The 72,089-nt window shown below is 35.7% G+C and overlaps 3 protein-coding genes and 1 long non-coding RNA gene across 6 annotated transcripts; 3 read left to right on the forward strand and 1 right to left on the reverse strand.

Annotated features, from left to right (window-relative positions):
• Positions 1-2,194: 2,194 nt before the first annotated feature.
• Positions 2,195-8,708, reverse strand: LOC107725583 (uncharacterized). Its single transcript, XR_001638136.1, has 4 exons — positions 8,628-8,708; positions 8,343-8,503; positions 3,697-3,873; positions 2,195-2,269 (listed from the first exon to the last, which is right to left on the reverse strand). It is a non-coding gene; the product is annotated as an uncharacterized LOC107725583 (long non-coding RNA).
• Positions 2,202-42,477, forward strand: LOC107725580 (ATP-binding cassette sub-family C member 9-like). 3 transcript variants are annotated; one of them, XM_016534887.1, is made up of 41 exons: positions 2,202-2,273; positions 3,816-3,999; positions 6,162-6,323; positions 7,401-7,542; positions 7,633-7,754; positions 8,001-8,167; positions 8,634-8,876; positions 9,009-9,197; positions 10,504-10,674; positions 12,227-12,382; positions 12,470-12,604; positions 12,688-12,850; positions 13,044-13,084; positions 13,165-13,307; positions 13,402-13,516; positions 16,071-16,172; positions 18,033-18,105; positions 19,139-19,244; positions 20,882-20,920; positions 21,933-22,034; positions 23,677-23,761; positions 23,929-24,009; positions 25,226-25,363; positions 25,532-25,657; positions 26,135-26,234; positions 26,321-26,598; positions 26,689-26,840; positions 26,925-26,994; positions 27,201-27,358; positions 28,197-28,289; positions 28,711-28,813; positions 30,030-30,131; positions 30,236-30,356; positions 31,223-31,353; positions 32,906-32,984; positions 34,845-34,953; positions 36,887-36,990; positions 37,213-37,346; positions 38,591-38,653; positions 39,107-39,289; positions 40,991-41,062. In XM_016534887.1, exons 3-40 carry the CDS (start codon positions 6,176-6,178, stop codon positions 39,242-39,244), a joined length of 4,722 nt encoding a protein of 1,573 aa, XP_016390373.1. In that variant the 5' UTR covers positions 2,202-2,273; positions 3,816-3,999; positions 6,162-6,175; the 3' UTR covers positions 39,245-39,289; positions 40,991-41,062. The 3 variants fall into 3 exon arrangements, with proteins under 3 accessions (XP_016390373.1, XP_016390372.1, XP_016390374.1); XM_016534886.1 differs by lacking the exon at positions 39,107-39,289 and having other exon boundaries at positions 40,991-42,477; XM_016534888.1 differs by lacking the exon at positions 20,882-20,920.
• Positions 42,478-43,842: 1,365 nt separating this feature from the next.
• Positions 43,843-47,019, forward strand: LOC107725582 (ATP-sensitive inward rectifier potassium channel 8-like). The gene is made up of 2 exons (XM_016534889.1): positions 43,843-44,422; positions 45,589-47,019. Exons 1-2 carry the CDS (start codon positions 44,070-44,072, stop codon positions 46,487-46,489), a joined length of 1,254 nt encoding a protein of 417 aa, XP_016390375.1. The 5' UTR covers positions 43,843-44,069; the 3' UTR covers positions 46,490-47,019.
• Positions 47,020-53,384: 6,365 nt separating this feature from the next.
• On the forward strand, positions 53,385-57,669 carry LOC107725656 (N-acylneuraminate cytidylyltransferase-like). The gene is given in 9 exon segments (XM_016535003.1): positions 53,385-53,611; positions 53,696-53,838; positions 54,736-54,891; positions 55,410-55,543; positions 55,718-55,812; positions 55,911-56,082; positions 56,618-56,777; positions 57,035-57,094; positions 57,097-57,669. Coding segments are annotated over 9 exon segments (1,281 nt in total). The 5' UTR covers positions 53,385-53,402; the 3' UTR covers positions 57,249-57,669.
• Positions 57,670-72,089: the final 14,420 nt, after the last annotated feature.

A 72,089-nucleotide genomic window follows, 5' to 3' on the forward strand; every position in this document is an offset into this window, starting at 1 on the left:
TGGTTTGAGTTAGTTGTTAGTTAGTTTGAGCTGGTTATTTAGCTGGTTAAAGCTTTTCCTCAGTTTGTCCGAACTGGTTATTATCTGGTCTTAGCAGGTCAGTAGCTGGTTCATGTTGGTCATTAGCTGGTTCAAGCCGTTCATTAACTGGTTCAAGCTTGTCATTAGCTGGTTATTATCTGGTCTTTAACTGATTCAAGCAAGCAATTTCCATCAATTTCGTGAATGATCCAAGATGGTCTACTAGCATGCACTAGCTAATGAGCCATTTCGACTAGTATAGACCAGTTTAGCTTCAATGTTCCAAAACACAGTGTCTGGCTCAATCTGAAATTTTTCAGCAGAGTTATAAAATACATGTCAGTGCAGTACAATTGTAATAGAAGATCTACTACTCACTCTTACAACACAAAACATGGATGGCATATAATTGCTAAATGTTTTGCCTAATTCTTTGATTACTGTGAAATAGTCACAGATCCAAAGGGAAAAGAGAAATAGCAAAACAGGATTGGATAACCTTAATTACTCCAGTGTCATTTGATGACGCACACCACATGCATACGTGTGGAAACCGCCGATTCTCAGCTTAGTTATGGGAAACTGAAACTTTTTCAAAGAGGTTGTGTTTGACCCCCTGGCCTCTAGAATCCTTTAGCTTCAAGTGCATCCCTCTGTCCCCAGCCACAGCACCTCGTCCCAGGCTCTGGGTGTCACCACAGGGCCTTTGATGGCTCACACATGGGCTGCTTCCTGTACTACTTCCTGTGGTTAATGGGGGAGAGGCTGGGTCGGGGCTGCCCCCTTCTGGTCCCTAGGGAAACGCAGGGGATGTGACTGTTTGCACACACACACTCACACACAGACAAATACACTCCCATAATCCCCATTCAACCCAAGCGCTTCCTCAACCTCGCACACACCCTTACTTCCCTCAGTCAGTCACACACACACACACACACACACACACACATGCTCCACACAGCAGTTCTCATCACACTTCAGCCTCCAAACCATCTGTGACCTTTGAGCTCCGTCCCTCTGGAGTGAAAGTGCTGCTTCCCATGAAGTCCCAGCATCAGTCAATCAGTGGCTTTGAAGATCTTTGACATTTTGCACATGCCAACCAGGGTTTCCCTATATTGACCAAGATTTTGATTTTGCATTGCTAAACACTTACAAAACAAAGAAGTAACAGATTAAAACAACTATTGTGATCAAACTATTGTGTAATTACCAACAAATGTGTTTATACATCTGTGTGGATGACATTTGTAAAATATGTGCTACTTTGCATGTCTGTTTTTAATTTTTTTTAATTAGCACACCATTTCTGGTTGGGTATTAATAATGGGTCTCTTAGCCTTATTGATGGGATAGTAGAAACATCAGTTAAGGTTGCTATTTGATTTTTGATGGATGGATGTTTAAAAAAAATATTAATGGAGAGATTTACAGACAGACAGACAGAATGATAGACAGAACAATAGATAGATAGATAGATAGATAGAACAATAGATAGATAGATAGATAGATAGATGATGGACAGAGATAGATAGATAAATAGATAGATAGATAGATAGATAGATAGATAGATAGATAGATAGATAGATAGATGGACAGAGAGACAGACATAGATAAACAGATATAACATTTTTAGTAAAACTACAATCGTGAACAAAAAGAAACTACAACTCCCATGAAAGTTCTGACTGAAGGTCAGAGACAGCATGAACGGACAGGGTTAATATTTTGTATAGGGTCATGAAAATAAAAGCACTCACAGTAAACTAAGAGTAAAAGCCTTTTTATTTTTTTATTTTTTTAATTGCCACTGAGTCTTGTGCCTATAGCCCACATGCTATAGCTTTCATCTACACAGCCCCTGCTGAATGAAATCATTATGCGTGACTTCCAGTTCTTTATGCGGCGTAATGTACAACACATCCCACATTCTCTCTTTCTTTTATCTATCCAGCCGCTAGTAAATCCTCTTTATTTTAGTGAGTAATTTTATGCACCTCAGTGAATCTTCAGTATGATCCAGTTATTCTTGATGTGACCTACATCAGGAGCAGCCACGCTCGTGCACGGGCATCCCTCCTTTATATCTGACGCCATAGCAACGCTACGCTGAAGCAGTGATGCGCGCTTTCTTCAATAACGCAAGGACAAGGAGATACAACACCATCGCGTTCACTGTCTAAACCGCTGATGTCGTAGCGTATTTACTGCAAGTATCGATGACAAAACCTACAACCGGAGACATCTAGGTGAGTGTGTCCACAGTCTTGGCACATTACATCTTAAATTAATTCATTAAAATCCCAAAGGTTGATTCTGAATGGCGTTCACTCACTGCCTTATCTTATTTACAATGGCCTGCTTTGAACGTGTTGATATTATTATGGTGCATTTAATTATATTTTACGCGCGGTTGTAATGTCATAAGGTGAATGACATGGTTCAGTGTGCTCATGTAGAGATACGTCACTTATAAATGACCAGAACTAGGTTAAATCGAGGTTTCATTGTTTTTCTTTGTCAGGTAAGATTGTTTTACAGAAGCAACAATCATGTGACTTGGTGTACCTATTACAGTTGACTGTAAATACAGTATTTACGAGTAGCATTGATAACAAATCATAAGCAAAATTAAATGCAACTGTTTATAACATCAAGTAAGCTCCTTAAAATCGAGTCATTTCAACAATAACAATTTTGTAATTGTAACAAATACCTTTAGATTAAGTGACTCTAGAAATATTAAGATGTAGCCTATAATCTTAAAGAGTTACAGTATATGGTAATAGTTCCAATTGTTTATGTTGTGACTGTTCATTATTATGTATCTCTCACTTTTTTTAATAATCTAAATGGAGAGCAAAATACACGCTTAAACACTCACCAATAACAGTCCTATGGCAAAAATATATATATATTTAGAAGTATTAAATGTATATTAAAATAAAATAAAATAATAATATTAAAATAAAATAAATTTATTTATATTTAGAAGTGCCACACAGATCTCAAAACCTCATGTACTAAACCTGATAAGGGTAAAAATTAACTAACAAATTATTTTAATAGAGCAATAAACACATCTTGACATCCACAAGACAATAATCTACAAAACATGATGACAAAATTAAGAACAAAAATGTAAACCAAACTGGCAAACTAGTAAAAATGCTGCCATAATCGTTCATGCCTCAGTGCATGCTGGGAAAACAGAAATGGTAAATGGTACCATTGCCGGAAACTGGATGAGCAAAGGGTGCACTTAGTCAGGATGTGCTTGTAAACTGTTTATGAACATTATGTTGAACTCGCTTAATAATTTCTGAATATTTTTTTCAGAAATTATGCAGAATGGTAATAAATAAATAAATTAATTAATAATTACTTTTTTTACATTTTTAAAATGTCAAAAAAAAATATATATATAATTCTGCTAAATATAATTTATATTACTGATATTTAAAATAAATTGCTTTATGAAATCTACACAGAATCATTTGAATTTTAGGTAAATACTGAACATTAAAAAAAATGAGTATTTGTTAATTTAATTAAATTTGTGTACATCTTTTTGATTATTTATATTATAGCATAACTTTTCTTAACTTATCAGTCAATTACTAATTGAAACATTGCTATCCTATTCAACTCTGTGTTTTCTAATTTCTTTACCTAGACTGCTTGTTTGGGCATCACACACACCCATGATGGCCAAAAATGCTGTGTAGGCAGGCAGCTCACAAGATTATGAGACACAGCCACAGTGTCACAGTCGATCTCTATTTTCTCAGGAGGGTCCGTACATTCATGCCAACATTCCTGTTCAAGTTTGGAAATACGATCCAAGAGCTAGAGAGAGAGAGAGAGACCATGAGCAGCTGATACACTGCAGCTAAAAATAATATTCCCTGTGAATTACTCTCACTAACACCAGCGACGGGCATGAAAAGCTACTAAAGCAGAGCAATTATTTTGGTAAGTTCTTATTTAATAATTATCTATGACTGTCACTGTGGGTTTTACTATTATATTTACTATTCATGCTATACAAAGCTCATAAGTAGAAGAAAGACAACGTCTGGCTGTCAGTGAGCATGTGGAGGGATTTAGCTGTCTATAGCTGTCAGAGTGGGTGGTATCCTATAATAATAATAATAATAATAATAATCATGAACAGCAGTGTTTTACACAATAGTATTGAGTATGAATGAGGAGACTATTGTACTGTAGTCTATTTAATGCACTTGTCATGGGCTTTACTTTGTAATTCACTTCATTTCACATCAACCAATACACAGCCATTTATTCTTTGGTTTCTGTAGCACATTTTTTGTTAATAATATTAATAAGACCATTCATGATTTTTAAGTCCTGCAGTATCTTAAAGTTGCACCAAGTAAATTGAATAAATTATGACATGAAGACTCCAGTCATATCAGTAGCCTAATATAAGCTGTTTTGTTTTACATGGAGGGTTGCCTCATGAGGGCCGACATGTTGTGATCACGTGACCAGCCAAACATTATTTACTTTACTGGTAGTCCTTTTTATCGGACACTTTGGTTGCGGAATAAATTATTCAATATTAATAGGTTTTCACAGCCATATATGCTGTTAATATAAGCATTTCTAACTAAAAACGTTTCTTTACTTTTTATAGGTTTTTGCAAGTTTTGCAAAATGCATAAATGTAAATGCAAAACTTATTGTCTGTCAATATAGTAATTATTTTATGTGATATCATGATGATATGACCAGGGCTATTATAGCTAACTAAAACTAAATCAAAAATTTTTGTTACTTGAAATGCAATAAAATATATATAAAAACTTATTTTATTTCAGCTAGTTGCTAAAGCAACATCTCTCATTTTCATTTAGTTTCATCTTGATGTACTAAAATAACTAAAACTGAAATAAAAATTAATTAAATAACTATGTAGACATTTTGAAAAAAACTGATACAAATTCCAAAAACACAGCAAAATTACTAAAACTTTGACTAAAATTAAAATGAAACCAGAAAATATAAAAATAAAAACTAATTCACCATATTACCATAATAATAGTTATACTAAAATATCCATGGGTACAACCATAATACAGAAATCTCCATGTAATTTAAATATTTGTCAAAAATAATTATATTTACATTATATTTTAATAATTACTGTTATAATGTAATTTATACATTTTATAATGTACAAAACACTGTAAAACACACACTTTGATGGGTCACCTGAGGATACATAGCATGCAAGCTTCAATCTACCAGAGTATATTCTGCCCAAGCAAACATTACTGTCTGTTGTGATGTTGTATAATGCAGCTATCCTGTATGAGAAATTAAACTTTGCTGGTAAATGAATTGGCTGAGAGGTACAGGCAGTGTCCCTAGAGAGGGTTTGTTAATCTTGCTCTTACACTGATTGTCAGCAGAGGATCAATGTAGTCTTATTTGATGATATGATAAATTGTATTATTTTATTTTATGCCTTTTATTATATGATAGATTTTATTTATTTTATTTTATGTCTTTAATGATATAATAGATTTTTATTTTATTATATTTTTTATTTGATTTTATTTACCATGCTAAAAGAGCAGATCATTATAATTCTTCATTATAATTTAAATATAAGGAAGCAGAATAAAAATGGAATGAGAAAAAAAATCAATATTCACTGTAATTGTTCATAATTCATTATATTAAATATCGAGAATTCTTGTTTTATTTTTTTATTTTAATTTATCTTATATTATTAATTAATACATTTATTTATTTGGAGCCACACAACATAAAGCTTACAAAGTGGAACCCTTAAATTGAATGCCTGTTGTGTGATATGTGAAATTCTTTGGATTAAAGCTCAGTAAATTCTAATCTTGCTCTTACACTGATTGTCAGCAGAGGATCAATGTAGTCAAACACTTTGTCGGACCTCATAGTCAATAATGATTACAGGAATACTGCTTTCAGTGCTGTCAGTTTGGGCTCAAAGCTGCAGACTGAAAATCTAAGTCAGTTTAAGTGTAAATGAAGACTTGATTTTTCATTAAATACATAATTTTTTAGATTACAGTTATCTGTACGGAATGCTATATATTCAAATCTAGCATACATGCATTTTTCTTTAGCCCAGTCAGGTGACATGGCCTTGTCTTTCTGTGGGAACGACAGAGGTAGTAATGCCTACAGTGTGGACAAAGGAGTCCTGGACAATGGCTGCTTCGTGGACGCCCTCAACCTCGTCCCACATGTATTTCTTCTCTTCATCACCTTCCCCATCCTGTTTATTGGTATGAATGCCCTTGTCCTTCTTCCCTCTTAAACAACCATTCACATTCTGCAGTTGGTTACAGAGTTGTGTTCAATTTAGAATTTGATACGGATTGTCTTTTAATTAGTGCTGTGAAACGATTAATCGCGATTAATCGCATACAAAATAAAAGTTTTCGTTTACATAATTTATGTATGTGCACTGTGTTTATTTATTATGTATATATAAATACACACACATGCATGTATATATTTCAGAAAAATGTGTTATGTTTATATATTAAATATATTTATATGTAATATAAATTATATGAATTATAAATATAGATATAATAATTAAATTAATTAATTAAATGCTAAAAGAGCAGATCATTATAATTCTTCATTATAATTTAAATATAAGGAAGCAGAATAAAAATGGAATGAGAAAAAAAATCAATATTCACTGTAATTGTTCATAATTCATTATATTAAATATCGAGAATTCTTGTTTTATTTTTTTATTTTAATTTATCTTATATTATTAATTAATACATTTATTTATTTGGAGCCACACAACATAAAGCTTACAAAGTGGAACCCTTAAATTGAATGCCTGTTGTGTGATATGTGAAATTCTTTGGATTAAAGCTCAGTAAATTCTAGCTCTTGTCATTCCAATTCAACTTTCTGTGACATGTAGCCAATTTTCAAGGAAGGCAGTTCTTAAATGGTTTATGGCATACATCATGTTTGGTTTATGGCATACATCATGCCTTCAAAAGCTGAGGGGCCTAGACACTGTATCAGAACTAAATGGGCCAATTCATTATCTGTATTGGCTCCCCAAAGAGCCTTTACTCAAATCCTTCTCAAAAAATCATTTTCTCTGACGCCACAATGGTGTCAGTGCCATCCCTCATTCAGTCTCATTATGAAAATTTTTTTCCCATAACAGAATTACTACACTATTAGCCAAAGAAAGGAAAACAATGAAAAATCGAGACAGGCGGGGACAGATACAGGATGCTGATTAACAAAGTAAATGTTAACTGTATATTATATTAGGCACCACAAGGGAATAATATAATTACACATATGTGTGTGTTCGTGCTCAGGCTGGGGTAGCCAGAGCTCAAAGGTGCAGATCCATCATAACACCTGGCTGCACTTTCCTGGCCACAACCTGCGCTGGATCCTTACCTTCACACTGCTGTTTGTGCATGTGTGCGAGATCGCCGAGGGAATCGTCTCCAATACGTGGGTTTCAACACACATTCGAAATATTTGAGTGTTTATGACCGTTATGCATTTATGTTTATGTCTTTGTGTTTGAATGGATCATTGTAGGCAGATGGAGTCCAATCACTTGCACCTCTTCTTGCCAGCGCTGATGGGCTTTATAGCGGCCACAACATCAGTCGTATATTATCACAATATAGAAACCGCCAATTTCCCCAAACTGCTGCTGGGTAAGTCAATGTCCATTTCATTATGCAAATGTGATGCTGGCTGTTAATAATAAAATGTACTTTGAGTGTTGCTGTTTCATCTCCTACATTATATAACAGTTAGTATCGGTCCTCTAATTTAAATAAAACACTTTCAGTCTGGGTGTTGCTTGGCAACATGTAATGGTTGATTCATATTTTAGTTAGCTTCTGTCCTTGTAATTCTGTATGAGAAAGAGAGCTAACCTCAGAAATATTCTTTCACAGCCTTATTTATTTATTGGATTCTGGCTTTCATCACCAAGATGATAAAGTTATGGAAGTTTGCAGAGGCGAGCTTGGGGGTGCAATATCTCCGTTTCTGTATCACAGCTTTGCTAGTGGTGCTGTACGGCCTGCTCATGGCTGTCGAGATCAACGTTATCAGAGTCAGGGTGAGTTGAACTAGGGTCATGTGGCAAAAGTTTTTTTTTTCCCCATTATTTTTTATTTTACTATTCATTTTTTTCTATATGCCTCTAATTTGAACCACTAATGTAATATTTTATTTTATGGCAAATTTTTATCCATTAATTGTAGACAGTTTTACAATACTAATATGTCACTAACCTGGTGAAAAAAAAACAGCTTGAACTGGCAGGGATTTCCATTCTGGTTCAGGTTGGTTTGTGCTGGTTTTGATGCTGGATTACCTGATAGACATATAGCCATGATTTTTACCATCAAAACTGCTTGACCAATATTCTTTCTGGTTGTCCAAGGTAGTTAGGCTGTTTAAGTAGTTAAAGTAAACACAAAATCCAACATCCAAAACACAACGTGCTAGTTTGTTCAGTAGGGTAATTACATTCTACTAACAAACCATATGACCTGTATCTTTTATTTTTCTCTTACCTGCAGAAGTATGTGTTCTTTGCGAACCCCCAGAGGGTCAAGCCCCCTGAAGACTTGCAGGACTTGGGCGTGCGATTTCTCCAGCCCTTCGTCAACCTCCTCTCCAAGGCAACATATTGGTGGATGAACCCACTCATCATTGGAGCCCACAAGAGACCCATTGAGCTGAAGAAGATTGGCAAACTGCCAATCGCAATGAGGGCTTTGACTAACTATATCCGTCTGAAAGACTCTTATGACGAACAGAGGGTATGTGCAGAAGATCAAAGGTTTAAGAACAAATATTATAATATAAAGGAACAACATTTTCATATTTGATGACATTGTAATAATGAGAAGTGTCAGTTGACCAGTGTCTCTTTGCTTGTATAATTCTGACAGCAGAAAACAGAGGACCCAGAGAAATCCCCATCCATCTGGAAGTCCATGTACCGGGCATTTGGAGGGCCAATACTCCTCAGCAGCACTTTCCGGTACATGGCGGACTTGCTGGGCTTTGCCGGGCCACTCTGCATCTCTGGGATTGTGGAACACCTGCATAATTCAACAGAGATTGACAGGACAAACAAGGTGTGTGTTTCATCTCATTTTAGAGTGTTGAATATGGTTGTCTACACAACTTATGTAATGGAAATATATCACAATCCAGTCACTGTCTCACAGCACTTTGATATTATCTCATTTACTTTGGAACCCATTCATAATGTGCCTTATTAAATCATTTAGGATGTTGATCAAATAGCTGTCAATTAAATGATTTGTTTCAGATATTGGTCTGCTGGTTATACTACTAATTACCTATATTTATTTTTCCTTGGTGCAACGTGACAGTATATTGTAGAGAATGATCTACTGTCTGATATCTGCTGTTTTGCCTTGCTATTTATCACATCCTGTGTGATGTCACAGAGGCGTCAGTGCTATTAATGAGAGGACCGTATGTCATCGCCTTGAGATGACAGCATTTATTAGATTTCACACAGTGTTTTTTCCCTGCTCAGATGACCATGATGTCATGTGTGCTTGAAAAAACACACTCATGAGGTTTAGATAAGGATGGATTCAGTGTGGAAAACTCAGGATGTGATAAAACTCAGCTGATTGAATGAATTATGTTATTGCATTTATCTTGTCATAGTGTCTATGAGCACGTCTGCAACCAAGTGTTAGCAAATACCTTTTGTTTTCATTTTGAACAATATGTATTACTTAAAAAAAAAAAAAAAACTTATTTAGCGAGGATGCATTAAATTTATCAAAAATGACAGTAAAGACTTTTACATTGTTACAAAAAAAAATGTCTATTAAAATAAATTCCATTATTGTGAACTTGCAGGACTGGAGACTGGAGTAACAGCTGCTGAAAATTCAGCTTTGTCATCACCGGAATAAATTACGTAATAAAATATATTAAAATAGAAAACATTTATTTGAAACTGTAATTATATTTCACAATATTACAGTATTTCACTGTATTTTTAATCAAATAAATTCTGCCCTGTTGAGCATAAGAAAACTAAAAGAACGTTAAAAAAAAAAATAATAATAATCTTTCCAATCCCAAACTTTTGAACGGCAGTGTGTGTATTTATTTTATAATGTATTATAATTCAAATAAATCCAAATACATTTTGATGTCACTGTATAAATGTGTGTGACAAAATGAAGCCAGAACAGACGTACATATCTGTGTGACATGGAAAATTCCCCACTCAAATCGCACTCCCTCTCACACACACATTGCTGCCAGCAACACTCTGTTTAAATGACTCCTTCTTTTTATTTTAGAGTGTGTGTATGCTTGTGGATGACCTCAGTGAGGGCTGAAATGCAAAGTGTTTTTATGTGTGTTCATACTCTGTTTATGTCCTGTCAGACAGCGAACATGACTTTCGGGGTGTTCTTCATGTCTTCCACTGAGCTGCTGAAGAATACGTCTGTTCTGGCGGTTCTGCTGTTCCTGGCACTCGTGCTGCAGCGAACATTCCTGCAGGCCTCCTACTACGTCACAATAGAAACCGGCATTAACCTGCGCGGGGCGCTGCTTGTAAGTTTCAGAGAGTTTACTGGAAGTCAAACATGAAGTGAATTATTAGACAAATTTATATTTTAACAGTCTGCACTACACACTTCAAGTTGTATTGTACAACACAAAATATTATATTAGACAAATTCTTACCTTAGTAGGAAAGTGAAGTTGCTCTATTCTATTCTGCTTTGTCCTGTTTGATTCTATACTACTGTACTTTGTTCCATTATTCTTTTCTACTCTACTTTGGCCCATATTCTGTCTGTTTTATTATTTCTACCCTGTTCTATTGAATTATATTCTATGTATTCTATTCTATTCTATTGTTAATTTAAATTATTTTTCTAATTATGTTAATTTATTCTGTTTGGGTCTGTTCTGTTATTATCTGCTTTATCCAATCCTATTCTATTCTGTTCTATTCTATTCCATTCTGATTTGTCCTGCTTGATTCTATACTACTGTACTTTGTCCCTTCATTCTTTTCTACTCTACTTTGTCCCATATTCTGTCTGTTTTATTTTATCTACTCTGTTCTATTGACTTCTATTCCATTTATTCTGTTCTATTCTATTGTTAATTTAAATTATTTTTCTAATTATGTTAATTTATTCTGTTTGGGTCTGTTCTGTTATTATCTGCTTTATCCAATCCTATTCTATTCTGTTCTATTCTATTCCATTCTGATTTGTCCTGCTTGATTCTATACTACTGTACTTTGTCCCATTATTCTTGTCTACTCTACTTTGTCCCATATTCTGAATTTTATTCTTTCTAATCTGTTCTGTTGAATTCTATTCTATTTGTTATATTCTATTCTATTGTTCATTTCAATTGTGTTTTTATGTTAATCTATTCTATTTGGGTCTGATCTGTTATTATCTGTTTTGTCCTATTCTATTCTATTCTATTCTATTCTTTCTCCTGTTCTTTTTTTACTCTTTTGTCTCATTCTATTTGGTCTGTTTTATTCTTTCTACTCAGTTCTGTTCAATTCTGTGCAATTCATTTATGCTTTGTTCTGTTTGGGTCTGTGTTCTGTTATTATCTGTTTTTTTCTATTCTATTCTATTCTATTCTATTCTATTCTGTTCTGTTCTGTTGTTTTGTCAGTGTTGTTATTGTAACCTGATACTAAAAGTATTAAATGTTTTTGTTAATTGAAATGAAGAGGAAAAGAGTATAACTATCAGCAGAAAAACATTCAACTAAAATGACTAAAACTAACATTAAATAAAGCTAAATTTAAATATTTAATTAAAACAAAAAGTAATAAAAATGACAAAATTACTAAAATTAAATTTTAAAAGAAATATAAAAATAATTAGTTAATTATCTAATTATATTAAAATTACTTCAAAATATTGGGAAATATTATAATGTTATATAAATATTACCACAATAACAGTGATGACTATATATTCTATTCAGTCTGTTCTGTTATCCGATATGTCATATTGCACTGTATTCTAGTTTAGTCTCGTCTTCTTTTCTGCTGTATACAAGACCTAAAATCAAAGTTAGCATTAAAGTGTTTTTTGCTATTCATGTGTTGGTTCTCATCCGTTAGGCAATGATCTACAATAAAATTCTGCGTCTCTCCACTTCAAACATGTCCATGGGAGAGATGACCCTCGGCCAGATCAACAATCTCGTTGCCATAGAAACCAATCAGCTCATGTGGTTTCTCTTCTTATGCCCCAACCTGTGGGCCATGCCAGTTCAGGTATATCATAGCAAAACACTCCTGCATTTGTGAAAGCACTAAATCAGTTGTGTCCCTAAGCAAAACATAACTTATTTCTGTTCATAGATCATTATGGGAGTGATCCTGCTGTATTATTTGTTGGGTGACAGCGCGTTGATAGGGGCCGGCGTCATTTTGCTGCTGGCCCCGGTTCAGTACCTCATCGCTACCAAGTTGGCAGACACACAGAAGAGCACGCTGGTGAGCTTTACTTACACCTTTGTGCATGTGCATGCTGTCAACACCACCAAGTTCATGTTTGTGACTTCTAAATATTTTCTCAGGACTACTCAACAGACCGCCTTAAAAAGACTACAGAGATCCTAAAAGGAATAAAGCTGCTGAAGCTCTATGCATGGGAGAACATCTTCTGTGACCGTGTAGAAGAAACCAGAGGAAAAGAGCTCACCAGTCTCAAGACTTTTGCCCTCTACACATCAATGTCCAGTATGAGAGGCTCCTCCCTCCATCATATGCCCCACCCACATACATAAACCCCTCCCCTTACAATTGCTCCGCCCTCAATACATTCTCATTTGTTAAACTTTCAGAATCAGGGCTGTTTGGTTCTAATAGCTAATAGTTTGTTACGTTTTCGCATCTTTTTGAAAATAACTGCTGGCTCTTTTTATCTCCACAGTATTTATGAATGCCGCCATCCCCATTGCTGCAGTGTTGGCGGTAAGAGATGCATCATGAGAGTTTTAATTACTTGTATTTTATCCACCATGTAGACCATAGTACTCTTCTTGTTCTTGTAGACCTTTGTCACACATGCCTATATTGAAGAGGTCAGGCTCAGTCCAGCCAAGGCGTTTGCCTCTTTGGCTCTATTCCACATCCTGGTCACTCCACTCTTCCTGTTATCCACGGTGGTCAGGTTTGCCGTCAAGGCCCTTGTCAGGTATGTCGCTTAACCAAACAAGTAATCAGATCCAACATTACTTCATAAAATTGCCTTTCCTGGAAGGATCTGATCATCTGGTTGATGTCTGCAGTGTACAGAAGCTCAGCGAGTTCCTGCAAAGTGATGAGATTGGAGATGACAGCTGGAGAAACGGAGAAATGTACATGTCTCTAGAGGTCGGCAAGAAATACAAATACCATGGGGATGTGAGTGCTCACACACGAATTTGCATCTTAAATGTGTGGTCACATTTACAGTCGCTTGGTGAATTTTCGTGGGCGAAATCCAGTCATTTCAACAGGAATCGACAAAATTGGGAATTTCGCGTGAGGGTGAAAGGTTTCCACACAGATTTCACAACAGGTTCAAGTTGGTTACGCAAATTCGCTGTGTTGACCAACAAAAAGCTGCTTGGTTTGAAAGCAACTTGCTTTATTGCTACAATATTGACAATGGACCTATTATGCCCACAAAATTTCACTATGTGACTGCACCTTAAGACATTTCTCAATACTATTCCAAGCCTTAACGTTCAGCAGAGCTGCTTTTACAGGAACTGTTGCTGATATAGTCAATTTGGGTGATGTTGGACACCTAAACTAGTTGGGATGCCATGTGATAATCTCATTTTTATATTCTTTAGTTTTTTTTTAAAAAAGCATTCCGTGATATATTTGGCATCAGAGCAGCTTTTTATGAAGTTTAAAAATGGATGGAATGTTCTTGGATCAGTTTTAGGGGAGAAATATTATATGTTGATTAACTGGGACTTTTCTTGCCCTGTAACTGAACAAGAGAAACAAATTAATATTATTAACAAATTAAAGTTTATATATTATCTCACTGGAAATTCAGTTAAAAAAAAACACTGAGAACATATTAAATAAGTGACCATTAATTGAATTTACAAATGTTTACATTTTTTGAGGAAAATGTGAGGGCTGAATGCCCATGCGAAACTGTAGAAGGGTTTTTAGTGTTTTTTAGCAGGTTGCTAACTTTTTTTGTGGGAATTTTTTCCACACATTTTATTTTCTGCTGTGTTAAAATCAAAAAAGGTAATAGTAAAATTCCCCTCAACAAGCCAGACAATTGAATAACATTTTTGACATTTAATTACATAATTTAAACAGTTATATTTAGCAACTCAAGTCAATTGCGGCATTAAATATTTTCAAAACTCTTGTATTTGTGTCTGTGAAGTGTCTCAGGGATTCTAACTGAGATAAACTTGACGTCATAACACTCTACATGACCTCCAATAACAGCAAACATGAGACTCCACACGGTCATGTCTCTAGAGACAACTATCCCACGTTTAGGGGGCAGAAACGTGAGCTGGTCATTCCTGAGCCAGCATCGCTGAGATCTCATAAACGTGTTAAAGAGAAGCTCCTCTCTCTGGTCAGTGCAGGGGCCCTCAGCTGTTCTCTGACTGAGGGACAAATATATGACAGGACTAAAACTACGCATCCCCAGAGAGGAGCAGAGCTGGAGCAAAGGGTGAGGAAAGGGAGGGAACGAGAAAGTGAGGTTAAGGATGGAAATGTATACTGTGACAGGAAAAAGGGGGTTCCAGGAGAGGAAATAGTGTTAAGCTGGGAAAATCGCTTGGCTAGATGCAAGCGGGAACTCATGTTCCTTGTTTTAGGACCTGACAGCAGCTTTTGAGTGTCATGTGGTGTTTGCTGATCCAGAATTCTGTCATTATGTTTTTTAAAACCCATGTGCTAAGTAGAAATGTGAGATGCTTCATCTTTTTGAGTCGTTTTGACATAGAAAACACATTTTGAGTTTTATGCTTTCTTATTATTTATTTATTACGTTTCTACTCCAACCCATCCTCATGATATAATAATTTAAATTGATAAAAATATTATTTTTGAAGAAATTGGAAAAGATTCCAAGCAATTTTTTTTAGGATTTTTTTTTCTGGACAGAATTAGGAGAATTATTCAAGTTTACATGTAAGACATAAATAATAGGTTAAGTACAAGTATTATTAAACACTCTAAAAAAGAAAATATATTAATTAATAATTTATTATATTAATTTATATTACAGTGCATATATTTAACGATATATTTGCAATTTTAGAAATATGCTTTATTATAGCAATATAAGTTTTAAATATTATACAAATATTAAATATTATAAAAAGAAAATATAATAATTAATTATTAATTATTTACAATTTAGTGCATATATTTACAAATCACATTTTTATGATTTTTTATTATAGCTATATAAATTTCTGGCAATGTCACACCACATATTAAATATTAAATTATTAAATATTATACATATATTAAATATAAAAAGAATATCAATATATAATTATTATTTAATTAATTATTTATATCACAGTGCATATTTTACGTAATTAACAATATATTTACATATATGCTTTATTATAGTGATACATTTTCTGGTAATCTGTCACACCATATTAAAGCATTAAAATGACATTTATTGTTTGAATATTATAATAAAATTCACCATTTCAAAGTTGATACCTTGTTTTATTAAAGATAAAACATAAAACTTTTTTTTTTCTTTTCTTTTAATCATGTTTATCCTCAAACTGCCCTTTTTGATTCAAAATGATATGGCATGTCACAAATATTGGAAGAATCTTTTCCATACAGTGACAGTTTGTAGTGATCTGGACTCCTAAAAGGATGATCAAAAACAGCATTTTTAGATGAATTATTTCTTTTAATTGTCTCTTAATCTCTCCGTTTGTCTTTATCATTTTAGACGAAGGCTATCAACAGGAAGGGCCGTTATCGTATGGATAACTACGAGCAGCCCATGCGCAGGCAGCTGCGGCCCACAGAGACCGAAGATGTCGCCGTACAGGTCAGACGTCACTATCCTCAGCAGAGACACTGATTCTCAGGCATTTCTCGCTCACAGAGCATGTGCTAAAGATCATTAAGACAACTCAGGATCTGCATGTTCTCATCCAGATGCCAATAACCTTTAAGTCACGGCTAATAGGTTGTTTTAATCCTACTGTGCTGGAAGAAGTGTTCGAAGCCTATTTCTTAACACACACAGATGTTTTTTTTTCTTGTTTTTTTTTTTGAGCATGTTCATTCCTTTCTTAGCTTTTTTAAAACTCACCATATGGGGTTTGTGATAGTTTCTCAGACATGGTGGTTTGGGTTCAGCTTCCCTCCGAGTGCAGTTTGGGATTCTCACGAGAAGAAAAACTGGGACTAAAAATCAGAAGGACATTAATTTATGTGTTTATTTTTTTGGTTTCGCCTCTGCATCTCGGTCCCCCGAGGGTCCACTTCCTTCGCCATCCCTCTAGACTAGGGGTGGGAATCGTAAATAATGTACAATGATTCTGATTCGGCTTAATGATTCACATTCCTCAATGATTCCATTAATGATTCTTTCTGTAACTTAAAAAAAGGGTCCCACTTTATATTAGGTGGCCTTAACTACTATGTACTTACATTTAAATTAATCATTTGGTACAGTGTACTTATTGTGTACATACATGTTTTTACATTGTACTTCTATCTTTAAAATACCTGCATGTAATTACATCTGTGATTAATTTCTGTATATTTATAATTACACTGTTGACCCATCCCTTACACCTAACCCACCTTTAAACCTACCCATACCTACCCACCGGGGAAGTCGTGGCCTAATGGTTAGAGAGTTGGACTCGTAACCCAAAGGTTGCGAGTTCGAGTCTCGTACCGGCAGGGATTGTAGGTGGGGGGAGTGAATGTACAGTGCTCTCTTCCACCTTCAATACCACGACTGAGGCGCAGGCGCCCTTGAGCGAGGCACCGAACCCCCAACTGCTCCCCGGGCGCCGCAGCATAAATGGCTGCCCACTGCTCCGTTTACATGGGTTACATGGGTTTATGGGTAACCATACTTGGCCACATGTCACGTCATGTCACGTCACCTCAATAGCAGCAAAAGTGTTTTGCAATAAAATTTGAACACAGCAAGTACATTATGCGTATTTTTTGATCTAAGTACATAGTAGTTAAGGCCACCTAATATAAAGTGGGACCAAACAAAGAATGGACAGAGAATGGACTGAAAAAGAATTCTTATAGTGTTCACTAACCTCACCTTAGTAACTGCACTTAAAACAAAATCAAATAAAATAAATGTTGATGTTTATGCATGGCGTCTGTTATGACAACTAAAAGTCTAAAAAGTTGTTCTGATGCATATATTGCATATTATATTATATTATATATGCAACTGGTTCTGGAAAACAAAAGTCTTTCATCTAATGAGTTTAGTGGCTGAACACATAAACACACGTCCTCATGGACTCTCCCACAGTGACATCCGCTCACTTTGTTATGAATATGGCCTATTCTACTCTGACATTTACACTCCTTCACTTCAGTCATTCTCACCCATTACTCCCATTTTACCCTCTCTCCCTGCTCTCTTGTTCTCACAGATGTTTTTGATTGTTCAGCGTTCTCCCTTTTCCCAGTACTCTGTTCTGGCCTACTGTACTGCTCTGATGGATGGGAGTATTATCATTATTGTAAATAAACATCTAGAAAATAGAATTCAGAACACATCCGGAATATGTAAGCGTGACAGAAGCAGCTTGTACGAGCAAAGATGAAAAGATCATATCACGTGCATTCTGCTCTGTGCTGGTTTGTTTCCATCATTCTAAACCCTATGGTTTTTGTATGTATTGGTGAATGGGTCATTCAGGTGAATGATGGCTTCTTCACATGGGGAAGCAACTTGTCGACGCTGACAGACATCAACATCCGAATCCCTACAGGTACACACTGCTTACTACTAATTTTCTCTCAGACAATCAATGACTTCTTATTTATTTATTTTTGTAAATTAATTAAATATAATAAATAAATACTCTTAGATATCAAGAGTACTTGTTATTTATTTATAATAAACAATAAATAAATATAATTACTAAATACACACACACACACACACACACACACATACATACATAAATACTCTTAAACACAATAGTCTTTGTTATTATTTTATTATAAATTATATTATTTATTATTTATAATAATAAGTATTATATAATAATGTTTCTATAATATATAATAAATACTCTTAGATGAAGACAGCTTGCTATTTATTCAATTATAATAAATAATATATAAATATCGTAAATTAATACATAAATACTCTTAGATACCAAGAGTCCTTGTTAATTGTTTATTTATTTATGTATTTATTTAATGAATTATTTATTATAAATAATCTGTAACTAAAATAAATAACTATATATACCAAGGATTCTAGTTTGTTTGTTTACAATAAATAAATAACCTTAGATACCAAGAGTTCTTTTTTATTTATTTATTTATTTATTTGTCAATAATGCTTAAAGTTTTTTATCTGTCATACTTAAAGTTTAATAGAGTTATATTAATTATAGTTATATATTATTAAATATATTAAATATAGATATATTATCACTTTCTTGTTCATCTACAATACATGAAGGGGATCATCATATATATGTAATGTAATGTAATATAAATGGTTAATTTTTATCGGCAAGTTGTTGTTAAAAAAAATAAATCAAATAAAAATAAATCAAAAGGCTGAAAATATGAATTCATAATAGTTATTGTGTTGGCTCAGGTTTACTGTTCTGGTTTAGTGGTTTGACAGCCTCATTAAATTAGTGAGCTGAGCACTAACTAGCTGTTGCCAACTAAACAGATGGGCAATCTACCGCTGACATTGAACATCAATAAAAGCTGTCCGTAGGGGCAAAACCTGTTCATATATAAAACTGTGATTAACCTTCACCTTGTTTCCCTCTTCAGGTCAGCTGACCATGATTGTGGGCCAGGTGGGTTGTGGGAAATCATCCCTGTTATTGGCCATGCTGGGTGAAATGCAGACAATCAGTGGGAAAGTCTACTGGAGCAAGTGAGAATTTACACATTTGCATCGTTACTGTCAAAAATATTGTGATGTTTATGAACATTTATGGAGCTTGTGATTTGTATTAAAACTCAAAGGGACCAAAACTCCCCCCTGTTGTCTCTTGCCCCCTAAAGCAGTTGAATGTTTGCATTAATGTAGCAGAAAACAGGGGAGTACAGCTGCATGCCAGATCCATCAGATGCTAATCAAAGTCTTCATCTGTACAAACACACATGCACATAAATAGCCCACTGTCCAATGCATCCGCTATTATTATGATGTATGTACCACCGTGTGCATACACAGATGTGTGTGAGGGCCGTCTTACTCCTTGTGTGTGTGCGTGTGTATGTGTGTGTCGTACTCCATTCATTATTCTTTACACTGCTCTCTGATTTCTTCTGTCCTTTTCTCCCACATGTCATTCTGTCATCTGTGTTATCAGCACACAAGGGAAATGCTTTTCTTTCTGTGAATCTCTCCATCTCCCTGCTGGAGATGGTCTCTGATTAGCATTTGGAAGCAAAGCCAAGCAGATCTACATGGTTTCTATAATTCATCAATTATAGAAAGTCTAAGTCTTTAAAAATGTATATACAGGCTCCAAAACAGTATTTTCTTAAGTCACATTTAAAAATGTTAGTTGCATTAATGTTTAATTAAAATGCTAAAACACACATACAAAAATATCAGAATGTAAACTTAAATTTATTGTGAAATCTATTTTACTATTGACAGAAAATGCATATAGAAAATACAGAATCAGAATCTTGGACCTTTGGTTTATTAATTTAATATAATATGTAAACACTCTTGGTTTCTGTTAATAACAAATTTGAAAACAATAGGCGTTGTCATGATTACAGCAGAAATACCAGAGGAAATATCTTGTTTAAATACTTAAGTTTGTTGCCCTTGTTTTGTCCTCAAAATATTTGAAATGTGTTTGTGCTGGTTTACTTTAATACTTTATTATCTAATGCAATTGCATTCATACATTTTTAAATGTGCCTTAAAGAGAACTTTAAACTCTTTCTACTTTAAAATTTCACTTTTTTTCTAATTATTTGTGAAATTTATTAGCAGTTTCTAAGCGAAAATTGTTTTAAATTAAATCCCATATCAAACTTTTTCATTGTATTTTTAAAAATGTTGTACATACAATGAAAGCGGCCCAGTGTAGCTTTGGTCCCCATTGATTTTCATTGTATTGACAGAAACCACTGACTGTCCAAATACTTTGCGGGGCAACTGTAATTGTAATTAATGAGGAAAACTAATTTTAGACCATTTGTAATATTTCATTAAATTATGTTTTGATACAAATTCAGTCTCAGTTCTGGCAGTACTGTCTTTGCGAACAGTGCAATGAATGTTGGTCTGCGTTTTCCAGTTTCAAGTTCTCTAATGACAATGACATTACTCTCCAGCTAAAATATAATGCTTATACATTACTAAACCAGTATCTGGAGCACAGTTATATCTCAAATTATCACTCTTCACCTCACAAGGAGAGTATGCCAGTGTTCTTACAGAACGGCACACATCCTGAAGCACTCACTAACTCTGGTCACGTGTGTGTGTGTGTGTGTGGTTGTGTGTTTCTCTGTGTCCTCGTCCCGAATGGTGTGCTCAATCAGGCTGCCTGATTATGAGATACTCTTCGATGGGAGCATAAGGTATTTCACCGGGGGTCTTCACATGCTTACATATGCTACACAGCCACACAGTGACCTCTATAAACCAACACTGTGGACATTTTGTAACATGTAGCGAATGGCCAAAAATGGATTTTAGCTAGTCAAGTTTAAATTTAGATTGCCTATTATGATTCCAGCAAGGTTATTCACTTTCTATCAGCTAACTAGAAGCGTTTAGAGATATTACTGTGCTGTTCTGGCCGATAACGTCTTCTAATGTACCTGACTTGCAGCGGGCAAGATACAGGCCTGTCTCATGAAGAACGGAGGTACAAGTTTGCGAACCCTTTCAGCAGATGTGCCATCACCCCCACATGCATTCATTTACCAATACATTTATCCCTTTACATTTATGTGGCTTCAATATAATGGGTGTTTTTGTTTGTTTATGTGAGATGTGCAGTGCAAAGTGTGTGAAAATGCCGGGAGTCTTCACCTCTCTTGGACACACTGGAGTTTTCTTGTACGGATATTGATTTCGAACAATATTTGGTTTAGTTACAGCCAGACCCCTTCAGTGGAAAGCAAAACAGATCTGTTTTGTCTAACAAGAGAAGGCCATTCTCAATATCAAGAGATTTATTTTTGGTTTTGTAGCAATTAAATCTGTGTGCGATTTCAGCACCTGTAGTGGTTGCTGAGTGTAATTTCAAAAAATGAATGTTACCAAACAGCTTTGGGAACTCGTGCCATTGATTGGGCCATCATTGAAAGAGTTACATTTTTTGCAGAATTTAACCTAGAAATGACTTACTTTCATGAAAGGGCAGGAGAAAATGTCGTAAACACACACATCAGCTCTCACAGTGAGGGCTCCCTGCATTTCTTTAATCTGTAGTTTTAATCTAATCATTAAAAAGGTTTTTCTTCCCTTCATTTCATATCAGAACCATTAGTGTTTGCTGTGATGGCAAGCTGAGTGTGTTTTTCCACATTTCCAGGTTATCAGTTGTTTCCTTCTTTCTCTGTTTCTCATCCTGTCATGGCTCAGTAAAAACAGGTACTCTGTGGCCTATGCAGCGCAGAAGTCATGGCTGCTGAACGCCACTGTAGAGGAAAACATCACGTTTGGAAGTCCTTTCAATAAACAGAGGTGAGGTTAAAAAGATCTCCAACTTCACTTTAGAAAATGCTATTATTTTAGAACATCTTTGTTTATCTATTTAATTTGTCATAATTATATGTCATTTCCGTCATCTGTCGACAAGTCAAAATTGACCCGATTTACTTTCTTAAGGCATAATTCCTTAAAGGGCTAGTTCACCCAAAAATGAAAATTCTGTCATTAATTACTCACCCTCATGTCGTTCCAAATACGTAAGACGTAAGATGAACGCTTCAGAACACAAATTAAGGTATTTTTGATGAAATCTGAGAGCTCTCTGACCCTGCATATACAGCAACGCAATTGCAATGTTCCCAGTCCCGGAAACATAGCAAGGACATCGGTAAAACAGACCATGTGACATCAGTGGCTCAACTTAAATTTTGCGAAGCTACGAGAATACTTTTTGTGCGCAAAGAAAACAAAAATAACACAATTTATTTAACAATTCTTCTCCCCGAGTTACCGTCTTCCTCCATTTTGGAGAGTACCATGACGCATGTGCATGCTTTCCCCAGAACGTAATCAATGTAATCAGCGTTGTTTACGTTCAGGAGAAAACGTGCGCATGCTGAACGTAAACAACGCTGATTACATTTTGGGGTGAACTATCCCTTTAATGCATATTTACTGTATGCATATTCACTGGTGCACATTTTTTTCAAAATTGTTACCCCCAAAATTGTCCTCGTAATCAATAATCAAAATAATAACTTGCAATTTTGTTGAAATGACATCATTTAGGCTGTGTGGGATATTAGTTTTTCTTGTTTGTGTCAGTCATTTCCTTAAACTTTCTGCAATTATGTTCTAATGTTATGTTAACTGTTTTGAATAAAATGGATGAAATCAAATCCTATTCTTAATTTTTTTTTCTTCTCTTTTTACTCAGAAACATACACGGAAACGTAGTACTTCAGAGCCATTATATTAATTTTATTTTGTAACTTGAATTTGTTCATCATAAAGTCGACATAATATCAAACCTGACATTATTCAGTTTTATAAAGCATGTTCCTGCATTATGCACATTTTTTCTTTAAAAAAATTGACATTGTATCTTTAATCAAAATAATAACTTGAAATTATGCCACTTAGCTCATATGAGGTAATGTTGTTTTGAAGTAGAACATATGTTTTAGGTTGTGCATGACACAACGTTCAGCTTACATTCTCTTAACCTTTCTGCATAGTTTTAATGTTTTATAACTTTTTTAGCATTCTGTTACTGAATGCTCACTTTTTAGCAACCAATCAATTCTCAATAGATAAAATGAAGGCCTATTCCTATTTTTTTACTCATTGAATGTCCCTTTTTACTTGAAATGTGTCATATTGTGGAAATAAAATTGATTATGACTGGAGATTACATTGACTTTAAGGCCAAAAAAGTGTTGTGAACTTTGATTTTAAATCAGTCAACACTTACACTGACGTTTCCAAGTTTAGTGGGTCAATTTTTTTTTACAGCGTTCAAAGCTAGATCTCAACTATAATAAAACTCGCTGTGGAAACTCCGGCTCATGACATTGATGATTTTCGCTCCCTCGAGAGCTCATTTTCAAGATTCCTATCCTTATGTTTTTGAGAAAACATTCTTATGTTTTTGAACTCTGAATCTGTCGGACAGATACAAAGCGGTGATTGATGCCTGCTCGCTTCAACCAGATATCGACCTCCTTCCTTTTGGAGACCAGACTGAAATCGGAGAACGGGTAAGACAGGACTGTGCACTGTGTCTGGGCTTGAGACCAGCTCTCTGACCTCAGCTGCTGTGATACTAATCAAATCAAGAGCTGTTATTGAGACTACCATGACTTTGACGTTATGTCATCAGATTTAAAAGTGTTTAATTGGTGTTTGTGTGTTGGAAATTCTGCAGGGTATTAACCTCAGTGGTGGTCAGCGACAACGGATCTGTGTGGCCAGAGCTCTATATCAAAACACCAACATTGTTTTCCTGGTAGGAACTAGGAACCAACTTTTCCAACACAGATAACTTCATAATAGTTTCTTACCTCCACCCTCTAGAAGTGATATACCAGTATTATGAATGGCCACAGTCTTCCCAGAGGAGATTTCTGAACTGACACATGATAGCACAGGGTACATTGTGGTAGTGATAGCAGAAAACACAATGATCTGTAAGGGCTGTTATTGGATTACTGTACATAACTACACACCCTTCTGGATAGGATCATGAATTCACCTCATTCCATTCCTTGGATTGACGTTATGTCTCACATCCTAGAAAGTCAACGGGGTTGTTTTGGTGTCTTTTCGAGTCAGTCGAGAAGTGATTTAAGCACATTTATAGTGCATTTCTATTGAAATACTTACTCTCTGCATTTGAACAGTTTTCTGAATTGAAAGGGTAATTTCTTTTGTATTTACACTCTTAAAAATAAAGGTTCTTTATTGGCATCTATGGTTCCATGAAGAACCTTTAACATCCATTGCACAAAAAAAGGTTTGAAAAGGTTCTTTATAGTTAAAAAGATAATTCTTTAGATGTACTTTATGCCCCATTCACACCAAGAACGATAACTATAATGATAACTATAAAGATAACGATATTAGCCTCCACACCAGATATCGAAACGATATCATCTGTTTATTCTAGGCGCATGCACATCTGCCGCTTTAAATTCTCGAGGTCATTATAGCAGGAATGATTCTGATTGGATGTCAATGTTTGTATCGTTCATCAGCTGGAAAAAATCATTCTGAAAGTGATTCCAACGATGTTGTTTCTCAGAGCCTTTATTGTTATAGTTGTGGTGTGGACTCTGCTATTCTTTAATATTGAGAACGATTTTTAGAACTATATCTTTATCGTTATCTTTATAGTTATCGTCCTTGGTGTGAACGGGCCTTTACGCTAAGAAAAAAATGGTTCTTTTAAGAACCACTGAAAGGTTCTTTGGGGAAGCCAAAATTGATCTTTTATGGCATCTCTGTGAAAATCCCCTTTTGGAACCTTCATTTTTAAGAGTGTAATGAAGCAAACATTAAGCAAAGCTAATTTAACACAGGTTCCTACATTTCTAGATAAGTCTTGATCAGTTTGACTTTATTGAAATTTAAGTTTCTTTCTTTCTTTTTAAAGTTTAAGTACTTTTGATGATAAGTAGATATTGAAGTAGAGTCAACCTAGTTTTGGGGTTTCTTACCTTTAGGATGACCCGTTCTCTGCTCTGGACATCCACCTCAGTGATCATCTGATGCAGGAGGGGATACTGAAGTTCCTTCAGGATGACAAACGGACATTGGTCTTGGTCACTCATAAGCTGCAGTACCTCATCCATGCTGACTGGGTAACTACTGGGGTTTCTTTGCTGACTGAAGATCTTTACCATTTTGAGGCTGGTTCTTCGTAAAACTCTGAAAAAGAGGATGTTTTGATTAATAAAAAAAGATCAATTACTTGAAAATAATCAAAAACAAATGACTTTAGACTTTGTGTTACTTTCTCTGTGTGGTAGATAATAGCCATGAAGGACGGTTCAGTCCTGAGAGAGGGGACCTTAAAGGACATCCAGACGCATGATGTGGAACTCTATGAGCACTGGAAGACCCTGATGAACAGACAAGACCAGGAGCTTGAAAAGGTCCTTCTGCTTTAAAAACCAGCTCATCTATACAGTTTTTAAAACACTATGCATCATACACTTACCGACTTTGTGAATGGTTACAGAGAAAAAAATGGACATCTTACACTAAATGACTGGGGATCACATACTACCAGAATTTCAAGTCATTCTGAACACTGCAAACTCATGCAGAAACATGTGCCTTGTTGCAAGGAGATGCATGACAAATAATAAAAACACGTTTTGTATCATTTGACTAGATAGAATCATAGTCTGATGCTAAACAAGTATCTGTGCCCATCATATGTCAACTCGAGCAGCCCAAAATCCACAGACTGGCTATGAATTTTGGCAACTATCATTGACTTGTCCAAACTGCAAATCCGTGCAGAAGTTGTGTAATGTATTTCAGCCTTAAAACAAAGATTGTCAAAAATGAACACTAAACAGATTTGAAGCAGCATATGTAAAACTGTTTTTGACTCTTTGTTTTAGGAGACTGAAATGGAGAGTCAGACCACTCTGGAGAGGAAGACTTTGAGGAGAGCGTTCTATTCCAGAGAGGCGAAGAACCAGATTGACGATGAGGATGAAGGTAGTAGTTAATCTGCATTTCAGAACAGCATTTCCTTTTTTTTAACTTGAAAAAACATATTGGACACCTTTTTTTCTATTCCACAGAGGAGGAGGTGGAAGAGGATGACGATGACAACATGTCCACCACCACCAGCCGACGTTCTAAGATCCAATGGAAGATGTGCTGCCGTTACCTTTCCTCAGGTGGCTTCCTCATGGTCTTCCTGATGGTGTCGTCCAAGCTGGCCAAGCACTCGGTTATGGTGGCCATCGACTATTGGCTCGCAGCTTGGACGTCCTCAAACCCGCATAACCAAAGTCTCGCCGATCCGTTTCTCAATGCAACCAATTACACACAGAATGATGACACACAGATCGCTCAGGTGACATGTCACTGCTGTTTCCTCTTTGAAATGTCTTTCATATTATACATTTTAGTTATACTGAAATTGAGCTTTTTGGGTGTTTTACAGCATCGCTCCTATGTGCCAGTGTTTATTATCCTGTGTGGAGCAGCGATAGCACTTTGTCTCATCACTTCCTTAACAGTGGAGTTTCTAGGAGTGGCTGCAGCTACAAACCTCCATCACAACCTCCTCAACAAGATCATTCACGCTCCCATCAGGTACTTACACATTATGAACCCTACTGTCATCGACTGATATTGACAGGAACATCATTATAAAACGTCCTTTTATATCATCGTTAGATTCTTTGATGTCACCCCGCTTGGACAAATCCTGAACCGTTTCTCAGCGGACACCAACATCATCGATCAGGTGAGAGAAAGACAGACAGAAAGAGATCTGTTCGATTCAAGTGTCAAGTACGTCTCTTTCATTTTAAGCCCACTGAGATGAGCAGCCTTGGTTTTCCACACAAACATGTGACCTCAGTGCTGCGGTAGTCAACATTATCGTATTAATGAGATGAAGAATGTGGCGTATGCGTGCTAATGTGCGTCTTTATCGTTCTTTCTCCACAGCACATTCCCCCGACACTAGAGTCTCTCACTCGCTCCACTCTACTCTGTCTCTCAGCGATTGGGGTCATTGCTTTCGTCACCCCTGCCTTCCTAATTGCACTGGTGCCCCTTGCTGTGGCTTTCTACTTTATTCAGAAGTACTTCCGGGTTGCTTCCAAGTAAGTAGTTCTCCTAACGTGATTCAATCATGGTTTTCACACATTGGAAACATGTTATCTCTACTCAAGGACTTTGTATAGGATTAACTTAACTGAATTAAGTAAGCCTAGCTTAACTTATACATGTCAAAATAACTTGACTGAATTAAGTTCATAACTGTCATAACTTGATCTTCTGGTGAAAATGGCAGACTTTCCTCTGTTGATGTACGCCCCAATCATCTCATTTTCTTAAACCGAACCTTTCTTACAGTTGATTGTAAGCTTGCATTCATTTTTGAGCACAATGCCCACATCTCAGTATACAACTAAAAACTGATAAAAAGAATCAAGACCCCACTCCACATTTTTTTCACACTCAGATGTTTGCCACAAGAAAAGGTCTTTCAAGTCAAGTCACTTTTATTTCTATAGTGCTTTATACCAGTGTTTCCCAACCGGGGTGCCGTCTGTCGAGAGCAGGGGTGCCGTGTAAAAAATAATTTTTTAATATTTATAAGCTGTGCAGGGTGCCACAAGTTTGTTAAAATTTCCAAAGGGTGCCGCGACTAAAAAAAGGTTGGGAAACACTGCTTTAAACAATACAGATTATGTCAAAGCATTTTCTCAGAGATAAACAGGAAACAGCAGAATCAATTATGGAAACTCAACTATTTAGACAATTCAGATTCTACTCTAAAGAAGCTCTAAAAGACAATAGTGTCAGTTCACTACTGATAATAATCCTTTAAAGTCAGCATCAAATCCATTAAAGTCAGCTATGATTATAAGAAAGACATTTTTACTTCCAGAACCAGACTAAGCTCTATTGTCTGTTGCTGTTCTTTGTCTCCAACAGAGATCTGCAAGATCTCGATGACTCTACTCAGCTGCCTCTTCTCTGTCATTTCTCTGAGACTGCAGAGGGCCTCACCACCATTCGAGCATTCAGGTCAGTGAACTGAGGGTTTTCCGAAAGCACGTGGCTGTCTGAATAAACCACACTTTCTCTCTCTGTATTCTTCTTGACTGGATGCAGAACTAAGTAGTTGCATATGAGTGAAAACAGAATTAAATGCGTCTTTGTGATGCAAAGCCAATTGTGTACAATATCAGCCATGCAGAAGTGATGCAGTCTCAGTGGCTCCAGGCCATTTCTTATAAACACATTGTGCTTATACACGCATCCTTGACTTAAAGTAATCCAACAATGAACATTAAGAGATTAAGCTTTCATCTCCTCTGTTAAGTCTCCAGAGTGTTTACATGAATGAACTGAACGCTCTTATTCGTCACAGTTAGCTCTAGTCAGTCATGGATCTGTATCACATTGTAAATGGTTTTGACACAAAGTAAAAGGTCTCTGTTTCCAGGCACGAGGCTCGCTTTAAACAGCGGATGTTGGAGCTAACTGACACCAACAACACAGCCTACCTGTTTCTCTCTGCTGCCAACCGGTGGCTGGAGGTCAGAACGGTAAGTAAATTTGAGTTCCCTTTCATGGGAACTTCGAACTGCGTCCTCTAGGGGTCGCTATGGGGAACGCCTCGTCGTGACCCGTGTCTGAAGCATACATTGAAAAAAAACACCAACTCGTTGGCCGGCGACAGCCATGACGTCACTACCGGTGCGACTATAGTATAAATAGGCGCCGGGAGCACACATCATTCTCTTCTTCGTCTTCATTGACTGTTCTGTTTGAAGCGTGGTATAGGTGGTAAAGAAACCATCTCCAACCGACTTTCAAACACAACATTAATATAAAGAATGCAGTGTATGTAATGTTTAAAATTACAGTCTTGCTGATTAATTTATCATAATTATTTAATTTAATAAATAACATTCACTAGCTGGTTTTCCATCCAAAGTTGCGAATTTAACTTGTGCGCAAAATTGGAATAAAACATTTGCGAATAAATACTGTTTTCATCAAACTGGTCAAAGAAAACAAAATCGTTACTTCCTGATAAACAGGCACTAAATATCACTAAGAAAAGTAGTTTTCACTTTTTCATATGAATTTGCACAATCCCATTTGTACGTTTTTGTATGGTATTCTGATATTCGCCCCATTGAAGGTTAGGTTTAAGGTTGGAGCTAAACCTAAATTGTATGTTTTTGTATGAATCACATCCTACAAATCTCTACTAAAACGCCACCTCATAAAATAGACAAACCACTGAGAGCATCATGAAAGTTTGTTTAATGTAGAAATACCAACACAATCTCATAACTATTTTACATTTTGGAATATTACTGGCTAATTCATATGAATTCGTACGATCCAATTTGTAAGTTTTTGTACAATATGCTTACGCCCCACTGAGGGTTAGGTTTAGGGGTGGAGCTTTATGGGTTTTTTTTCTCTAAAAATCATTTTTATACGATTGCATTGTAACAATTCATACGAAAGCACTGCATTAAAGCACTAAAATACTTATATTTTCTCATGAGATGTAGAATAGAGATACTTTTTAAAAATTTAATTCATTAATATTTATATTAATAATTAACTTTTTTTTTAAAGAAAGAAACATGTACAATGGTATTTTAGTATCAAAATACATACTTTCAAATACTTTACTTTTGTGGTATCAAAGTACAGAGGATTATAGCAGTTAATTAATGGTATTATTATCAACTAGTAAAACTTTGGTATCCCTATATAATAACATTTGTATTTTCCTGTCAGGATTATCTGGGTGCTGTGATTGTCCTCACTGCAGCAGTGGCAGCGATCTGGTCCACATCTCAGTCTGGACTGGTTGGACTTGGTCTAACATATGCCCTCACTGTGAGTTATCCATTTAAACACAGCTTTATTGAATTTCTAGTGGTCATCTGTGATTTAAAAGCACTTAAAAGCACTTAAAAGTCCTCAACATGCTTTGTGTTAAGGTGACAAACTACCTGAACTGGGTGGTGAGGAATCTGGCAGACCTGGAGGTCCAGATGGCTGCGGTAAAGAAGGTCAACAGCTTCCTCAGCACAGAATCTGAGAACTATGAGGGATCCATGGGTAATAAATCCTTTCCTGACACTATTAGTATCGTTTCTAATGATTATCCAGAGTACTATTTAGACTCTAAATTAAGATTTATACCTACTAGATAAAAACTCATATTTCTGGCTTCCAAAGCACTGCCACATGTGCATTTTCTCCCATTTTAGTGCATTAGGACAGAGCGACCTGACACAAACCACTGAGAGCATCATGAAAGGGCGTTTAGTATGTAGAGTCTAAACACTCGCCTCTAGAGACGAGACGCTAAGAAAAAGGAGAAGTTTTAGCAATAGCATGTTAGCGCCACTGTTAGACTGAAACAATAGCTTATTCTCCATCTCCTTCTCAGTGAAATAATGGAAAACTGACCTGGATAGCAGTAGCTATGAGACTAAACTTTGACATTTGGACACCATATATAGCTGTGTTAATTGCAGCTTGTTAAAGTGCTCACTTGCAGTGTTCTGAATTTTTTGTTGCCATTGATGTATCAGTGTTATGTCTACTTTATACTCTCCTCAGATAAAGTCATATGAGGAGACTGACTGGGCAGAAAGGAAAATTATGTAGTTAACCATTCTGTAAACTAAATTATATCCATAAACATGCTTCAAAGGTTAAAGGTGCAGTAAGTTTTTTACACTTAAAAAGGTTTTGTGCCTAAAGAAATTAATGATGTGAACTCACATGAAATTATGCCACAATCAGTGGCCCAGAAAAGCTATTTTATTCTACATGAACGTAGTAGACTCATGATGGCGTCTTGCTGAGATCACATCAGCAGTCGGATATGTCAGTTTTGCTATATTTTATCTCGTAACAGTTAAAACATGGAATATATAAAATGACAAACTAAATAATTTTATTCACTTTGATTTCAGATGTCTCACAGGTACCGGAAGACTGGCCGCAGCATGGAGAGATAAAGATCCATGATCTGTGTGTCCGTTATGACACCATGCTCAAACCTGTCCTCAAACACGTCAATGCACACATCAACCCTGGGCAAAAGGTAAAAAAAAAAAAAAGATCTATCTAAAATGACCAAAAAATTATTTACTTCTGCATATTTTTTTTTACTTTATCCAATTTATTCTCAATTTGAAAGTAAATATTTCATTAATGTTGTATGAATAGGCAAGGATGGTGAATCAGCTATTCAATATAGGTTTACTAAGCAATAAATCAGTGCTGTTATTGTTAACTAAAACTATTAAAAATGGTTTTCGATAATTGAAATGAAGCGAAATTAAAATATACATTACATTTTTTATGTAAATTTTAATTTAAATTTAGATGGAAATTGGAAATGTTGTGTTGGCAGCTAAAATAAATGTTTAACTACTTGACCTAAACTGCTAGGGCTGTCAAATCGATTAATCGTGATTTATCACATCCAAAACGAAACTTTGTGTTTACATGATATAATGTGTGTACTGTGTATAGTTATACGTATATATAAATACACACACATACAAATACATATACAGTATATTATGAATTATTTATTTGTGTGCATATATATATGCACAAAATGTGTGTGTGTGTGTGTGTGTAGTTTTGATATATGTACAGTAGGAATGTACAAAATATCTTCATGGAACATGATCTTTACTTAACATCCTAATGATTTATGGCATTATATGTGTGTGTGTATATATATATATATATATATATATGTGTGTGTGTGTGTGTGTGTGTGTATAAATATATATTTCTTAGATATTTACATGTGTACATGTATGTGTGTTTATCTATATATACATATATAGACAGTACATACACACACACACATGGAAGTGAAAGCAAAAACATTATGTAAGCAAAAGCTTATATTTTGGATGCGATTAATCATGATTAATCGATTTGACAGCCCTAGCTAAAACTGATACAAAATTAAAGCTAAATAGAAATATAAAAAACAAAAACTAATAAAAATGATAAAAGCACATTATAAAACTACTAAAACTTAAACTTCAATTAAAATGAAGAAAATAAAGTTTAATTCAAATCATTAATAAATACTACAATAGTATATTAATAATGTTAAAATAACACTTCAATAAATAAACAATATTATTACTCTCAATCTGTCTAACGTATGTTGTCCGTTACCCTCAAAAATATTATTAAAATTGCCCTAGATGTCACAACCTCCGACCAAAGCTGACCATGAGAATTTGGTAGTCCTGATACCGATCGACCTGTTGTAGCACATAACACTCACTTGCGGTTTTGTCACTGTAGCGTTTATTTTCTCACTGCACTGCGAAACCAGTTAATCTCTGCCTGAATATCAACTACACATTGAAGCAAAACCTACGCAATTTGCAATTCCGTCATAAGCTTTTATCTTTATTAGTCTAACTTGTTTTTTAATAGGTGCCCTGGTTCTCAGTATACGAGTACGGCAGCACAGATGGCTTCTTGTTGTGACATGGGAACTGTAACTGTCCGCACTAGTTTGTGTAATTTAGGAGAGCAGCCCTGAGTGTGTTTATACAAAAGCAGTCTGAAAATGTCAGGCTGTGTCAAGTGCTTACGTGTTGTTCTTTTTGTCCCAGGTGGGCATCTGTGGCAGAACGGGCAGTGGAAAGTCTTCGCTGTCTCTGGCCTTCTTCAACATGGTGGATGTTTTTGAAGGTAGGTCTTCCCAGGACATCTTCCAAATCTCTATTTAATGAAATATTATGGTTCACTGAGCATTACAGCGCTCAGATGTATGTCAAGCTCGCCGCTGGGGACACGTTGACCCTTGTGGATCCCTAAAGAAGAAAAAAAGAGTTTGGAAAATATGAAAAAAAGCTGTGGACATTATTTTTTATGTCCTCAGTTGCTTACCCTAGATACATTTATTTCTTTGCCCGTGTTGTTTGTTCTTTTACCTTATGGTTACTGTCACTTTGACAAGCAGCCATGATGTCATACTTAGACATTAACCATAGAGATCTGTTGAGTCGTACTGTCATTATTGACAGAATTTCTTAGTCTGGTTGATTTAAAATGGAACCATCGCATCATTTGTTGTAAGATATCAAACAGAAAGTGTATAAAAAAACTGTTATCTAAATCATGCAATATATTTAGTACAACGTTCAGTAATGCATTTAAAGAAAATTCTCTACCTCTTTCCTTCGTAATTAAATAAAAATGATGCAGAAGAATTACAGCAATGCTATAAATAACAGTTATAACTAAATAGGGTTATTTTTGGGATATTGATTTTATTATTATGACAAACAAAAATACATCACATTTATTTTCTCTGTGAGTTTTATCATATTATCCAGCGTGCAGCATTACCATATTTCTCTTAGTCAAAATAAATCTTTAGCCAAATCAAACAGTTCATGCTGTTTTGTGCACATGAGCACGGCTGTTAGAGATGTTTTAAATCAGAAGTGCACCGACTCTCTCTTCACTGTGTCCATATAAAGGTAAAAGGAAAATCTTAAGAGCTGTGTTTGGTCTCCTGATATCCACTACAAACCACTATGTGTTAAAGTCAAGTTATTGTAAACTGACCTGAACACCCAAAACAATAAAACAATCCTTCAGGGAAAGAAGGAAAAATGTTATTGGGATTAGTTTGAGATTTTGCGAAGAGCTAAATATGGCTATATTTTATATAGTTAGATATGTTAAATATCTGGGTAGCTGACGCAAAACACATCTATGGAGTTAATATGACATTTATATTGGTATATAATAGAAAGTGTATGTTTTATGTGCCATTGCCATTTTTAAACACCTTTTAAATGGTTTAACTAAAAGGAAATAAATAAATAAAAATATTCAATGTAGTTTCTCAATTAATATGAGCTAAATATAAACCAGAGATGGTATTGTTAACTAAAACTAAAACTATTCAAATTGTTAAAATAATAAACCAATACAAATATATTAAATAAATTTTAAAAAATCAATAATAAAATAATTATCTCAATTTTCGCAATTAATATGAGTTAAAAAATAAAATAAAAAACAGTGTTGTTATTGTTAACTGGAGTTGTTAAAAAATGTTTAAAAATAATAAATAATAATAGAAAATAAAATAAATAAATCATAATAAAATTTAATAAATACATTTAAATAAATAAATACAAATATCAGTGTAGTTTCTCAATTAATATGAGCTAAATATAAACCAGTGTTGTTATTATTAACTAAAACTATTAAAAATTGTTTAATTATAAATAATGAAAATTAAAACAAACATACAAACAAATAAACGTAAAATAAATAAAAAATATAAGTATTAGGTGAAAAACCTAAAAACAAACAAAAATGAGAAATACTGCTTTGGTAACTAACTGAAATAAAATATGTTTAAGTACTAAAATTAATCAAACTAAAACTGAAATAAAAATAAATTAAAGCTAAATATAAAAATAAAAAAATGATAAAAGCATATAACAAAATAAGTAAACTAATGACAACTGAAAATATAAAAATAAAATCTAATTCAAAACTTGTGTGTGTCATGATCTTTTTTTGCTCTAGGAAAGATTGTTATTGATGGCATTGACATCTGCAAGCTTCCACTCCAAACCCTGAGATCCCGTCTGTCAATCATTCTACAGGATCCAGTGCTGTTCAGCGGCTCCATCCGGTATAAACATGCAAACATGCTCGCTCAAACATACAAACAGACACAAAAATACGTTTGTATCTGCGTAATGCATGCACCTCACACTAGGGTTGGACAATAATTCAATATCAATATGTATCGCGATATAATTTTTTTCAATAACGGTGATATGATTTTTAAACACATTTCCGACCGATCGATATACATTACCAGTGTTTCCCATACATTGATTTATTTGTGCCGTTTGACTTCGTTGAATAAACATGAGCACTGCACGTGATATCAATTTTGGCCATATCGTCCAGCCCTACCTCACACGCACTCACTAAGGCTAAACTGACCCAAACAGACAAGACCAGGGACAATAAACACGCACTTCCTGCCTGACATTTTTAATCAGAAGTTCAGCATAAACACAGATCATTTACAAAACACAGGGACCCCCAGGATGCGAAATAGGGGGCGTTTCGATATACTGCCATTGCATAACTCTGCTGTTCTTAGAATAAGCTATACATTCTTATGTATTCAGGATTTTATTCCCCAATAGGTTTCTTTTCAAACAGTGTTAAGTATTTATTTCACTGGATGTTCAATATGTATCTACAAGTGTCCTCGGCTCCAGGCTTGTTTGAACTTCTCACGGATACTAAGTGTCATGTTTGTTTCTGAAGACAGTGAGCATATGGGGTTTGTTTAAAGAGGCCGCCAAGGGATAAGAAAGAAAATAAAACTGAACCACCATCACAAGTCGCCTGGGAATGGTTTTGGGCAAGCTGTTGTCATGACAATGTTTATACGAAGCAGGCCTAATGGATCATTGGGCCCAGGAGACAGAGCGTACAAATTATTAGTACAGCAAATCTTTCCTTGATTTTAATTTCAGGAAAAAGTAGGCCCATAAAGGAAGAAGCTGTAGTTAGAATCCATTTCCCAGTGTGTTAAAAACACGGATGTGAATATGGGTTTATTAGCATTTCGTCTTATGGTCATTGGGTGCATTAACACTACGTCCCCTGAGTGCGTTATTCATTAAAAGGGAAAGTTCATCCAAAAAAACTAAATTCTGTCATATTTATTCAGGCTGATGATGTCCCACATCTTTTTTAAGTGGAACAAGAAAAGAGTTATTTTGAAGAATGACCAAGCTGCTCTTTTCCATACAATGAAAGTGATGGTTATTTTTTCATGTTTTTGAAAGAAGTCTCTTATGTTCACAAAAGGTGTAATTATTTGGTCTAAATTACAGTTAAAGAGTGAAATATTACAATTTCAAGTAACAGTTTTCTATTTTAATTTATTTTAAAATATCATTTATTCCTGTGAAGGCAAAGCTGAATTTTCAGCATCATTACTCCAGTTTTCAGTGTCATGTGATCCTTCAGAAATCATTGTAATATGCTGATTTGGTGCATGGGAAACATATTATTATTAATGTTGAAAACAGTTACGCTACTTTATAGTTTTGTTGAAACAGTGATACATTTTTTCAGGATTAAAAGTTCAAAAGAACAGCATTTATTTGAATTAGAATTCTTTTGTAACATTTTAAATGTCTTTATTATCACTTTTGATCAATTTAATGCATCTTTGCTGAATTAAAAAAAAAAAAAAAATCTTACTGACACCAAGCTTTTAAAATATTGCATATCAAAACCAATGATTACTGGTGACAAGACACTCAATAACCACTGACTATTGAATATCGATGCTGTTACTTGCACAAACTTATCATATAACTTCAGAGGACTGGAATATAGTGCACGAGTCATACGGCCAACTTTTCTGATACTTTTTAGCCCCAGTCTTCCTTCACTTTCATTGTAAGAAAAAGAGCAGCATGAACATTCTGCTAAATGTCTCCTTTTGTCTTTTTATAGGTTTGTAACGACATAAGATATGAATGTCTGCTAATTCTTTGTGTGTTCTATTGTTTGCGCCTGTGCGTTTTTAGGTTAAATCTTGACCCCGAGCGCACTTGCACTGATGACAGGCTTTGGGAAGCACTTGAAATTGCCCAGTTGAAGAATATAGTGAAAGCACTCCCAGGAGGATTGGGTAAGAATGATCCTGTCCAACTGTTCAGCCCTCATCAGGATCGGCTGACACCATAATGTCAGTCATGATTTTGACCTCGAGTGAAAATTTTCTATTGCAATGAAATGCTGGAGTTTTCTGACCTTTTCATGATGACCCGAAGCATTCAGTTTTATTTAAAAGTGATATTTGGTAAATCTGAACAGCTGTAAAGCATCATGCAGTACGTATGTCTTTCCCCAGACGCTGTGGTGACAGAAGGAGGGGAGAACTTCAGCGTGGGACAAAGACAGCTCTTCTGTCTTGCCCGGGCCTTTGTCCGCAAAAGCAGCATCCTAATTATGGATGAGGCGACAGCTTCTATAGACATGGCCACGGTACAACCACATCTACATCTACGGAAGACCATTTCCATTCCATAAGAAAAAAAATCATGATTTGGTAAACCATAACTATGACATAAAAAGTTGAAATTATGAGATACATCATAAGTCAAAATTTTGAGATGAAATCAGGTTAACGAAAATGTTGACAAAGCATTTGTATTTCTGATATAATTATGACATTTTTTTGTCATAATTTTTTATTTATTCTCATAGTTATGATTTAGTATCTCATAGTTTTGATTTTTTTTTTAAATATCATAATTATGACTTACTATATAGTAATTTTGACATTTTATCACCTAATTATGACTTTGCCCAAATATACATCCATTACATTTTATCTCATAATTCTGAGTTTTTTTTTCTCATTATTTTGACTTTATTCTCATAATTATGATTTAGTATCTCATAGTTTAGATTTTTTTTATCTCATAATTATGACTTACTATATAGTAATTTTGACATTTTATCACCTAATCATGACTTCGCCTAAATATACATCCATTACATTTTATCTCATAATTCTGAGTTTTTTGGTCATTATTTTGTCTTTATTCTCATAATTATGATTTAGTATCTCATAGTTTAGATTTTTTTAAATCTCATAATTATGACTTACTATATAGTAATTTTGACATTTTATCACCTAATCATGACTTCACCTAAATTTACATCCATTACATTTTATCTCATAATTCTGAGTTTTTTGGTCATTATTTTGACTTTATTCTCATAATTATGATTTAGTATCTCATAGTTTTGATTTTTATTATCTCATAATTATGACTTACTATATAGTAATTTTGACATTTTATCACCTAATCATGACTTCACCTAAATATACATCCATTACATTTTATCTCATAATTCTGAGTTTTTTTGTCATTATTTTGACTTTATTCTCATAATTATGATATCTCATAGTTTTGATTTTTTTTTTCCTTAGGCATTAGGATTAGGCTTAAATTTACATCCATTACATTTTATATAATTTGCTAAATGTTTATAAAAACATTCTCAACACATTTTACTTACATAATGTAATGTATTATAGATTGAAACAGGAAATTCATTGAGTCAAAATTATTGGGAATTGATTGGATTGTATTAAAATTAGGTAAATTTCGATTTCATCTTGTTTGGGTCTTGTTTTGGAAAGAACGCATAATTTCTGAAAGCTAAAGGCTGGAAAAAAAAATTTTGTATTAAAATGTTTCTTGTGGTAAATTCAACAGGAAAATATTCTTCAGAAAGTGGTGATGACTGCATTTGCTGATCGGACGGTTGTCACTATAGCAGTAAGTTACCCTATATCAACTTTTTTTGCTGGTCTGTATAAAAAATGAGCACAGAAATACAATACAGAAATAGATCTTTAAAGGGATAAAAGGACTTTTAATGCTTGCCAGGCTTTGACATCTTCAATCCTTTCCCTGATTTCATCTTTCTTCACCACTTCTGACAGCTGACAATCAGTCACTATCAATCTCTTGGCATTAACACATTGGCTTATAAGAATTTTATAAGCCTGCAGCCACTGTAGTCTGATGTTTGTACTATAAGCTGACATTCAGAGCCACAGATACACAAAAATGGCCTTTCTGCCTCTGTTTGTGTCAGAGAACACGAATAAATGCATGATCTCTGTCTGCTGCACTTTTTCACCCGTTTTTCTCTCCTCACCCTCATCACCTTTTTCCCCTCTCTTCTTTGTCCTACTTTGTCCACCCGTCTCTCTTCTTCTGACACAGCACCTGGTTTCCTCCATCTTGGAGGCGGAGCAGGTGCTGGTGTTTTCCTCTGGGACTCTGGTAGAGTGTGACAGCGCTCCTAACCTCTTGGCACAGGAGAACAGCCTCTTCAGCATCTTAGTCCGGACGCACAAGTAACCGTGCTTTGGCTCCGCCCCTAGGCGCCTACGCCCTGCCACACTGGTTGGTAACCAAGAGCTTCTTATGTGTGCAACCTATTAGAACACTTCAGCGCACAGTCACTAACCCTACACTCTAAAAAATGCTGGGTTGTTTCTACCCAACTTTGGGTCAAATATAGACTAACCCAACTTTTGGGTTAAAAATTTAATGGAAAACTTTAACCCAACAGCTGGGTTAGTCCATTTTTGACCCAAAGTTTGATTGAAACAACCCAGCATTTTTAGAGTGTAATCTAAAGCCAGCTGACTAGTGTTTGACTAGTCTTTTTTTTTTTTTTCAACATTACGGTTTTAGGTTGAAATGTGTTTATTTATTCATTTTTAATATAATTTATTTGGTTTTTACCTGGTCAACATTTATCTTTCACAATTTTTAAATAACCTTTTATCTTTTTTTCTGACAAATAAACAGTTTGACAAATACATTTTTAAAAATACAAATAGCCACAATATAGGTGTTGTGAGCCTGTTTTTTTTTCTTTTTTAATATGACATAAAGGCCCTTACCTGACCAGGTATTCTAAGAAAATAGACTCTCTGTAAAATAAAATAAATTATATTAAAAATTAATTAAATAAATAAAATGTTGTTTTTTTTGTTAGTTTTTTTGCTAGTGGTCTATTAAATATTTATTATGAAAACAATATATATATTATATAATTATTTTTTTTTACAATTTTTCACAAAAATTTGAAAAATTATGTTTAGTTGCGTGCGTGTTGTTAACTAAAACAACTATTAAAAATGTTCAATTAATTTAGTTGAAATAAAAAAATTAAATATAAATGATGAAAAACTAAACTAAAATTAGCAATATTGCCTCAGATACTAATTGTTGAACGCAGAGAACTAAAATTATTAGAACTAAAACTGGCATAAAATTAAACTTAAAACTACATAGAAATATTTATTTAAAGACTAATAAAAAACAAAAAAAAATTACTAAAACTTTAACCTAAATTTAAAATATAAAAATAAAAGATAATTTAAAATATTAATAAAAGCTAAAATTGTATTTAAATAGTAAAAATGACACTAGCCTTTGGTGTTTATGATAGATGGGCCAAGTTATTTAGTTATTATTTCAGGGCCCTTTGTGAGTTTCACCGAATTAAATGCCTGCACCTGCTACCGTTTTGTGCACTGGAATGATTGTAGCGTTCCCTCAAGCTGGTTTTCATTTATCCTGTAAACAGCAGCTTGTTGTTTTACTCTGATCAGTGGCGGCTCGTCGAGGGGAGGCAGGGGAGGCACAGCTTCCCCAAAATTTTGAGGTGAAAATGGGAGCACGATTTAATGTTAATAAAATTCACAATTCATTTCAATTCATGTCTCAGAATGTGTATTTTTTGTTTGTAATTTCACAGCTGTAATACCATAATGTTACTGAAGTTGGAAAGCGCCGCTTTTCTATCGTGAATGTGTCGAATCTGCTGATGTAATTACAACCGCTAGGATATAGAGAAGGGGAGGGGGAGGCTGGGGGAGAGCTGAGCTCTCGTGCCGGCGGGGATCCCCAGACCAATACAATTAGTGTGCCTCCTCTATTTTTAAACCCACGAGCCGCTACTGACTCTGTACAGAATCTTGCAGCGATTTGAGCAACAAAAGGGCACAGTTAAACATAATCTTGACAGCTAAGGTGATGTGTCAGTAGAAATACATGTGCACACATCTACTTGAATGTGCCTGTTTTCCACAGCATCGTGTCCACACTATCCTGACGGCTGATCTAGTCATTGTGATGAAGCGAGGAAGCATCATGGAGTATGGAAAACCAGAGATTCTCATGGAACAAGAGGACGGCTTATTTGCATCCTTCGTCAAAGCTGACATGTAGAGTCACTCATCTCCGTCACCGCATTGGTTTATACCACTTTTGGCCTTATGAAAAAAATGGCAGCCATTTTTGACAGTTGCATCGGAAAGGACTCAACTACACACTGTTATTGTTTTATATGAACCCTAAGCACAGTATTAGACTCTTTTTTAGCATTTTCTTACCCTATGGCTCTTTTTCTAAGTTGATGACGCGTGTACTCTGAAATGCATAAGCAATAAGCATTTATCTACTGTGTTTTAATTAGTACCAACACTGTACAGAGCACGTCTGTCCGGTTGAGGCCTGACACTCTTGTCTGTCTGTCTGAAGTGCACTGCTGATACAGATTTAGGGAAGGAGGACAAATACAGCTGGCTCCCCAAAGCCTGCACCCTCACATGCCTGTGGAGTCCTGCAATGTCCACCAGATCAACCCTAATGTGTTATTCACACCCTATATACAAAACTGATTGTATTTTATACTTTGTACTGTATTCTTCTTATGCAAATTACTTAACCAAAAACCTATTTTAGTGGGGTTTTTTTCTCTTTTAGACGTTTTATCATGAGATTCACCCTATAAAAACAACATAAAAGATTTACCATATATTTTAATGCATACTCTAAGCAAACAGGCCTACACTTTTTCTGAGTACACTACAAGTTAAATATCATTTCAAACAATGTAATTTCTCTTTCCTAAGCCGCTATGGCGTTTTGTTATGGGGATGTCAAAACGAGTCTGCAGTCTTTACAGCCAAGCGATATATTGTACACATTACGTCCTTTGTTTCTCTCCTCGTCCTTTAATGGAGTGCCAGTCTGTACCCTTACCTCCCTTTCACCTTTTAATTTTCAGCTTTCTTTATTTGATCGCTCTGCTTTCTGGAAGTTACAACCAAAGATGATCTAAACAATATGTTGTAAGTGACGCTTTGTCCCTGCAGTAAGATGATGCATAGCTGCAACCACTGTGGGAAATCGTTCCGTTGACTGTCAGGGTGGCTGATTTGATGAATATTTGCAGTGAGCTGTGATGTAACACTTGCGTAGTGATATTCCAGTAACTTGTGAACGCAACCATGTGCGTAAAAGTGCAACTGACACGCTTTACACACTCTGGTGATGTGTAAACATGACGTAAAACGTACCTAAGAGCCAACAGCAGCACATTTCAGTCAAAAACATGTCAGGTTTTTTGTAATTACCTACTGCAAATTTCAGGTATTTGCATGTTAGTCATGATGGACTGTTTTAAATGTACATAGGCCCATGCTATTAATATGGCATTTGTATCATAAGCATTTAACAGCATTGTTCTGTGTGCCTAACTTTTTTTGTACACATGAAATGAAAATAAAAATTGCTTTGTGCGTTTACTTATCTCTGTTGAGTGCCTTAGCTAGCATATGCACTAATATTCAGCGAAACGGGAACAATTATAAGGGTAAAGCAATTATAAAACTGAAAACTATTTACTAAATGGTGAAAATGTAAAAAAAAAAAAAAAGGACTATAATTGTCACATTTAACGCTTGCATTACTTCGAAGTCCCTTGGGTAGGAAAAAATAGTTTGCTACACAGCGCCCCCTTCTGTTCACATTTTGACAGTCATGAAACTTGATGCCAAGGACTCCCAAATACGGTTATCTTGCCTCTTTCCTAAATTATAAAGGCAGCTATATATTTCCATATACAGAAACCCATTTATTCTGTGAGAGAAACATATTAATTGTGATATTATTACGACAAATGTACTGAAGCCAAAGCAAATCTAGATAATGTTTACTTTGTAAGTTGAAAGCGTCTTTTATCCTACTCTCTATTAGGATAAAGTTAGATATATAAACCTGAAGAAAAACATTATCAATTCAGATTTATCTATAGCACTTTTCACAATAAATATAATACCAAAGCAGTTTTACGGAGAACATTGCCTTAACCAGTGAGCAGCTAAAGACAACATCGAGGAGAAACTGCAGATTCAAACTATTCTTAGCTTATTCTTAAGTGTGTGTGTGTCTCATAGAAGAAAACGTGTAGTCATAAAAAAACAAAAAAAACAAACAATAGGCGCATTTAGGTTTATTACTATTATTTGATTGTTAAAAAATAGGGCTGTCAACTAAACAAAACATTCACAATTAATCTCATAATTTTTACTGTCTTCAGAAAGCAAAATAAAACAAAAATGTGCATTCAATAAATGTGTCGAATAATATAAAAGTATAAAAAGTTACCTGTTACCTAAAATATATATGTTTTTCAATTAAAAACTAAATTAAACTAAAATGTTCAGTCTTTCTAGCGCCCCCTTGCGGTCCTCGGGTGTCTCCAGACCCAGTTTGAAAGCTCTTGCACTCTTACAATAACTCATTACATTGCACTGACACAGACACACACATTGTTTTTTCTCCATTTAAATTTCTCAAAAATTTGTCTGCCAGTTTATCTGTTCCTATTATAATGGTCTATTTTATAAAGGCTATAGTTTCTCTATGACTAACTCTATTTTAGGCTACTTCAGTTTATATGATAATCTATAAAAGTTTATATTTAATCTATAAAATAAGGGCAGATTTAGTTAATGAAATCTTTGAAAGTAGTTTTACTCTTCTCTCCAGAGTGAATGTTTCTCGGAGGCAGCAGGACAGTGATGTACCGCCCATGCGTGTAAAGTCCTGTAAGAGCGCAGCACAATCATCATAAAGATACTTTTTGAAGCCTTTACGCGGTGAGTGTGTTCTGATGTTTATGTGGTGTTTATTGTATAAACTGACACAAGAACCCAGATTAAGGTCTGACAGATGCAAAATAACTTTCTTAACTTTAGTTTATGCTAGCTGAACAGTGTTAAGAGGGCAGATGCAGGACCGTTATTGAACTGGAGCTGCGCTTTTGACAGTCGTTGAATGGAGAGTCTTTTTTCCTGACCGTTTGCAGTGACCTGCTTAAATAATGCTGCCGCGCAAAAGCATAATTCCCGAAGAGTTCGCGTTCTCCCCGGCGCTCGTGTCGCCGATTCCCCGCAAGCCCGTGTTCAGGGACCGCGTGAACAAAGCGCGCTTCATCGCCAAGAGCGGCGCATGCAACTTGTCGCACAAGAACATCCGCGAGCAGGGCAGATTCCTGCAGGACGTGGTCACTACTTTGGTGGATCTCAAATGGCGTTTCACCCTGGTGATTTTCTCCATGACGTTCCTGTGCAGCTGGCTGCTGTTCGCTATGTTCTGGTGGCTGGTGGCCTTTGCGCACGGAGATCTGGACACTAACCGTAAACCTGGCGTAGAGCAGTGTTTCACTAATGTCAAGTAAGTGTGCCCAAGTTGTTTTAGTTATTGTAAAAAATTAGAAGAGTCGACCTTGACTGTGTTATATGTTTGTGCAGTAATGTAATGTTATTATATTTATATTTTAATAAATTAATTAAATGTCTAAATATGTATATCCTGTATTAAAACTCTTACAGATTTATAATGGCAAACTAATAACTGAAATAAAATATATTTTCATTGAATTCTAGTAAATGTAAGGTTTTTTTTATGTTGGTGTCAGTTCAGCTCAATAGTACAGCATAAAGCACAACTTGTTGAAAAGGAAATATATATAAATATATAAATGCTAATAAATATATTTCTATGAAGAATAAAGTACTATGTAATAACTCATTCTTCTTCGTTCCTACATTTGTGTAAATGTTACTAATTTTCAACATTTAAAAACAATAATTATAAAATAGTTATATTTATAAAAATTAGGCCATATAATTACAGATTTAAATTTTATATATAATTACAAATTGCTAATATATTAAAAACCTTAATTTATTAACTGAAATAATCTAATTACTAGTATTGCAGGCTCTAGGCAACATATTTTCATATATATATATATATATATATATATATATATATATACACTGAAATGATTATTGCACAGGTGTGCCTTAGGCTGGCCACAATAAATCCAGCAACTTCGCACAGCCATTGAAGAGGAGTGGACCAACATTCCACAGGCTACAATCAACAACCTGATCAACTCTATGCGAAGGAGATGTGTTGCACTGTGTGAGGCAAATGGTGGTCACACCAGATACTGACTGGTTTTCAGAAGGTTTTTCCTAGAGCCTGCAATACTAGTAAAGTGTGTAGACATACCTCATTCTTTATCTGCATTTTCCACAAATTAATAGTAAAAATCACTAAATCTTTGACATTAAAAAAAAAAAAAAATTTAAATTATGGAATGTGATCATATGTAGTGATCAGGAAAATTTTTCATTTAAAAAAAATAGAAGAATAATTTCAAAATCATGATAGACATTTCAATATGCATAGTATTAAGTAAAAACCATTAAAAGAACTGTTTTTTGTTTGTTTGTTTGTTTTTAATGTGGATAATGTTGTTACTTGGATGTTTTATTCCTCTTATTTTAATAGCCTAATACTCTTCGGTCTTTTCTCTTTATCTTTTCCAGCTCTTTTACATCTGCCTTCCTCTTCTCCATCGAGGTGCAGGTGACAATAGGATTCGGAGGCCGTATGATAACAGAGCAGTGTCCCACAGCCATCACGGTGCTCATATTACAGAACATCATCGGCCTAATAATTAACGCTGTCATGCTGGGCTGCATCTTCATGAAGACCGCCCAATCCCACCGGCGCGCCGAGACCCTCATCTTCAGCCGCAACGCCGTCATCGCCGTGCGCAACAACCGCCTGTGCTTCATGATCCGGGTGGGTGATCTGCGCAAAAGCATGATCATCAATGCGGTCGTGCGGCTCCAAGTGGTCCGGAAGACCACTACGCCAGAGGGCGAAGTCATACCCATCCACCAGATCGACGTCCAGACAGAAAGCGCAGTTGCCGGCAACAGCATCTTCCTGTTGGCTCCCCTGATCATATGTCACGTCATCGATAAGGATAGTCCTCTGTACGATCTCTCGGCGATGGAGCTGCAGTGTAGCGATCTGGAGGTCATCGTGATCCTGGAAGGTGTGGTGGAGACCACAGGCATCTCCACTCAGGCTCGCACCTCGTACGTGAACGAGGAGATCCAGTGGGGCCACCGATTCGTGCCTATAGTGACCGAAGAAGAGGGTGTGTACTCGGTGGACTACTCAAAGTTCGGGAACACAGTCAAGGTGGCCACCCCGCGCTGCAGCGCTCGTGAGCTGGATGAGAAGCCCTCCATCCTCATCCAGACGCTCCAGAAGAGTGAGTTGTCGCACCAGAACTCTTTGCGCAAGAGGAACTCCATGCGCCGGAACAACTCTATGCGCAAGAGCAACTCCATGCGGCGCAACAATTCCGCCCTCGCCGTGCCCAAAGTGCAGTTCCTCACCCCTGAGGGTGGACCAAATCTAGCAGTCACATGACAAATGGCCTGGTTAGCGATTTTCACCTGTCTTTCTTTAAGTCCTTGTCTTTCTCTTGATCCTTGTCATGCTCTTTTCTATGGTTTCCTCTATTTTTTGATTATTCCCATCCTGGGCAACTCTGGCCCTCCAGATCCATTTTTCTGCAGAGTTTAGCTCCAACCTTAATAAATACACCAGAACAAGCTACTTGGTGGAATACTCAAATTTTGGGAACACGGTCAAGGTGGCCACCTCGCGCCGCAGCGCCAGTGAGCTGGACGAGAAGCCCTCCATCCTGATCCAGATGCTCCAGAAGAACAAGTTGTTGCTCCAGAACTCTTTGCACATGAGGACCTCCATGTGCCAGAAAAACTCTGTGTGCAAGGACAGCTCTATGCACCTCAACAATTCCACTCTTGCTATGCCCAAAGTGCAGTTCCTCACCCCTGAGGGTGGACCAAATCAAGAAGTTACATCACATGACAAAATGCCTGGTTTACGATTTTCACCGGTCTTTCTCAGTGTTGGGGAGTAGCTAGCTACAAGTAGCAACGCTACTAGCGTAACTACATTTTTCAGTAGCTTTACAGTAGCGACGCTACTTTTAAAACAGTGTAGCTTTTCCTGTAGCTAACTACTTTTTCCAGCAAGTAGCGGTGTAGCGCAACCAAACGCTACATTCCGTTTTGCGTTCTTGCGAGCCTGTGATGCATTGAAGCAGCGCAGCGTCTTCTTCTGACTAGTTCACAAACTAAATTTGTTCATTACCGCCATCTGTTGTGATATCACGCATCGCGCGGTTTTACAGTCTTTCCACCGAAAAGAGATCATCTGATGATATTACAAAGGATATACAGGAGTGGATAGCTAACCCTAACATGAATCAAATGTAATTTACGCAAAACAAAGATTAAAATGTGGTCTACGTCGAAGACTTAAAGCACATACAGGAGGTGAATAATAGCCTTTTTAAACTGATTATTTTTTCTTCTTTATTGCACTCCAGATCAAATGTCTATTTTACAATGATGAACGGTCATAATATAATCTGTCCCCCCACAGTTTTGTAATGAACACTAATCGAACAGAAAATAAAATCGCGATATAGTAGTGTGCTTATCATCTGGCAAAGGATGGTTGCGGCGGGATTCACGCAAAACGCAGTGTTCACGAGCGTAGCTGATGATTGACGTCTCCATTCACAGTCAGTAAACACCGCATGTGCTGTGTGAGTTTAACCTGCTTATTTTATGACTCCTCCGTATCCAGTTTAAGTTGCATACATTTTGTTCTTACATTGGTGTTGCGTTTGTAAGTTTAAGTTGCATACATTTTGTTCTTGCATTGATGTTGCGTTTGTAGCAATATACTATAACTAAAATAACTATTTAACTATACAGTATTTTATTATTGTGTGTATCGAATAGTTTACAAAATCAAATGTTTGGGACACTTTTTGTCGTTGAAATGGCTTGGAAAAGTGTCCCAATCAACCTGAATTCACCCTACTCTTTGAAGTCATGATTGCATTACAGTATGTTGTTTTAAACCCCAAATATTTTACTTATAACTTCATTATATTTTACTTATAACTTAATTGTAATTCTTCATTAATAATTATTTAGTTATTTGTAATGTTAATTGGAAATTTCAGAAGGGTAGCTTGAATGTAGCTTAACTACTTTAATTGACGAGTAGCTTGTTGCTGGTCAAGCTACAGTTTCAGCGTAGCTTCCCCAACGCTGGTCTTTCTTTAGAACCATTCTCATCTAGGCAACTCTGGCCCTCGAGATCCACTTTTGTGCAGAGTTTAGCTTCAACCCTAATAAAATACACCAGAACAAGCTAATCAAGATCTTTAGGATTACTAGGCCCTGTCCCAAATGGTACCCTAAGCCCTCATGGTCCACTCTTTTGTGACGTAATGCTGCTTTGACCGTTGGGTGTAAGTCTGCTGTGGAGCTCACCTCAGTGTCGGCTTAGCAGAAGTGTGCATTGAGGACACATAGAGGGGCACTAGCGAGTACACTTCTGAAATCTAAAATGATGAATGGGCCACTCTACAGCAGTGTTCTCAACCCTGTTCCTGGAGGCACACCAACAGTGCACATTTTGGATGTCTCCCTTATCTGACCCACACATTTCAGGTCTTGAAGTCTACTAATGAGCCAATTCATTGAACATATATGTATATGAAAATGTATAGTGTTAGTGTATGTATAGTGGCTTGGGAAACACTGTCCTATGGTCTTGTGAGATCGCAGGGGCCTAGAAAGCTAGGCAGGTGAGTTTGATCAGGGTTCTCTCTGCAGGAAAGTGAATCTCGAGGGCCAGAGTTGGCCAACCCTGTCATATATGAATTGTTTTTGACATTATAATTCTGATTATAATAGATGGTTTCCTGTATGACTGTTAATCCTCAAATAATAATCAATTCCAAAGAGCTCCACAAATAATTAGGCATATTAGTTGACGTGAAATTTTCTTAAAGCATATTACAGATCTTATCGTGAAAAATTCACGTTTCATTTGTAACTTTTTATTTTTTATTTTTTTATTTTCACATCATAACTGAACCTTCCAGTAAAAATAGACTTCTCTCTGGTTACGTATGCAAGTCCTCGCTCTACTTTTTTTTTTTTTTTGATAATCTGTTACACTTGCATGTAGATCACTATATGAAAAAAAAATCTGTCACTACACTTTAAAAAACAAGATTCCAAAAGAGGGTTTTCACAGTGATGATATAGAATAAACGTTTTTGGTTCCTTCCAAAAGAACCTTTCAGTCCACAGTTCTTAAAAGAACCTTTTTTTTTCTTAGTGTGAAGATCATTTTAAGCATCTAACGAACCTTTTGTGAAATGGAAAGTTTCTGTGGATATTAAAGGTTCTTCACGGAACCATCAATGCCAATAAAGAATCATTATTTTTAAGAATAGGCCTACTTCCGTTTTAGCACGACTTATCACTGAATGACTCTGTATTTAAATGCAATGTACTATGGACAATGACAATATGTTTCACATTTAATTAAACTTAATCAACTTGTCATTTTTCATTTGATTTGTAATAAACAGTATGTGCTCAATAAAGCTCTGGGATTTTTATTTCAATCATCTCTATCAATTAAACCTAATAGATGAATTAGGGTTATTAATATGGCTGAAATGATTCACGAAAATAATCAATAACAAATAAAAATCATCAAAATAAAAGCAATTCAGTATAATATTAAGGGAAAAACAAAGTGTAAACAGTGAAAATGTAGGATAACTGATAGTGATGCCGGGTTCGTGACGACCTCTGGTGGTGAACTGGTGAAACTGCATGTGTTGGTGACCTCTGGTGGTGAACTGGTGAAACTGCATGTGTTGGTGACCTCTGGTGGTTTGTTGTGCAACTACAAGGCTTGTTGCGACTAGCAAGAGCATTTTTGATCAACGTTGATCATTTTGGAAGTCAGACAGGTAAACATCACCCGACTGTTGATGCTATTTGCATTAGCCTATGTGTGTGTTGTGTATGTATTTGTTGTGAGTAATTAAGAACTAAGTTAGCTAGTCAAACAATTAGTGAACATCGTGAATGTCCCGAAAGTTAGCACTCTGAACCGTTTAAATAAGTTATGTTCCCAGTAATATTGTTAGAATAATTACACGATATGAAGACACATACAACTACGTTTGTAGACCGGGGTTTATATTGTGCAACATTTTACACAGGTAACGTTAGACGTGATGTTCTAATGTCAAGCTAATGAATCTTCATCAGCTGCAACAACTCGAGTGATAACTTGTCCAACTTCACTGGTGAATTTGATGTTTAATTCGCATTTAAATTGATATTATTTAATATATTCCAAATTAAGCACAGTTTTAAACAGATTTACAAACTTTGAATCACTCGAAGCTAAATATATAGTCAAGTGGGGATAATTATTTTAAGATAAATACCGCCCTCTGGTGGCCACTTGCAGTTCCGACAATAAAAGTGGGCTGCACATTATAGATGCGAAAAACAAATAAGGAATCACAGCATTGCATTGCCACTGACTGCAGAGAAAATGGACGTTTATTTACGCGCGTGCGTCTATGTTATGAAATTACATTTGTAAACGATTCCTGGCACTTTGTTCTCAGTATACTTGAAAACTGCTGTATATCCCAGCATGCACTGCGCGAGGTTAACCAATAGTCTCTCTCTCTCTCTCTCTCTCTCTCTCTATATATATACACATATGTTTAAAACGTTCATAAAACACATGTTTTTCACGACTTACTTCTGCTGCAGCATTTCGATTTGCATATCCACCTTCACAGTGACCCTGTCTACAGGAGAGGGAAGAGTAAGTATGCTTACCGTCGAGGGAACTCGTGCGTCGTTTGGTCACGTCCCCTCTCTGGACAGCATACTATCAGCTTTGCGCAGTGGCAGTATCGTAGCCTATGAGGTTTATCCGAGGCGCGATTATTGCTAATTGAAAACTTTACCCAATACCCCGCCGTGACGACTTGAAATATAGTCGGTACTGGCAATTTTTGACGGTCTCTACGGAGACTGATTTACTTGGTGAATGTAGAATAGTTTATCATAATAGAATAGGAGGGTATATGTACGAAGTGGAAGGTCATGTATTAGCAAGTTCAAGGAGATTCAAAGAGTTGTAGGTAAATATAGAGTAACAGGAAGAAATAGACATGAAGAAACTGTAGTCTCAAGGCTTAGATTTAGTCATACTGCTCTTATGCTGCCTTCTAGGGCTGTTCGATTCCGAAGTTTTGGGAATCGATGGGAATTCCTCACTGTTGTTTTCGATACTTACTCGATTCTTGTTTTTAAGATTGAAGAAATCTATAATCTCACCATGACTGCAGGATAAAGGTCGTAGAAAGTATCCTTCTCATAATATAAAGCTTTATTTGTAATTTAAAAAAAATGACGATACATAAATTGTAAATGTGTCTGCTTTGCCCGTGAAATTAGTCATAGCCCACAGCTCAGCAGGGACATGCGTTTATCGCATGAATTGAACATGACATGAAGTGTCTAAAATAAATGTGCACAGTTCAGCTGAATGATGAAGTTTACTTTTACTGTATGCTTTTCAAAGTATTTTAGATGGAAATAAGATCAAGACCATTGATCACGTCATGATCTATTCTGTCGTGCAGCGCTCAAAATCGTGGACAAGCAGGTCCACCGTAAAATAACCTCTGAATCCTTTTTTTGAACGGGTTCTAATGACTTCTAATCACTTTTAGTGAGCACGAGGGAGGCGAATGGTAATAAACATATAAAAATGAAAATATTCTTTTATCTCACAGCTCTCGTAATTACGGCTTTTAGCGAGCATGAGGGAGGTGAATGGTGCTTCTCAAACGGAAGGCTCAAGGTTGGCCCAAGTGTTGGAGTGAGGATGAAGACCGCAAGTGTGTGTCCAACTTTTCATTACCTGATGGGACACACTTATAGTGTTGTAAAAATGCAAATGTTTACATAGCTTTATTTTAATTTTAAATACTTTGCATTTTAAAATCAACTTCTGAATGTCTGTTCAGTAGTCCCTATAACATGACATAATTTTAATTTGTGGTGCTTCTAATTAAGTGATAAAAAGCAGTTGCAAATGTTGTAAAAAAATAAATATCACTACTACTCATCTTTGCACCAATAAAACGCGACTTGGACGTTAAGGGCATCGAGGAGAGTTGAAATCAGGGCTGCGTTCAGCCCCGACAAAACGGTGCAAAACATTTTTTAAACGGAAACGGTGGTGCGTTGAACACCCTGTTCTGATGACGCAAGAGTTGCAACTATGGCAGCTGAGAAGGCCATTCTTTGTGTTCTTTTTGAAGAATTTTCGGAGCCTGATGAAATCGGTATAAATAGGTGTTTTAGGGGCTGTTCACATGTGGCGCCTAAAGCGCGTGGAAAACGCTAGGCGCCAGCTTTCTGCTTTTTCCAAAGCGTTCGGGCACTTGCGCTCCGGAGGCGTCTGCCGTTGCTAAGCAACCTTGACCTGCGCTGTCCATGAAGACGCGGAAGTTTCAGCAAAGGATAAATGGATTTGCAGCACTAAAAATCGCTTGCAGTAGCTCTGCTACTAGTTGAAATGTTTTTATCTCGATGCGGTGCGGACGCGCCTGGAAAAAAATGAGCGTGTCGCGTCGCTTCCATTATGAGTGCGCCTGCCGCGCATCTACATTTGAAATAACGAACTTGAGCGCGCAAAATACGCTATATGTGAACGGCCCCTAATACTGCAAAATACGCTCGATGTAACAGTCACTGCCCTTGCCGTCCAGAATAAAAGAGAACATCCCAATTGAGTGAAGGGATTTGTGGAACACGTGTTGCTGCTGACAAAAGACAAAATGTATCTCAAACCCTGTTGCACACCGTTTCCAGGAAACATGTCGTTCAAACCGGAAACCGTAGCAAAACGGTGCACACCGGTTTGAGCTTGAACTTGCCCAGCGATTTTTGACGCTCTCGGTGTGAACGCACAGTAAGCCTCGAATAGCGCTCCGGAGCGGTATTCGAGATAGTGTGGATTTAAGTGTGCGTTAAGGGCACTGCGCTTTGCCATTTTTAAAACCTGGGTCAGTCTTGCGCACTTACTATCTGTCGCGCGCACGCGGTCTCAAGTGGCCAAGACCGCAAGTGTGGATATTTGGACAAGGCACTGGACTTGTCCAGAACAACTAATAAAATAAAATCCTGATTGCATAATAGCACAGTAGGTGGCGATATGAGCAAAGATTGCAACTCGCATTAAAACCAAGAAGAAGATTGCTTTGGAATGGAAGCAACATCTCACAGCTCGCGTCTGGATTTAAGATATACTTTTATCTGCCTGCTTATTATCCGTGCAACTGGGCGATATTAACTGATTAGCAACACTAAAGGCCGCAGCTAGTGAAAACGGTATGCAAGAGTTGAATGACAACAGTCTTGAGCACATTTCCAACGCAAAACGAAGAAAAATCAACACGGATGATTCAAGACACAAAGCTGCTCTTATTCTTGCCCGTGGAGGGAGTAAAGGCATCCCTCTGAAGAACATCAAGATGCTGGCAGGAGTTCCTTTGATCGGATGGGTGATCAGAGCAGCGCTGGACTCTGGGGTGTTTGACAGGTCATTGAATGGGACGTCACTCACTCAGTGATTGGTTGGTTGTGCTGTGCGGCAGTAGACGTTATGCTGTTTATGTTTTTGCAGTGTTTGGGTGTCCACTGATCATGATGAGATCGCGAGAGTGGCCAGGGCTTGGGGGGCTCAAGTGCACAGGAGGAGTCCAGAGGTGTCCAAAGACTCCTCTAGCTCACTGGACACCATCCGGGAGTTCAGCAGACTAAACCCAGGTTGTGTAACAGGCTCTGTTGCAGTCACATGCCATTGCACGAGTTAGTTAGTTCTGTATATAAGGGGTGTAACTACAGCTTGTAAAACGAGTATGTCCACCTACTACCGCTTGCTTTAGAGTAAAACAAACATAGAACCAGGGAACAAGCCACATAATCAAGTTGTCATGCTTGACAACTTGTTTCACCCGCCTTGTCTTTGTTATTTTCATTGTGAATGAAACCAGAAAAACAGACTCTACAGCTGACAAATATTCATGCACTGATACAGAAGAATGTTTATAATGTTGTTTTATTGTGGTATTTACCTGGGAAGTAAGGATTTTTTCATTTCAAAATCTGGTTCTGGTGAACTATATTTATTGCCGCTTAACAAAAACATGAGAGAGACACAACACAGCTTGTTCCTCAAGGTTGCAAGCTTCAAAACCTTGCTAGATTTGGCACATTTCCCAAAATATAGAGGTACGGTTAACATTCTTATTGTTAAGGCTTGAGCAGTGTTCTCTTTTGTCCTCTGAAGGTTAAAAAAGGTGGGAAAATATACTCTTAAAAATACTAGTGCTGGGCAACGATTAATCGCATCCAGAATAAAAGTTTTTGTGAACTGTGTATATTTATTATGAATATATAAAGACACACACATACAGTATACAGGTACATCTCAATAAATTAGAATGTTGTGGGAAAGTTCATTTATTTCAGTAATTCAACTCAAATTAGAAAATATTTATATGTATATATTTATAATCATAATTTATTTTTTATATAAATATATTTAATATATAAACATAAGATATTTTTCTTAAATATATACATGCATGTGTGTGTCTTTATATACACATAAAATATACACAGTACACACACGTATATTATGTTCACAAAAACATGTTGCAGGTGTTGACGTCATCTGTAACATCCAGGCCACGTCTCCATGTCTGCACCCTCACCATCTCAAAGAGGCTGTGGAGTGCATCACCAAAGAAGGGTGTGATTCAGTCTTTTCTGTGGTCCGGCGACACCATTTCCGATGGCAAGAGGTCAAGAACGAAGGTTTGTTGGAGTGCATTCTGTAAATGTTCAGTTTGGGGTCAGTACAGATTTTTAAGGGGAAATTTTACCTTTATTCACCAAGGAAGCATTACATTGCTTAAAAGTAACAGTAAAGACATTTACAAAAATAAGTTGTTCTTTTGAACCTTCTATTCATTAAAGAATCCTGAACACAAATGTATCACAGTTTACACCAAAATATTAAGCAGCACAACTGTTTTCAACATTGGTAATAATATTAAACGTTTCTAATTATTATGTTCTTATTAGCAACAGATCAGCATATTGGAATGATTTCTGAAGCGGAGTACTGGCGTAATGACTGCTGATAATTTAGATTTGCCATTACAGGAATAAATTCTGTTTTAAAATATATTAAAATATCAAACAGTTATGTTAAATTGTAATAATTTTTCACAATATTACCATTTTCTTTTTTTGATCAAATAAATGCAGCCTTGATGGGCATAAGAGATTATTGCATGTTGAAAACTCTTAACCTTTTATTTATATTCAAGGCTGCCAATGTACTGAGCCGTTGAACCTGAACCCAGCTTGCAGGCTGCGGCGTCAGGACTGGGAAGGAGAACTGTGCGAAAATGGCTCTTTTTACTTCGCTACCAAAGAACTTGTAAAAAACGGGCTTCTTCAGGTAACATTTTGGGTTTTAAAATGATTAAAGGCCACCATTTAACTTAATGAGCTACATAATATGTGACCAAAAAAAGCTCGACATAATAATCCATAGGCAAGAAAGCATATTATCAGTATCCTCAATCAGTCTCTTTGTATCTTGCATAATTGTCATTTTTGAAACATTTCACAGGGTGGAAAAATGAAGTACTTTGAGATGAAGCCCGAGTACAGTGTGGATATTGATGTTGACATAGACTGGCCCGTAGCTGAACAGAGAGTGCTGAGGTGAAGAAACAATAGGCTCCACGCAACTTTATATTAGCAAACAACCACAGTGCAAACAGTGCAAAGTCTGAACCTGTGGGTGTGTGTATTTGATACAGGTTTGGTTACTTCGGTAAGGACAAACCTGAAGTTGTGAAGCTTCTGCTGTGTAACTTGTCAGGATGTCTGACAGACGGTCAGATCTACATCTCAGCAAATGGAGAGGAGATGGTGTCTATCAACACCAGAGACCAGGCCGGTATCGACATGCTGAAGAAAGAGCAAGTGAAGGTGATTCTGGCTTGTTTGGCAACCTTGTGTTTCCCACCCCCGACCTCTACCAACCCCCACACAACAATAGACCCATCCTTCGTATCCCATCATGCAACTGGGACCCCTCTTGTTTTTGTCTTTTAATTCAATATAACTTCGGTATAAAATGCACAATTTGATATTTCACTTTTAAAAACAGCTGTTTTTAACAGTTTAAGTGTAGTGTTGTGCAGTTTGATGATTTTTCGTGGGTTCTGCTGATCCCACCATTGATGATCACAGGGGCTCAAACACACAAGTACTCAGACGTCTCCTTTGGCTGCTTATCTTTGCGCAGTGGCAGTATCGTAGCCTATGAGGTTTATCCGAGGCGCGATTATTGCTAATTGAAAACTTTACCCAATCCCCCGCCGTGACGACTTGAAATATAGTCGGCACTGGCAATTTTTGACGGTCTTTACGGAGACTGATCTATTAGTTAAAGAAAGATGTTAGCAAAAAATGAATACTACTTTAAAATGTATACGTGTTTGTTTTTCCCCCTCTCCTCTAGGTTATTATGATAGAAAAAGACCCCATAGCAAAAGCCTTAGCTGACAAGCTCTCACAGAGAATGAGCTGTCTGATCCTGCAGGATGTGGACGACAAACTGGAGAAGGTGCAGGAGCTCATGGAGGAAGAAGGGCTGGAGTGGAAAGAGGTGGCATATTTAGGTGAGACAGGAGCTCTACGTTTCTCCCGGTTACATCAGCCAAATGCCATGATCAGTAAGAACATGGTGTATCTTAGAAATGTTGGTGTGGCTAATACAGGTTTAAAAGATTGTACCTCAATATTAACTACAAATACTAAAACCTATTCCTTTTATCATTTAATCTTTCATTAGAATGACCACTCTTTCCTTAAAATGACTATCAGTCAAAAGACAGAATGATTTCTCAAAATATTTTTCCTGGCTTCTGTCTATCAGGAAACGATGAGCCGGATGTAAAGTGCCTGGAACTGGCAGGGTTGAGCGCAGTACCTGTGGATGCCCAACGGTCGCGCTCAACCATGCCAAATACATCTGCCGCAATGCAGCGGGTCACGGAGCCGTGCGAGAGTTTGCCGAACACATCCTACTGCTGAAAAAGAAGGCCAAGTCTCAGATGGAGCAGGATAGAATTTGCAGAAACACATTTTAGGAGAGATAGATGGGCAAGATTATGAAAAGCAAATCAGAAATCTTGAATATAACTGTCCGAGGAAGGCTGTGAAATCCCCTGCCTAACGGCAGTTCCGTCCGTGTTTTGACTTCATTAAATCAGTTTTGCCAAATAAAAACAACGTGATAATTTTTCATGAGTCCAACAAAGAAAACATGCAATCTACATAAGACGTGGTCAATAAGGGAAGCCTTCTTTCACTAGGCCTATTGTAATGTTGTAAAATAGAGAAAAATTTTTTAGTAACTAATAGCTTATTCTTAACCTTGGACCTTATTCTTGAAACACTAAATGGCCCATAAAAAAAGTGTCAAGCACCAAAAGCAGCCCATAAATCTATAAGTTGTCTTTAATTGAGCCGCCGTCAGAATGAGAGCCCAAACAGCTGTTAAAAACATCACAATACACTCCAGTATGTCAGTGTATTGTGAAGTGAAAAGCTGCGACTATAATCCATAATAATGCCTCCTGAAAAAGTCCATCCCCTGTTGTCCTCTCACATCAGAATCCACCGACATGTTTGTTTGGACTGCTTTCGTTTGTAAACTATATCAGATACAAGACTCGTTTAAAGTCAAGTCTTAGTGATGAATTTGTTTTTATGAACACACAGACTTTCACTTCACAAGATATAGTGTATGACCTGAGGGTGAGTACATTTTATGCAAATTTTCATTTTTGAGTGAACTACTATTTTGTTACAAACACTAAAAAACAGTGGTACAGAATGTATTGGAAGCCACTTTGTGTGCTCAAAATATACACTAGAGGGCAGCCTTGTACAAACTAATTACTCGGTTACACACCTCATTTAAATTCAACGGAATATTATATTGAGCTACTAAAATTATACAACGTCAACAGAATACGTCCATGTTATGTGAGTCTTAAGTCTACTAAAATTATAGTTGCTCAAATATTATTTTTGCATATAAAAATGCTCTTCCAAAACCTTATTTTTAAAACAAACTTTGAGTCAGTCACCTTCGCTAACTGATTAATGGGAAGTAAAATATCAGAAATGAATTATAATAGAGCAATTTGTTATTGTACATACATCACAATAATCTTAAAACTACATAAAGTGACAGTCACTCCATCCCTGAGATCAAATAAGGGAAAATGTACTCATACCGTCCTCTGAATATGTTTAATTTTACCGGCTACCTAGACAGCTTCATTGATATTTAGTAGATAATCACTATGGTACCCTGTTTTGCATACTAAAACTTATCTTAGACAGTTTCTTCACCCTCATGAATTTCTTTAGTGTTTGGCAGCTGTACATGACCTTTAGTTGTCGCTGCGTGATGCCTGAGCGATGATCACCAGGGTAAAAGCACAGAGGCCATAATGAGGGAGAGATTTCAACTCACCAGCCACAATTATGACTCGATAGGTCTGTTAATTTATGATTCCTCTTAATCTATGCACCCTAAGAGAGAGGGCAAACCCAATTAACTCTCCTCATCCTCATCCTCTGGCACATTATCATTGTGCGCTTGTCGTTGTGTGCGCGCAGTGCAATGCCAGCGGAATACAATTCAGCCACTAAATCACCCAAAGTCAACATATATAACCAAAGAGAGTGGGAAGATAAGGCATTACTTGATAATGATAAGATTCATAACTTGGGTTCTGTGATAAAGTAGCATTATCATTTAGATCTAGTTTGTTAATCTTGCAGTTCTGTTGGTTTCAAAGGCTAAAATGGGAAATGCATGTATTGGAGTAGCTTTGCTTTACAGAATCAATCATTGTCTGTGAATGAATTTTGTAATTGACTTTATCATAAACCGTTGTTCATTTGTTAGTATGACCAAGCGTCCATGATAATGTCCTGATTTTTCACTCATTGTTCAAAAAAGGCTATAGATTAAATGACACCTAATGCATTGTTATTGTTAATTAAAACTATTAATATTTGTTTTTTAACTGAAATGAAGCTGAAACAAAATCAAATATAAATATAAGATGAAACACTTTTTAAAAATTTGAAATGTTGCTTTGGCAACTAACTGAAGTCAGTACTAAAATTACTAAAAACAAAACCTGAAATATAAAAATAAAGTTTTAAAATGTTTAACAAAAAAGCCAAAAGAAACTTAAACTTAAAATAACAAAAACTAAATTTGAAATGCTAAAAGCAAATAATTAAAAATATAAATAAATACTATAATAATATGTAAATAACACTAAAATAACACTGACCCTTAAAAATGTTTAGGCCTAAATTTAAGATATATGTATTTGAATTGCATATAAAATTTCCACCCATTTGGATTACTGTTCTAACAAACAAACATAAACTTTGTGATGCATATTTTTTCAGTCATAAATAAACGAAAAAGGTAAGATTTCTGAAATAGTACTAATAAACTGAATGTATTTTAAATACACCGTAACTAAGTTTATATATTTATCATCAATAAATCCAACTGGTTTCAATCTCATATGCTAGCTAATTGAATATTGCTTATTCCACAGCTAGCCATATTTTATCCTTGTTCACACATTTTTAATGCTGATTCTAAGCAAATTAGATAAATCCATTTTGAAAATGTGATGTAAATCAAATTAAATAGATGGAAATAGTTAATAAACTATGCCATGATTTTTTTGATGTGGCAAAAAACATTCAACTTTATCATGTGGTGGTTGTTTTTTTTAAAGGTCACTGAAACAATCAGTGTTAGTGAATAGATTTAAAGATCTGAATGGATGAAATAATAAAAAAAAATTACACTTCACTGGAGTAGCAGAGTTGAGAGCATTCTTATGTTCAGATGGTTAAATAAACTAGTAGCTGTAACTAGAGCTTATTAACTGGAGTTAACAAACTGCAGTCTTTCACCACTGTTGTTGGTGTTGTCTAAATAAATTAACCTCTGACACTGACATTACACATGACCTTCTTAAAACCCAACGGACTGGAAGATTGTTAGCTAGTGTGGGAATTTTAAGAGTCAGGCAGTAAGTTGCAGGATCAATACATGTACCTCTCTCACTAACTCCCACTTGTCCACTGGAGCCAATTAAACTGGGTCAGTAGAAACTGATGAGACGGGGCACAGGTGTGCCAGTTCATACTATACCCATCATCTCATTAAAAAAAAACCAAACCTTTCAGCCTGTCTGTTTCTGAGCGCAGTCACAGGTCCCTCTACAATGGAGCCTCAGGTGGGTTTGGAGGGATTGGATTGACTTTGATCATGGTTTTAAGCCCTGGGGATGTTTTAAATTTAGAATGACGAAAGATGTTATTTCTGCATGGATAGGATCTGTATATCACACCGTTATAATTGAATCATGTTAGCTTAATGCAAATACACCTTCAGTGTACTATCAAAACCTCTTGGAAAAAATGGATTAAGGAAAACTTTCTACTATAAAAAAGTACTGTGTTGCTGATATGGTACAGTGACGGTATCAGATGGCAGGTTTCAAGGTGCAGTGAAATGGACCAATGCCATGGGCATGAGTAATTACCATATTCAGGCACCATGGTATTTACATGGTTCTCTACAGCAGGGTTTCCCTAGGGTTTGTGTTGATGAAAAGCTAATTAATTAAATAATAAAATCTAAAATGAAATTGTAAAAAATATTTTATACATGCCATGTAATGCAAACATCAGACAATTGTGTTAAATTACTAAAACACTAAATAAAATAAAAAATTTTAGGTTAAAGGAGTTCAGCTGAAAAAATTCCTGCTCTACAGTAAGCAAGCAAGTAAATAAATACAATGGAACATGTCCAAAAAATATGTGGTATATGGTAACATGTATAGACGCAAACTACACAACCAAACAAATCTGTAACAAATGGACAAAAAACAAAACAAGCTATTTACATGTTTTAAATATTTAAAGTATTTTTTATTATAAAGTAACTTTTTAAATAGACAAATGCTTAATGAATAAATGCTTGAATAATGAATTTCTTGTAAATGCACTGACAAGAAATTATATTACATTAATAATTACATTATTCTTTTTTCCAATTGTATTATTATTATTATTATTATTATTATTATTATTATTATTGCCCGTTATTCACTTACCTCATGGCCACACAGAGTGTATTCCACATCATATCTGCTTATTAAGTCGTGACGTAATAAATACTGTTTCTGGGTCCAAGCCTTTGCTCATTTCAACTGAGAATCTCAACAGCCGTTTATGTGCACTGTTTAGTCATATCACACATTTAAGCTAAGCCTGTTTTTTTTTTAAGATAAATTACTATCTGGCCATATGAAATTTTGGTATGGAGATAATGATTAGACTAGAGTAATGATTTTCCCATAGCATTATGGCATGCCATGGCTGCAAATCAAATAGATCAGACAAGTAGTATGTCCGAATTGACAGTATTCATAAAACAGCAGACAAAACGTGTCCAGATAACCTACTATTTAAGCGAGATTCTGAAGTGAAGTCATTTCAAAAGAAGTACTCAGAGAAAGTGTGATTTCAGACACAGCCCGTGAGTGTATATTAGCACGGTTTGTTGATTGCTTTTGGGATCTGATGAAGCGTTTGGCCTCGGAAACAGTGACACGTGACGTCAGACTTAACAAGCAGATTACCAATGTTACATTTACAGAAACGTACAATTTTCCTTGCACTCTAAAACATGTCGGCGACTGGAGAGAGAAAGTGACCGGACAGTGATGGAGGGCTTGCAGTGAGTTTTCACGAAGCCTCGCAGTCATGCATCAATCAGATGTAGAACTCTCAGTTATGAGTCTGTCAGGTTAGTGCACTTTGAGTTTGTGGTTCACATTTTTAAATAATTTAGAATGAGATTTATGGGATATCTGATGTCCAGCATTTTGGGGAAGTTTAGTTCATTTACATTATATACGCTATGGCGTGATTTGGAGCTTTTCTTTTGAAAAAGGAGGCCGTGATTCATTCGTAATTTTTAAGCTGACAGTAATAATCTCAGCTCACAGTGACACACCCAAGTTTACTTCCTGTTCCTGCCCTGCTTGAATTACACACGCTCCCATCCATCAAATACAGCCCAAGCAATGGGGCTCATCAAATGTGACGATGATGAATGTTCCATACACAGTCTTTAGCAATAGCACCCATATCTAACCTGTCCCTCTGAATTACAGTCCACTGGTATTTTTAGGTAAGGGTTTCTTCATGAGGTCAGAGCACTTTAATTTGCCGCGCTGACATGCTCGTTCGTCAGCCTCGTGGAGGTTTTATTGGACAGTGACAGCGGCCGGATTGCTGTTGACGGGTCTGTGATGTCCTAGCAACATGGTGTTCTGTGACCCGTGGACCTGCTTCCTTGTAAAAAGGTTTTATTCCCTTGATTACTGTCTTTTCCTATTGCTTTGGCAATGAAATAACATGTTGAGACATCTGGTTGGGACAAATAAATCATGATCCAAATGGACCAGTCACTTTTTAAGATTTTGGTTTGCACTGAGATATACACATGAGAATTTGTATGTTTTTGTGAAAGTTGATAAGGATTTGAAAATAAAAACTCATTTGTATGTTTTTGTATGATCTGCTTACACCCTGAGGGTTAGGTTTAGGTGGACTTTTTTTCTGAAAAAAGGTATGTTTACGTACAAAAAACACTGTACAAATTCATTCATTCACTCTAATTAACTGGCATGTTGAGAAGCACATGGCCCATTAAGCTTTTGTTAAATAAATAGTTGTGCTTCATTGACTGAGGTATTCCTGCATGACAGTTTGTTGATATGAAAGCGGCTCATACTTTAATAAAGTTTTAATAATAATTGTTCTAATTCTATTGGAAAGTCAGTTCATACCACACCACAACTAAAACTAGAACAACGCGGCAACAATATTGGACTCACTTTTAGTGCTATTTGTTTTCCAGCTAATGAACAAAAACATTGACACTTGGCAGCCAATCATAATCCTGCCAATTTCAAAGAGCTTGAGCATTTCAAGCAGCAGACTGCAACTACAGTGCACACTATTTTGTAAAAAATGTTATCGTGCATTGGTGTTGACGCTATAGTTATCATTCTCGGTGTGAATGGGGCTCATAAATGCTATAGAAAACACCATTTGGTAGTAGTTTCATGCATACATGCTGGAACCTTTTGACCATTTTGTAGCGTATATTAAATGTAATTATTCATTAAGATATTTAAAGGGAGTGTTTACACATTTTTTGGAGTTCCACTGCATCGGTTGTGTATGTTTTTCTATACAAACACTTGTTAGACAGACGTCTTTAAACATGAGTTTTTAGGGCAATGAAATGGAAAAGCAGCGTCTTGAGACACATTTTGTTTTAAACTGTCAATTTGATCTTTAAAACATGGTGCTCTTGAGCGAGGTGCTGAAAAGAAGATAGAAGCGGCGCAACTTTTAAAGATGTCTAGTGCATGTTTATACTACTTGCCTTCTGTGTGAATGGCTCCAAAAGCATTAAGGTTTTTATTCAAGCAAAAGCTTTCATTTTTTAACCAGAACACTGCTAGTTTTGATTAGCATATTTCATATCCGTATCCATTCAGCGTCCGAAGGGGCATAACATTACACTTTTTGGTTTATTGACTTTCATTGACACACCTGAGAAATTCGCTCATGCAAATTTAGCTGCATTACAGAGTTCAAGTTTGGTGAACTTTGACCTACGAATTCATCAAATATTGACTATTTAAGTGTCCATAGAAATTTTGCATGCTCAAAGTCTGGTGTGACTACAGCTTGAGTCTTCAAACTGATCTTCCACCACTGAGTGTAAAATATATTACTGTAAATATTAGATGGAACAGGAGATATAATGCATGTACCTCATCCCAAACAGCTTATGCGGTCACAGCGACCTTGATAATTAGATTTCATTATCTGTAACCAAACCCTAAAACGGCTATTTTGGCTGTTAAGTGCATGATGCAGGAAAACGAACAATGGAAAAAGCTTGAGATGATCAGACAACAGATTATATTTCCCATTACTTAAACTGTCATGTTTGCCATTTCCCAAATGAGAGAACAGAGCTCCATTAAATTTCACTCTCTACAGATTAATGCAAATCAGTCGCTTCATTCACGACAGACAGCATTTAATGAGTCTGTCCCCTTGGTTTCATCGGTAATACCCCAACAAATGAAATGGTGTGTTTCAAATTACAGTAAATTGAACAAGCTAAAACAGTGAGCGTGTTTCTTGATGTCACAAGTGCGCCCTCCCTCCATCCCTGCACATTTTGTTTTTGTACATCCTGGTGCGAAAATAGAATGTTTCCCATTAGCAAAGTGCCCTGTTGACTCATAGCGCATATGTGACGTCCATGTTGTCATCCACTTTCATTGCTTTACCTTTTAAGCCTCCCCCTCGGGATTCTTCAGTGCTTTTTTGCACTTTTTTGTTTGTGTGTCTTCAGAGTGACAGGCTCAATAACGTTTGAACTCAGACGAGATGTTCTTTCCCCCGAAGAGCCTCGTCCAGCCAACACCTCACTGTACCAAGGTGAACCTACCCTTCACCTGAGAAAACTCCATTGAATTATGCATGGGGGTATCGAGGCCCTCTGGTAAAGAGGTGGAGATGGAGGACGCATTACTTCACCGAGTGAAGCTTTCAGAGGAGAAAGCTGAAACCCACCAGGGGCTGAGAGGAGACAGAACGAGTGAGGTTCAATATCACAGCCAGGGCTGCAATCAAACTTCGTGATCCGATTACTTTTTCCATCGAACCATGAGAGGGTAAGTAAGTCAAGAGGTAGCGCAGTCCATCACGGTGCTCGATCGGCGTAAACGGTCAGTGTAGCCTTCGCCGTGGGGTTCTGCTTTTCTGCTCCATTGGCTAATGGCTCGCTGTAGAAACCCGAGCACAACTGTACAACCGTACAGATATCAGCAGGGACAGGCCTCAGTAAACCTAGCTGACAGACAACTGTAGCCGAGGAGTGGAATAAATGCTTCTGAATTTGGCAGGAAAAGGAGAAGCTGCAGAAAGAAATCATTTTCACTCATGTGATTTGTAAGTGGGCATACAAAGACAGCAAAAGCTTGGACTGAAAGCTGTCAGAGGTCGATACGTTTACATGCACTAATTTTCATCTCTTGGAATGAATCCAATCTGTTTTCAAATTCTGAAAGGTCTGTTTATATGAGCCCTAAATGTTTAAATCCAATTCACATATTAATTTACATTAGTATATGTATTCCAAACAAAACTTGACAAGAGCAACCGCGCTTATTATTGTTGCTATTTTTTATTTTTAGCAAATATAGGTAAATATTCAGTCTCATTCACTGTCCACTTGGTAAAATATGATACGCAAATAAACATACACATGTTTGTATGACATAAAATGTATCTAACATGTGCTGATCTGACTATATCAGATCTAAACCACCCCTTTCAGTTGAAATTGATATGATACGCAAATAAACATACACATGTTTGTATGACATAAAATGTATCTAACGTGCTGATCTGACTATATCAGATCTAAACCACCCCTTTCAGTTGAAATTTAACTCAGATTAAGCTCAGTCAGATCAACTGAAGCGTTTACATTTTTTTCAATATCTTTTCAACATCTTTTCAGTCAGATTTAGCCATCAATCCAATTATAAACAGATTATTTGAGTGCATGTAAATGTAGCTATTGTTGATTAATTGTGTGAATTTGAAACATGAATATATAAGAAAGATAGTGTTCTCTCGATTAACCCCAGGTTTCACAGACAAGGCTCAAGCCTAATCCCAGACTAAAATGTAAATCTGAGCTGTTTCAACTGAAAGAAACTTGCACTGACTGATCTTAAAATATGTCAGTGCCTTTGTTTTGTCTCAAGATGCACACCAGTAATGTTTTTATCTAAGGCACGTTTATAAAAACTACTTAAATGTCCTAATTGACCTATTGCCTAATCCTGGCTTAATTTAAACCCTCTCTCTATGAAACCAGGCCTAAGGGTTTGAAATCTGTGACTTATTAAAAGTGAGGATTTTTTTCCTTTCCATTTAAACCTGAAAAAATAAAAAATAGGATACTGTGAAATGTAATAATAAACAAGATAAAATACAAGATTCAGCATTTTTAACTCACTAATCTAATAAGTAAATGTGTGACATTGATCATCCTTTGTACAGATGCTCAGATGTTCTTGCTTCCATTGAAGCTCAAGAAAACTGAAAATGGTTGTATTAAATGTCCACTTTTGGACCTCACTGTACATCAAAACCCATGAAACACTTCTTTACTCAGAGCAGACAAGCTCTTTAGTTTGACAGTCATCCTCAGGCACACCACGACACAGACTGTCCAGCCCAAAACCCATTACATCCACCTAACCTTTCTCCAGCCATCAGAACCACATCTCCCTCTGTACCCCATCTGTTTTGTTGGAAAGCAAAACCACTGAACACCTCAGTCACCAGTTCCTGGTTCTGTTCCTGTAACAGCCAGAAGAACTGGAAATGGACTGGCCAAACATCAGCGGTACAGAGAAAATGACAGAACAGGTCTTTCACAACAAGTACTAAAGCAACTTATAGGTTTGCTAATATGAAAACTGAGGTAGCATAACATGGGCAGAGTTCTAACACCATCAATTTCCTCAATATGAAATAAAATACAGAGGTAAAATGCTCATATATGAGCATCGCTATCCAGCAGAAGTGTGGTCACATTAGCAAAATGTCAGCGAAATTTCACAGGCAAAAAAAGGATTATTGTCTATAGTCAATAAAATACAGCTTGCACAGAAGTCACTTTCAAATCAAGCAGCTTTCTCTTCGTCAATTCGGCAAATTCACGTGACCGACCTGAAAATGAGTGAAATCTCTGTGAGAACATCATCCTCACGCAAACTCCCAAACATACAGATTGTAATTGGAATGACACGATTTCACCCGCAAAATTTTACCAAACAACTGTAAATATAACCACACCTTAAAAACTTTACGTGACAAAAAAGAGGTACTGTTAAAATTTCACAACTATTTTATAATTTGTGATCACATTAAGGGATGCAAAATGACAAAACTGGTATCATCTGAATCAGTAGCCTGTCTAATTTTATTGAAGAATGTGGAATAAAGTCCACACAAGCTTTAAAATAATAAAAAATAAAAATAAAAAATAAAAAAATAAAATAAAATAAAATAAAAATCAATTTGGTTTATTGTCATTGCTTTTTTCCTGCCTGTGTAAATTCCATCGATCACGACATGTAAATGCACTTTGAGCATCTTTATAAGGAGCAGCACTTGAATTTAAAAGGTTACAGAGCATCTTGTCCTGCTTTGCTTCAACCCCCCTGTTCATCCTTCTGGTCTTCCATTATCTCCTAATCTCTCTCCTGCAGATCTTATAAAAGATGCATCACTTCCTCTGCGTAAGGACCCTCAGTGCTTTTATTGCAGTCTTTCAGGGCCATAAATCTAATGGTAAAGGCATTAGGAATAGTAAAAGCACTGTGGCTCTATTTATATGCATATGTCTGTGCTAGTGTTTTAATAATAAAATGCATGTATGTGTCTTATGGTTGTGCAAGTGAGGTTCAGGATATTAGACAAAGTGCACGGCTGCGTTATGAGCGTTCTCATATGTCTCTATAATGCCCTGTTTTGTATTTTCAGCTGCAGGAAACCAAGGAAGCAGAATATCCTGATGAAATTACTTGAGATGAAATGTGTCCAGACTCTGAAAGCTTCTTCCTGCCACAGCCTTACACTAAAACAAATAACCTTGTTTTGGTCCTTGCTGCTAATTTACCGTAGTATTTATCTTTTTCTTTACCTTTTTCTCTAGCGAAATGTTTGCTGAGGATAGTACAAGCCAAAAGGAAGACTGTTGAAAATACGAAATGCATTGTTTTACAATTGACTCAGGTGTCAGTGCTGATTTAGTTTGTTCATTTGTCAATATTGATGCCTAACCTGAGCCGATGATTCAGCTGAATCCTAATGGCTGCCTATCCTTCAGCTCTTAGTAGTGGTAATGATTTGAGACTTGTCATTTAAAGCTAATCTCAGGCCAAATCTGGATGGAAATTAAAATCTTTAGTCAGAAGGTCAGGAGCTTAACGGTCGGCACACAGCTTAAAAGTGCCTCATGAAGTTAAAAAGTGCCTCATGAAGTTAGATGAACTCTTTAGTCAGAGCTGATTATCTCTGCTTGAAGTCGGAAAAGTTGGAAGAATCTTTTATCGGTCTGATTGTGTGTCCCATTAATAAAAATTAATTATTTTGATCAGAAAGTCAGCAGTATGTGACCTTTTAGATGTGATCTCATTGACTCTTTCAAATAAAAATCATTAAATATTTATTTGTAATCAGTTTGTGGAAAAAGCTTTTGATTGCTCATTATAAATGGGTCACATAAAAGGTCGTATGCCACCAAATGTCAGCATTTAGCATATAAATTCGATATGTTTAATAAATCAGGTTAGGAAAGTAACAAAACCAATCCTGATCACAATCGCTATTAAAAACAAAGCTATTAAAAAATTCTTATAGAAATGTACTGTAAAAACACAAAATAATAAACATCAACTAAACAGAAAATGCCCAAATATTTAGCATGTAAATTTGATATGTTGGATAAAACAGGTTGAGAAAGTAACAATAAAACCAATTCTGACCACAGTCTCTATATAAATAAAAGCCATTGAAAAAATAGCATTTTCTTAAAGACATTTACTGTAAAAACGCAAAATAATAAACATTAAGTAAACAGAAAATGTAACAAAAGACCAGTTAGTTAGCATATAAAATTTAATATGAATAAATAAAGTAAATAAAACAGGTTGGGAAAGTAACAATTAAACCAATCCCGCACAATGCGATAAAATAAAATAAAATAAAACTGACACAAAATAATGGAATAAACATTAACTAAACAGAAAATATAATAAACCACCTGAATGCTCATAACTGACAACTAATAATAAGATTACAACATATAAGATGAAACAATTTAATTAAAATAAAATGTGATGCACCTTTTTATCCCTTTCACTACTGTAAACTTAAGACATTTCACATCCAAATAAATAAAAACAAAAATAAATTAAAACAAAACTCTTTTACAAAAATAAATCTGTAAAGTATACATGTAGCCTATGTAAATACTGTATAAATTATTGAATATTATAAAACTTAAAAAAAGACACATTTGTAAGTATGTCAAAGTAAAATTACGTTATTTTCTTTTATTTATTTATTTTTTTTACACTATGCATGGTAAGGTAACTTGCAGAGGGATTTTAAATTCTTTTAAAGTAGTTTTTGTTTCTAGTTAATACTAGTGAAAAAAAATGTTTAAACAATGCTTTTAGTGCAATTGTGAAATAAAGTAGCACTCAAAAGCTTAAAGGCCTTTACTTCTGTAAAGTAGATTGCGAACTGATGTTCTGAAAGTCTGTGTGTGTGTGTGTGTGTGTGTGTGAGAGAGAGAGAGAGAAAGAGAGAGAGGAAGGAGATGAACAGGAAAGTGTGGCTCTACTAAAAAACAAATCATGATCTCAAACAAATTGTCCACATCAGATAGTAGAAAGCTATTTATTCAGCCCAGCTGAGCGAGCCGCTGTAAGTCAGACTAATGGGTGTCTGTAGACGCTCTCTAGAAGGTAAAGTCTGGCTGTGGCCCCTGCTGTGGCCCTGATAAGGGTGGCCTAATGAATATGTGACGCTCCCAACAGCAGCGCTCTAAACAGCCATCTTGGAGGTGACTGGATGCTGAATGATTGGATCGGATAGATTAACGGATGGAGCCGCGCTCCCTGAAATATGATTTTCCCCTCGGGAAATCCCAGACTAGGGCCTCTCAGGAGTGCAATGAAAGATGGAAGGGAGGGAGGAAGCTTCCAGTAATACCTTGATTGAAACGGGACATAAACTGCATTGACCTTGGCTCAGAAGGGATTTTATGTGGCAATTCAAAGCGTGTTTTTTCTTTTCTTTTTTTTTTTTTGGCAAAAATGTGATATGGAAACAAATCTGGAAGCATAATATTGTATAATGTCATGCAGTTTGTGTCGACTTCGAAAACAATAGGATGTGATCTGATTGGAATGTGCTAACATTCATTTCACCATATACCATTTAACACCTGCGTATGAGCTTCTGACAGGCATCCGAAACGCCTCATTGCCCAGGGAAATATTTAATTCATCATGATACACTGTTGCTTGCTTCACATTTTAACACTGCAAGTCAAGTTATCTGGCATTATTAGGCTTCATGCTTCATTTGAAGCGAGTCCCATCACAACTTCATTGTCATAAATCCTCATAGGAAGACAAATCACAATTTCGGTCTGAAAAGTTGCACTGCCAACTCACATGAACTATTTCCTTGAAATTCATTTAAAAAATCATAAATGAATGAATGAATGAATTAATTAATTAAAAATGAAGGACAAATATAAATAAATTTAAACAAATAACTGAAGCGTACAAATATAAATGAATGAACACATAATTTACATAAATAAGCCTAATCATGTTGATATGAGGAAGATCATGCCCAGATTCAAACAGCAGATGTACAAATATAAATGAATGAACATGCAAATATAAATTTACAAATATAAATAAACTGAATACATAAATGTAAATCTATACCAACATAAATGAATTAATAAATAATGTACAAATATAAATTTATACAAACATTTATACAAATAAATTAACAAACTTAAATGTACATATAAATGAATGAACACATAATTTACATAATAATAACCCATACAAATAAATACATTTAAACATACAAACATAAATGAATGAATAACGTACAAATATAAATAAATAAATAACAAAATAAAGAGTACAAATATAAATAAATGTATACAAATAAATAAACAATCTGAAGTGTACAAATATAAATTAATGAACATGCAAACATAATTTACAAATATAAAAACTGAATACATAAATCTATACCAACATAAATGAATTAATAAATAATGTACAAATATAAATAAATAAACATTTATACAAATAAATAAATACACTTAAATGTACAAATATAAATAAATGAACACATAATTTACAAATATACTAATGAATGAATGAATGAATATAAACCCATACAAATAAATTAATTAATTTAAATATACAAACAAATGAATGAATAAATAATGTACCAATATAAATAAATAAACAAACAAACAAACAAACAAACGTGAATGTATAAATGTATACATTTAAATATAGAAATATATATAAATAAATAAATAAATATAAACCTATACAAAATAAATAAATGTAAATATACAAATGAATGAATAAATAATGTACCAATATAAATAAATAAACAAACAAACAAACAAACGTGAATGTATAAATGTATACATTTAAATATAGAAATATATATAAATAAATAAATATAAACCTATACAAAATAAATAAATGTAAATATACAAACATAAATTAATGAATAAATAATGTACCAAAATAAATAAATAAACATGAATAAATATATACATTCAAATATAAATGAATGAATGAATAAATAAATAAATAACATGCAAATATAAATAAACTGTTATACAAATAAAGCCTTGTCTTAAAACTTGAATGAATTTCTATTTTTCTTACAATTGTAACGTTAAAATACACACATTGTCTTGATGAATATTATATATAAATATATATTAATATATATTTCACAGTAAATAATTCATAGGTTTTACTTCCAAAAACTAGAAAGCTTTGCTGTATTTTTCCACCTGTCTTTGATGCTTTAGATAAAATGCTGTGTCAGAATTGTGGCCTATAGCATGCCTGGCCTTAGCTGTGGTGCTTGTGTGTTCGTAGAATAGGGTCTAAAACAAGAAGGGA

Source organism: Sinocyclocheilus rhinocerous, unplaced genomic scaffold (assembly GCF_001515625.1).
Source record: "Sinocyclocheilus rhinocerous isolate Xijiao unplaced genomic scaffold, SAMN03320098_v1.1 scaffold153, whole genome shotgun sequence".
NCBI lineage: Eukaryota > Metazoa > Chordata > Actinopteri > Cypriniformes > Cyprinidae > Sinocyclocheilus > Sinocyclocheilus rhinocerous.

Bases quoted from the DNA above. Each gene is read 5' to 3' on its own strand.
- LOC107725582 (XM_016534889.1), top strand. From the start codon at position 44,070: ATGCTGCCGCGCAAAAGCATAATTCCCGAAGAGTTCGCGTTCTCCCCG. The intron at 44,423-45,588 runs GTAAGTGTGCCC...TATCTTTTCCAG, and splicing joins CAGTGTTTCACTAATGTCAA to CTCTTTTACATCTGCCTTCC.
- LOC107725580 (XM_016534886.1), top strand. From the start codon at position 6,176: ATGGCCTTGTCTTTCTGTGGGAACGACAGAGGTAGTAATGCCTACAGT. The intron at 13,308-13,401 runs GTATGTCGCTTA...TGATGTCTGCAG, and splicing joins GCCGTCAAGGCCCTTGTCAG to TGTACAGAAGCTCAGCGAGT. The intron at 26,995-27,200 runs GTGAGAGAAAGA...CTTTCTCCACAG, and splicing joins ACACCAACATCATCGATCAG to CACATTCCCCCGACACTAGA.